Genomic DNA, 72,089 nt, shown 5'->3' on the forward strand with positions numbered 1-72,089 from the left:
AGTGCGGCTAGATGGAATCTCCTGTCACGACGTCCTGGAGAGCAGACGGATCGGGCGCGTTGCCTAGCAACGGTAACGGCGCAAGGTTGCCACGGACGCTGGCGGAGACTTCCGGGTTTCCGGTTCACCTCTGCCTCACAGCGATATCGATTGTTGCGCAAACCACGGAGAGACTGGGTTCTTTCTCACTACTGTCTAAGCACTTGGATGTACACTACACACTACTGGATTGTGATGCGTAGCTCCCTATTTCCCAACACTGTTCACGTTCCCTGCTCACTGGGGGTTGCTATGGGACCCTAGCAACGGGTGTTTTGGCGCCATTTTGGGACATTTAAACCCTGTAGTTTGTGTTATGCACTGTTTTTCACCCTGACGAAAATTCCAGTACGGAATTGAAACGTTGGTCTACAATAAACCTTTGAAGTAAGATTTTTGTTCCTGCCTTACTGATTATACACTGGAGTGCCGTCATCTCTCTGGATATATATATATATATATATATATATATATATATATATATATATATATATATAAATAAATAAATAAATAAATTCTGGGTTGGGGCATGGTCTGGCTGTTTGTTTGTAATCTCCTGACGAAGATCCCTGTGTGGGATCGAAACGTTGAGTGGAATAAATACACGAATATTTTGCATCAAAAAAACTTCCTGTGAGTGTCGCTTTCTTCTGCACATATCCATTTACTTTGGCTGGCACCCAGGTTTTGACGCAGTTAACGGAGTGCACCTTTGGATTTCGTGTATATATATATATATATATATATATATATATATATATATATATATATATTGAATAAAGTACCCCCTTTTGTAAAATATAGGGATATTATAAGTTACCGAGGAGTTTCATGACCATATAAAAACACGAGGCCGAAGGCCGAGTGTTTTTATACAGGTCATGGAACTCCGAGGTAACTTCTAATATCCTCATATTTTACAATTGGGGGTACTTTATTTATTATAATACACAAATTTCAATGAGTCATGTGACAGAAATGACATCAGAACTCACCGTTTATAACTGATGACATCAGAACTCACCGTTTATAAGGATATAATTTACAGGATATTCATGGCTTTTGTGTATTATATATATATATATATATATATATATAAACACCTTAGTATCTATAACCCTAATTTGGTTACTGTCTCTTTAAATAGCAATCAACCCATGGCAATCCAGAGGGCCTGAGTCTGTTTTGCATATAAAAAAATACTGGGAACTGGGATTTACAGAGCAGTGCTTCTACCTAGGGATCACTGAGGAGCACACCTGAGGGGAATTCCACTAGGAAAAATAAAACACAGTAAACTGTATTTAGTAACTGTAAATCACACAATATAGCTTTTACTCTGGGGGACCTGTGTGGACTATCAACCCCTGGCACAGTCTCTCAATACCACAGTCCCACACCGGGTGGATAAATGCAGAATCACACCAGTCAGTTCAATATCCCTTCTGCAAAAGTTCTTATGTCCCCAGGTACCTTTCCCTTTGAGTTGTAGCCGTTCCCACTTGGCTGGTACACGAGCAAGACCTGTCCTCACCCTGGGGAAAACACACAGTAGCCAAAGTATCCACAGGTAGGAGATAGAAACAGGCTCTCCCTGATGCTCAAATACTTTCTCCAGCAGAGCAAAATGCAACTTTTCCTTCTCCCTTGAACTCCTTTTTAAAGGAGAAGGAAAGCTACAGAGGCATTTTATTGCCAATAGATTAGCTGCAATAGTGCAAACTAGAATGGTATATTTATTCTGTAGAATTTTTTACCATACCTGAGTAAAAAGCTCTTTGTTTGTTTAGGATAGCAGCTGCTGTATTAGCTTGATGTGACATCACTTCCTGAGTCTCTTCCTGCTCACTTATAGCTCGGGGCTCAGATTACAGCAGAGAAGGGGGGGGGGAAAGAGGAGCAAACTGAGCATGCTCACGCCCCGGGGCAAGGAGGTTTAAGCTGAAGGCAGGAAGTCTGATACAGAAGCCCATTTGTACTCAATAGAAGGAAAGAAATGCTGTTTCTTTTGACAGGGGACTCAGAGCAGCATTACTTTGAGTGTTTACTGGTATATTTATATAGACATTTTTGATAAGGCCTACTTGGTTTTAACCTTTCCTTCTCCTTTAAGCAGCCATGTCACTCTCCACAGATCTGATTCCCTCTAGCTGCTGCAGCAGGGATTCCCCTTCTAAGCTCTGTGGGAAACCCTGTACATTTGGCTCCCCCTCAACCAAGGATGCACTGGGGCGCCCAGCCAATTGGGTGGCTCTCCAGCCTGTAACTGGGCTGGATGATGTCACAGACAGAAAACAGTGGAAGGATTTGTCTGATCCCCTATATATTTTTTTTCACTCTCTCTAAATATTAGAATGATAAATAATACATCAAGGAACCTTCTAGTTTGTTATTAGAATCTTATCTTGTCCTTAAGTGCCTGTACATGGGCCAGGCCCACACAGAATCCAACTGATCAGCTCCTGGTCTGAACTGACGTGCAAAAACCCTTGATTTGTTCAGGCAGAATGTCCACCAACACCGGGAACTCAGCCATGACTGGAGATCCTGGTGGATAGAAGATTATCAGTCTGACCAGCCATAGTCTAGTGATCTATTGATAAATGATAGGAATAAGAGGAAATCCACTTCTGATACAAACACATAAATGAACTATAGTATAAACACTCAGAGGCACATTCATCAAAGGTTGAATTTCGTATTCATGTGAGTTTTTAAAAACTCCCCTAAATTCGACCAATCTAAATCTATTTAAAAAAAATCTAAATTTTCAAACTCTGATAAATTAAATCAACCCGAAAACGCTAATCAAATTCAATTCGAATTTAAAAAATCTCGATTAGGGCTCTTACTGAGGAGCGGTTGAAGTTGCGCTCCATTTTTTCTGCGTTCAGCCGCAGGGGAGCACAGGAATAGACGCATTACATTTTTTCCAATGGGGCTGTACTCACACAGGCGCATGTAGGTGACGAACGCAGGTTGAGACGCAACATGCTGCATTTTTCCTGCGTTTGGCGCCTACACGCGCCTGTGTGAGTACAGACCCATTGAAAAGAACTTAATGCGTCTATTCCTGCGCTCCCCTGCGGCTGAACGCAGAAAAATGGAAAGCAGCTACAACCGCTCGTCAGTAAGAGCACTTAGGGTTTCTTCTCTAAAAAAAAAAAAAAACTTGAATGTCAGGAAGGCAAACAATGTCTCCCATTGACTTAAACAGAAATTCGGCAGGTTTTAGGTGGCAAATAGTTGAAAAGTTCTTACAAGGTCAGAGTATGATGAATCTCGAAAATTTTATTACATTTTTTTTTAAAAAAACTCGAATTTAATTTGAATAACTTCCTAGTCAAATTTGACAGTTTTGACATAAAAAAAAAAAATAATTTGAATTTAGAATTTTCAATTCGACCCTTGATAAATCTGCCCCTAAGAGAGCTTAACGCTTAATCCTGGCTGAAGGTGGAAATACCATTTAGAAACAAGTGACCTCAGACATAAATACAAAAATCATTCTTTATTAAAATACACATAAAAAAAAGCTACAACTCAGACTTGAAAAATAAATATGTACATTTTTAAGTGATGCCCTGGTCCAATTAATGGGGAATTTAATCTACAATCAATAGCAATGCATTCATGAAATAATCAAGTTCTGATTTCTGAATGTGTATTATAAATACTGTACACGCATCACACTGATCAACATGGCTACATATTATGGCACACGAGTATGAGAGGTGCAGTTCCCAGTGCACAAGATTCAGCAGATGAAGCGATTTATTCTTTATGGCGGCCTCACAACTGACTCATATTACGCTCTGTGCTTCTAAGTGAATCAGTCCACGACTTTAATGGAGTGAATTCCAGCGTGAGATTGTGAGACTCTTCCACTCTGCCCTGTGCTCCTCCCGCCAACAGAATTGGCACTTTGCAGAGCTGACCGAGGGTATTTAGCAGCAGTGGCTTGAGAGATCGTTTGCTTAAAGAAATAAAAGCAGAATAAGTGAATTTACATGGAGGTTCAACCACATCCTCCATTGTTGAATTTCAGGGCTGGGATACACCCAGTTGCACAGAATCCAGTCTTATCAAGGAGAATGTTTTATTTAGGGCATTAACTCAAGGGATGAAAACATAATTATGCCTCTTTATAGGTCCTTGGTAAGGCCTCATCTGGAGTATGCAGTGCAGTTTTGGATTCTAGTCCTTAAAGGAATTGTTCAGTATAAAAATAAAAACTGGGTAAATAGATAAGCTGTGCAAGATAAAAAAATGTTTCTAATATAGTTAGTTTGACAAAAATGTAATGTATAAAGGCTGGAGTGACTGGATGTCTAACATAATAGCCAGAACACTACTTCCTTTGCAGCTCTCTTGGTTTCCATTGATTGGCTACCAGGCAGTAACCAATCAGAGACTTGAGGGGGAGGGGTTTTGCACCAAAAGGGTTTCCTTCTGCTTTAAGAGGGATATAAATGAGCTGGAGAGAGTGCAGAGACTAAGTGCAACTAAATTGGTTAGAAGGATGGAAGACTTAAATTATGAGCGTAGACTGTCAAGGTTGGGGTTGTTTTCTCTGGAAAAAAGGCGCTTGCGAGGGGACATGATTACACTTTACAAGTACATTAGAGGACATTATAGACAAATGGCAGGGGACCTTTTTACCCATAAAGTGGATCACCGTACCAGAGGCCACCCCTTTAGACTAGAAGAAAAGAACTTTCATTTGAAGCAACGTAGAGGGTTCTTCACAGTCAGGACAGTGAGGTTGTGGAATGCACTGCCGGGTGATGTTGTGATGCTGATTCAGTTAATGCCTTTAAGAATGGCTTGGATGATTTCTTGGACAGACATAATATTAAAGGCTATTGTGATACTAAACTCTATAGTTAGTATAGGTATGGTTATATAGAATTTAATTAAAAGTAGGGAGGGGTGTGTGTATGGATGCTGGGTTTTCATTTGGAGGGGTTGAACTTGATGGACTTTGTCTTTTTTCAACCCAACTTAACTATGTAACTATGTAACTATGTGTAACAAGAGAAGAGTGGGCAGCATTGTGCACTGCTGGGGTCCTGGGTGAGATTTTAGTCAGGGCAAGGGGTTTGTATGTTCTCCCCGTGTCTGTGTGGGTTTCCTCCCCTACTCCAATAACATAACAGATAATTGGACACATTTGATAAATCTGATGATAGACTGTAATTAAAGAATTAGACTGTAAACACTACAGGGGCTGATGTGTATGATGTATAAAAGTGCAGCAGAATAAGTCGTCTCTCTAGAAAGAATAATACATTTTACATGAATGGAGACAATGGGAATGAGCCAACCTGTGTTACTGGGTGATGCTTTTCAACCACAATAGAGCTGATAGGTGGAGAAACAGCCATAGAGGTGATGTTGCTGCCAATCTTACTGCTCCTCTGCGACACATCAGGCCGAGCTGAAATACGTGCAGTGATGATCTTTCCAGCCTTCTGCTGACACGATGTGACTACTCTGGGCATGGGCTGAGAGATAAAGAGCAGGGGCAACCACTCATTCAGTTATAGGCTAAACAACATTCTATTTTCACAACACAGACTTTGCAGTATTCGAAAAAAAAAAAAAGAAAAAAAAATCTTCAGCACAGAAAGATGGCTGTACATTTGAAACCACTTACCATGTGGCCACGTTACATTTATATTATTTTAAAGGGATTCGGTCATGATTTTTATGATGTTGTTTTTATTTCTAAATTACCGTATATACTCGAGTATAAGCCGCCCGAGTATAAGCCGAGGTACCTAATTTTACCTACATAAACTGGGAAAGCTTATTGACTCGAGTATAAGTTTAGGGTGAGAAATGCAGCAGCTTCTGGTAAGTTTCAATCTATTCTTGGACACCGGCGACTATTCTTAGATGCCGGCGACCGTTTTTGCGCTTAACCAGAGTATAAGCCGAGGTAGAGTTTTTCAGCATATTTTGGGGGCTGAAAAACTCGGCTTATACTCGAGTATATACGGTACACTGTTTACACTGCAAATAATTCACTTTACAATATAACATTTCATTCCTGAACCAGCAGGTTTTTTTTTTTAGTTGTAATATTGGTTTGTAGGCGCCATCTCAGGTCATTTTGCCTGGTCATGTGCTTTCAGAAAGAGCCAGCACTTTAGGATGGAACTGCTTTCTGGCAGGCTGTTGTTTCTCCTACTCAATGTAACTGCATGTGTCGCAGTGGGACCTGGATTTTACTATTGAGTGCTGTTCTTAGATCTACCAGGGAGCTGTAATTTTGTGTTAGGGAGCTGGTTATCTTGTTAGGCTGCTGGGGAGAAAGGGAGAGGGGATGATATCACTCAAATTTACAGTGACTGGAGCTTATCAGAGCACAAGTCACATGACTGGGGGAAGCTGAGAAACTGATAATACGTCTAGCCCATGTCACATTTCAAAATTAAACAGTAACACAGTAAACAAGGACACCAGGGAAGAAGCAGTTCAGTCACGTGACAGAGAGCTTTTCAGTGCAGCCACTGGGGGAGCTTTTTGGCATTGACAATGTGACCGTGGTTAAAAAACGATAATGTTGCACATGGCAGCCTCAATGAATCCACCGATCTACTTCTGTCACCACAAGACCAGTGATTTATCGCTTCTGTTCCATCGGGCAATTATGTTCTGACTATACGTAACCTAATGATACGACATGAATGTGTCTGCTTATTGGGACCAACGTTGAAACCTACACAGTGAATAAGAAGACGTACCAGCTTTTGTGTTGATAAAACACTTGAGGTTGAAGTTGCAGCAGAGATTACAGCTGAGGCTCCTGCTTCTTCCTTAGACTGGGAGACAGTTGATGGGCCAAAGGCATGAATATACTACAGAAGTAAGATAACAACAATGAGAATCAGAGCAATTTCCCTGGCAGCATATTTTAGCAGGTGGAGAAGAACACATCTTGCCCCAGATTACTCCCTGTGGCTTTAAATGGGATGTAAAAAGAAATCAATCACCAATATACTTTAATTAAAAAATGTCTTACGTTTTTATAAGAAACCTGGTTGTATGCAGTGAAATCCCCCCTTCATTTACTTGCTCCGACAGCTGCGGATAGGAAACTTCAGACAGTCCCTAACTGCTCTGCAGGGAAATTATAATACTTTCAAACGGCAGGGGTGAGGGACTTCCCAGAACTCAAGCAGCTTTGTTTGTTTTCCTGTAGAGCAGTGGTCCCCAACCAGTAGCTCGCGAGCAACATGTTGCTCTCCAACCCCTTGGATGTTGCTCTCAGGGTCCTTAAAGCAGGTGCTTATTTTTGAATTCCAAGCTTGAAAGCAAGTTTTGGTTGCATAAAAACTGAGTATAGTGCCAAGTAGAGACTCCTGTAGGCTACCAGTCCACATAGGGGCTACCAAATAGCCAATCACAGCCCTTATTTTGCACCCCAAGGGACTTTTTTATGCTTGTGTTGCTCCCCAACTCTTTTTACATTTGAATGTGGCTCACAGGTAAAAAAGGTTGGGGACCCCTGGTGTAGAGATTTGTATCCGCAGACCCAGTGCAATCTGCATATTCTGATTATTAATCAGTCTCGTTGTATCGGCTTCTATGGCAGAAATGTTTTGACTTGTGCTGTGCATGGTCTTGGTCTTGCAAAGATGTTTAACAAAGTTGCAAGATGGTGACCTCCTGTGGCCAACTTTGAAAAGGCTTTTGGGGCAGTAATTTCATGTTTATGTTTAGTACAGGTATGGGACCTTTTATCCAGTATGCTCGGGACCTGGAGTTTTCGAGATAACAGATCTTTCTGTAATTTGGATCTTCATACCTTCATAATTCTGCTAGAAAATCATGTAAACATTAAATAAACCCAATAAACTGGTTTTGCTTCCTATGAGGATTAATTGTATCTTAGTTTGGATCATGTACAAGGTTATGTTTTATTATTAGGAAATCATTTTTTAAATATTTGGATTATTTGATTATAAGGGAGTCTATGGGAGACAGCCTTTCAGTAATTCTGAGCTTTCTGGATAATGGGTTTCCGGATAATGGATCCTATACAAAATACAGCATTTCTAGCATTATTCTATTATAGACTTTAGTTTCCCTTTAAAGGGAACCACCAGTAGCACTTAGTAGAGGTGCATATCAACATGTCTCCTTCCAAGTGCAAGATGTTGGGATAGGTGCTGTGGATATGTAGAATATAAAGTTCACACACTTACATTTGGCTCACAGGTAACAGGCGAGTGCAGGGCAGACTGAAGCTCATGCTGGGTTGAACTGGTGTGAGTGCTGGTAACAGGTGGATTCTGGAAGGTAACTGAAGGGCTGGGATCCCGTTCTTCTCTCCTGGGAGGTGGATCTGATGTGCAGAATAAAAGAGATTAAACACGCAGATATTTATTATGGAAAAGGTCGGACACTTGAACTTAATGCATTAATAATGGCAGGGAGTTGGTAATGTTTGGCAGTTACACCCCATAAATCATCTAGCCTTGTGCTGTCTGCAACTCAAGTTCAGTTTGTCCCTGAATCTTTTTCTCTGTATATTTAGCTGTAGCTCTGAGCTTCTCATAAATAGTCATTTAGTCAGTAAGGGCACTCAGCAACCCAGGCCACAGAACAAAGGGATATTGATTTGTTTCAGGATAGAAAGTATGTTTTCATCTCAGATCATCCCCGAAATGAACAGCCCTATGGTCAGAAGAGATAAGCTCTTGGGCTCAACATGTGAGTGATTGGTTATGTGAATATGGGGTGATACAGACGTTGAAATGTATATACAGGTAGAGGACCCATTATCCAGAAACAAATTATTCAGAAATATCTGAATTACAGGAAGGCAATCTCCCATAGACTCCATTTAATCCAAATAATCCAAATTTTTAAACACAATTTCCCTTTTCTCTCTAATAATAAAACAGTACCTTGTACTTGATCCCAACTAAGACATAATATCGGAGGCAAAACCAGCCTATTGGGTTTAATGTTTACATGATTTTCTAGTAGACTTAAGGTATGAAGCTCCAAATCATGGAAATATCGGTTATCTGGAAAACACCAAGTCCCAAGCATTCTAGATAGCAGGTTCCATAATTGTATTTAATAAACAATTGCATGCAGCAATGATTTCTGGGAAGTTAAAGTAATACAGACTGGTCCCATTTATTTACACATAACCCAATCTGCACGACTGAAACCCAAAACTTTCACTGGTAACACTCAGATGCACATGGTTATACTGCCTGATCATACAGGAATGAGACTTGCAGCACAATTTGGCTGCTAAGTAAGTGAATTGCTGCATGGCTTGAGGATAGAGAATAGGTTTTGTTATTTAGTTATACAGGTATTGAACCCGTTATCCAGAATGTGGCTTTCTGGAGAACCGATCTTTCTATAATTTGGATCTTCATATCTTAAGTCTACTAGAAAATCATGTAAATAAACCCAATAGGCTGGTTTTGCTTCCAATAAGGATTAATTATATCTTAGTTGGGATCAAGTACAAGCTACTGTTTTATTATTACAGAGAAAAAAATGGATTATTTGGATAAAATTAAATTTAAGGAAGACCGCCATCCTGTAATTTGGAGCTTTCTTAATAATGGGTTTCCAGATTTCCATATATCAGAAAGCGATTTGATTTCCAGCCTAGAGACATATGCTTTGGTATATGGTCAGGTAATAATGGAAATTTATAATGAAGCAATAGAATTCTTAATGAATCAGATGCAATTTGAGTGTAGAACTGGCCACACCGGGGATGACTTTGATGCAGTCGGCCATCTTAAATATATTGCAATATATGGACAAACAATCCCTGTTTTGTTTAAAGGGTAAGGCATTTTTAGTAGCTGTATGCGCAAAATGTCTCAATGCCCTTAATATATTGATAATGGGTTGAGTGATTTTGTTGTCACAGTCTCATTGCCTAATGGTTTTAAAAATGAGTGGTGAGCACAACTTTCCCTTGTTTCTTATAGGTAATAAGGGAAAGCAGTCTGCCTAAAAGTGAGAATATACTATAAGAACTGCTCATTTGCCTGATGTCTATCAGATTTGGCCACCAATATTGGGCCAAATCAGGATGACTATAATGGAGTCAGGGAAGATCTGACAGGAGAGGATCATGTCAACATGTCAGGCTTCACCTGATAAGATTTTCTAAGTTGCCCAATAGAAACCTGGCTGATTTTGGTCAGATATTGGTCAGTCAGGCCATCAGGAGGGCCCCATAAATGAGCCGGGAGCTGCTGATTGGATACAGATGATACAGGGAGGATTCTAAATCCAAATCGCTCTTCTCAATCATCTAGTCTGTGTTACAGTGGCACCTGGTGGCCACAGTTTCAGTTAAATGAATAAAAAACAAGATGTATGAATACATACTCTCTCTTGTCACTAATCTATTGTCACTTATTAATGGTTTTATATGGGAACATGGAAGATGAAATAGGGGAAATATAGTGGAATGAATTATGAGACACAGGGAAGCTCTAAAAGGTTGTTGGAATAATATGGATTCCGGACAGACAAAGCAGCTGAAGGGCAAATGGACATTCCAAATATTTGTGGAACACTGCACCCAGTTCTAGTTCCTCTGGTTCCATTCAGTTCTCTATAAGACTGCACCCTACAAGATGATAAGGAGTACAGGAGATTTTACCTGTATTCTGTATTACTCACCATACTCCATTCGACTCTCCCTTCCTTGAAACATAGACATGGCTTCCATGTTTAAAGCACAGACTCCGCGCATGAAGGCTTTTTTCATGGAGCCCTCAAACTGCCCCCTTTCTGCCAGGAGTCTCTGCACTTCGGCTCTTGCTTCGCCCAGGGCACTATTCAGCTAAAAAGAAAGAAGACAAGAAACATGAATGTTTTATTTCTGAGAAGTATAAATGTGCCACAGTGCATTAACCCATAGGAGGCTCCATACATCGGCCAGTAAGCTGACAGTTTTGGAGTCCGAGTCAGCAGTTTACCTTTAGAAAACGAGCCCCAGAATCTTATTTTATCAGCTCCAGACAAAGAAACCGCATTGTTGCACTTTCCTACACCTGATATATGTTCATTATAAATATTCCATGGTTTTGAGGTTATTTGTAAATGTAATTGCTACTGAAATAAGTCTGTCTGTCCCGCTCTGTACTGCTGGTTTTATCTCAATGTAGCAGAGGCCAGCTTTGCATGTTTCTAATCAGCTGGTCTTTTGCTACATTTATTCAATAGTCAGACCCACCATAGAGAGAGAACACAAATATCATTTACATATACAAATAATGCTACAACCACTGAAATGAATGGATATTTCAAAGCTCATTTGAATTATATTTTTATGTTGGGGTTTACATCCATATAAGACACTGCAGAAGAAAGTCAAATCAAAAACAGCATTTCTATTGGTCTGGTTTTCTTCTGTAGTGGCTTGTTAGTTATTTTCTTTGGAACTTACACCATACCTGTATCAAACAACGTGATAAATATCTATAGAAATATAAATAAACAGAAAGGGAAAATCATTATAAAATCACCTGAGTCAGCTTGGATTCATAATCATTGGACAGTTCAATACAAACTTCTTCAGCTCGTGCCCGACAGGCTTGTTCTATTTTATCCTTCCAGTTTGATTGAATGACAGAGTGCCAAGCCTTCCATGCGTTCTTCATCAGCGTGTTCCTGTAATGTCTATCAGCCAGGCTGCGTGCATAATCCTAATATGAACATGTCAGTGTCAGTTTCTCATACACACTACTATACACATTATTACTTCTTCTGTACAACAGTCACACACATGCACATTACAATAGTATACATACAAATAGTTTAAAGGCAAACTAACCTATTATGGCATACACAAACCGACACAATTTTATTTCCTCTGTGCCTAGAACAGCAGATTTTTTTTGTCGAGTACTTAGGTGCACTTGTGTGCTTTGCTATATGTGTTATCTATTAAGCAGGGCCTCCTACACTGGTCAATATTTAAGTATGATGTATACACCCTTCTGTTGTACAGTACAGAGGGATATTTTACAACTATAAATATGTGTTACTACTACTACTAATAGCAATTCTTATCAAGTTACCCAAGAATATACGAAACTAATTTTGCCATCCTTTCAATCCATTCTGTAATCCAACAAAAAATGCTCTATCTCAAAATACATATTTATTTAGATAAGAGCAATGAACCTTAAAGCCCCCATACACGGGCCAATAAAAGCTGCCGATTTACTGAATCAGCAGATTATTGGCCCGTGTGTGGGGCCACTCATCGGATCACGGCCGCATCTGTGCGTGTATGCGGTCCCGCAATCTGACCACCCGTATTGGATGCATTATGATCCAATTGTTGGGCTCTAGGGCACACGGTTGGATCACCACGATATCGCTCACTTCAATGTGGGCATATAGGGAGAGATCTGATCGCGAAGTTAGGCAGCCATGATGGACATGGGCTACAACAGTGCGCTGTGCCCTGCACCTCTTGCCAAATATTTAAAGGAAAACTAAACCCTACCAATCCTCCGACCCTTCTTCTCCCCCTCCAAGCAAGAACTATTCTGTTCAGAAGTCTCCCCGTCTGCTGACCTGCCATAAATCATAAGAGCTGCGCAGTGGAGCTCAAAGGAGCCATCTTCTGTTGGTCTTGTGACCTCTTCTTTCAGTTGCCAATATGGATCTGATGGGAGCATGTGCAGTAGAAGCTGATTCAGGACATAGATTGAACTGCGCATGCTCCGCCAATATCTGTGTAAGCTCTCTAACAGAAGAGGATCAGAAAATGGAGAAGATGCCTTCTTTGAACTGCGCTGAGCAACTCTGCAAATGGCCTTTATAGACATGGGGGCAGCCATTAAAGCTGAAAAAAGGAGAAAAGGCACAGGATACACAGCAGATAAGCTCTGTAATAGAATACAATGGGATTCTACAGAGTGCATCTGTTATATGCTATGTAAGCCGAGCCTTGAATTGCTACCCCCATGGCTACACAGCAGCTTGTTTGTATAAATTATAGTAGTGTTTCTGACGCAAACACACCAGTTGTACCGGTGCAGGGAAACAGTCCATTATATTTTCTTTTTTTTTTTTTTGAGTGTTGCTGTTCGTTTAAGAGAATGAACTAGTAATCACCCCAATCACAACAAAGTCATTGGCCAAGGAGTGGGTAAAAAGGGATCATGCCTTAAAGGAGAAGGAAAGGTTAAAACTAAGTAAGCCTTATCAGAAAGGTCCATCTAAATATACCAGTAAACCCCCAAAGTAATGTTGCTCTGAGTCCCCTGTCAAAAGAAACACTGCATTTGTTTCCTTCTATTGTGTACACATGGGCTTCTGTATCAGACTTCCTGCCTTCAGCTTAAACCTCATTGCCCTGGGCAAGAGCATGCTCAGTTTGTTCCTCTCCCCCTCCCTTCTCTACTGTAATCTGAGCTCAGAGCAGGGAGAGACTCAGGCATGAAGTGATGTCACACCACATTAATACTGCAGCTCCTATTCTAAACAAACAGAGAGTTTCTAGAGCTTTTTACTCAGGTATGGTAAAACATTCTACAGAATAATTATAGCATTCTAGCTTGCACAATTGCAGCTAATCTATTGGCAATAAAATGCCTCCGTAGCTTTCCTTCTCCTTTAACCTTTTTCTTACAACGAATGCTGTGTAAGAAGTACCAGACCATTGTTGAAATGGGACATATCTAACACTTTTTGATACAGATAATAAGTCTCAAATCAAGTCCAATAATGAAAGCAACTATAATATGCAAGTTTATTTATTAATACCTCTTCTCTTGCTTCCGTCAACTGAAGTCGCCAGTGTGTAAATGTCCTCATGAGCTCCATTTTCTCCTTGTGCTTCTCTAAAGCGTGGGTTAAGTTAGAAATGACCTGCAAAGAACATCAGCAGTGCAATGTACATGGGATTGTAGCTGTAACACAAAATGCAAATGTCTCTGTGTTTGCTGATTACATGGGACTGAGCAGACCAATAACATCAATGAAGTGTGCATCGTAACTGCAAGGGGGTCGGGACAAAAAAAATCTGAGCATTTAAACTGGTAGAGGAGATTCAGGTAAATAAACTGTTTGCACTTTTTAAAAAATATGCTTTCTACTTATAAACCTATGAGCAAATAGCAATATCTTTGAAGGTGAAGAGTCCCCTTTGCGTGTGGCAAACTCAGATATAGCATGGAATGGCAGTCTGTAGCATCAAGTGCCATCAACATACTCATAGGAACAAAGCATAACCTTTATAAATCACTGTTAAGGGCCCATTGGACTATGCTGTACAGTTCTGGCCTCCATAAGGGCAACTAACCCAAAAGGTATGGAAGTTCTCAGTTATTAAGAAGAGCTGACCAAGGTGGGATGGTTTCCACTGGAGAAGAAGCACAGTGCTGCTCAGAGTTGCTGAAAAAATACAAAAATGATAGAGCGGAGAATGCCTATAAAAAGGCATTGGATATCTCTGCTGACCAGATTTGGCCAAAGTGCTAACCTATATAACATCATATTGATGCAGTCAAATACAACCCAACTCAATAGTGGTGTGACGATTTCCCAGATCTGGAGGAAGAAATGTGCAAAGATGCCCTAGCTTTAGTGTCCCAGCTTACTATCTCTAGTAGGGACAGATACATTAGATCAAATTGCTCAATAGAGTATACCTTACCCCACTAAGATTAGCTAGGATCTATCCAGGGGTCTCGGAGCAGTGTCCCAAATGCTGCAGAGCAGTGGGTTACGCGATGTGGTATGAAAGCTAATGAAAAAGTTGTTTAGAATTAAAGATTCTTTAACATATTAAGAGTGAACTTCAAGTTTAAAATTCTCTGTTAGCAGAGTGACATAATAACGACATAACATGGGTATTGCCAGTCTGTAGTTCTTCAATGAAAGTTACATGCCTAAACAGAATAGTTTTATGTAATGCAACTTTTGAAAAAATAAATAAAAAAAGGGATCACTATTGAAAACCCGGACTAGAATAAAAATCCCCAAGAAGTACAGAACATTTAAATAAGATAACATTTCAAAAGATAATTGCAGACTGTATGTAAATTGCTCAGAAGGACTTTAGGTCATTAGGCTTAATCACTGCCAGTGGTAGTTGTCTCAGGGAAATGATTACTACACCCACACACAGAGTAGGAACAGTATGCAAAATCTACAATGATTTAAATATCTCTAAATATCCATGCACATAGCAATATGTACAGAAATAAGACTCAAATACAGCCAACAAGCCTGCTGCTCCAGGCAAAATGTTATAGGATATTCAATTCTTTCAAAAGCAGTGCAACACTATTATTGATTGGGAGATTAGTAGGCCTATTTATCATGCTGTGTAAAACATTGCAGACAAACATCACCGTTGATGTTGCCCATAGCAACAAATCAGATCTTTGCTTTTGTTTTCTAACTTATAGGTGACTGTTGAAATCGAATTGCCGATTGGTCACTGTTGATGTTTGTGTTCAGTGTTCATAGATACGTCCCTAAGTGTATATCCAGCAGCTAAGCCAGGGATGTCCGAAGTACTTCCCGCAGGCCAAATGAGGCCCGTTTTAAAATTTTTACTGGCCCGCAGCCTCCATGAAGAAAGTATTAATAATGCGGGCCCGCCACCCCATTTAAAGGAGAATTCAACCCTCCTCAAAGTTTTCTTTCAGTCACCATATGTGCATGTGTTTTGAGGGCCTCAGCTGAAACGCTAACTTTGTGTTGTATATACCTCAACCAGTGCTCGGAAATACTGCTGTTCAGTAAGCATCGCATCCACGTAGCCGCCATATTGCCTTCTATGCTTCCGCATTCCAATACTTCCCTCTTTCCCCAGCACTTCAGTAGAGACTCTGCGCACGTGAGATTTCACAGCATTTAAATGCGCAAACATGGTGAAAGGCTCTACTGCGCATTTCTGTATCGACAGAGGGGGGAGGGGGAGAACGGCTCTGCAGCAGCGCAGGTCTTTGTAATGCAGCTTGTACAGGAGTGTACTCACGACTATTGGTAATGTATTTGGGGGTCAGACAGGGTTACATACAATAGTCTGTAGCTGGCTTTACTAGTGAAAGAAAATACAAGAGGGCTATCAAGAGGGGTTGAATTCTCCTTTAAACAAGGAATCTTTCTTTATCCAGTTACGTTTGCATTCATGGGTGGAGCTTCCTGTCAGACAGCTCAGAGCCCCGCCTCTAACCACAGAGCTGTCAGGTGACTGTGATGCCAGCTAGTTAATGGTCCAGAGCTGTGCCCCGGGGTAGGAATTGGTGGGTACAGGTGTCAGGCTGAATGGTCGGCCCTCACCCATTTTCACCTCACAAATCTGGCCCTTGTTGCAAAAAGTTTGGACACCCCTGCTCTATAGCTAACAAGAAACCCCGCCCGTTACCTGTGGTAGGGAAGGGGGGCACCAGGCTGAACCAAATTTGCATATTCAAATTAGGGATGAGGAGGGAAATTGATCGACTTTTTGTCACAAAACAAGTAAAAATGTTTTCCCCTTCCCACCCCTACTCTGATTCAGTTCAGTATTCAACCAAATCTGTCGTGAAGGATTTGGGGGTTTGCCCGAATACAAAATAGTGGATTCGGTGCATCCTATGACTTATACACATCTTAATAAATGTGACCCGACTTTCAACCTCTAAATGTAAGTCTGGATTTTAATTCTTCTTAGATTTCTACACATATGTTTGTTATATGTATTGAAGGATGATTTGTAGGCTTATTTAACATGAGCAGAACAACCAGACAATTTGGTCTTTACACTACATAAGCTGGTAGTTAAGGATCTGGAAGATACTTCGCACCTGCTTTTTTTTTTTTTATAAATCATTATGTATTTGTTTAAATGTATGTACTCTATTGGAGGATCACACCTAAGAGCAACGCATGTCAGTGAGAGATCTACCACCTTCTGACAGATTTACATTCTAGTACAACGTATTATCATCTCCATTAATGGGTTACCTCATCTTTTCTCTGTATAGATGTTTCATAGGTCTGAAGATGATCCTGTAGTTTGTCTATTTGTCTGCTCAGCTGTGAAATTTGTTCAGCGTGCTTTTCGTTCTGGTTTTTGATTTCAAGTTTATGCTGCTCAATGACGGTAAGTCTCCATTTGCTTAACTCTGCCATAACATTGGTCTGGGGGAAAAAATGAAACCCTGATTTAATAGTTTAATGTTCAATGGTTTAAGGTAAAACTGAATTCATTTGCTGCATTTTTTGTATTACTCAATGGCTGTGTACAAGTTACCCTTTTAATGTGCAAAATATTCACATTCTATATGGATTTGGAGTGCCACCGGACCAATTATGTACCAGAAATAATGAATTATGGGGACTTAATAATAAATATAAAACTCTGAACTCTGGGTATAATGCTGGGTAGAATGCAGGGTGATCCACAGTATGATTGCCTGGGCAAAGCAATTATAGGAGTGCACAGGCCATAGAAATACACAGTTCTATGTATATATGTATATATTAAACAGAATGTGAGACCAATTCAGTTAAACCTAGGAAGTATGTAAATAGCAATAAGTAAAAACAGCAAAATAGGGTAATTTTCCCCAAAACCCTACAGCTCCTACTCACATGCTTTTGCCACATGCAGTAATGTGTAAACCTGCTTTCTGCACATTCAAACTCCTTACCTTACTGCAGTAGACAGATTACATTTTTATGAAAAGGTGTTTTACATTCAAACACTATTTGAAATCATTTATCATAACATAGTTAAAACAATTCTGCAGATACAGCGGAGAATAGAAAGAACCTAAAGGGAATATATATATAGTTATTGCTCAAACACAGCTGTTACGTAATAAGAAATGAATAACCGGTTTCCATACACAATGGCAGAAACCATTGAATGCATTTAATCATCAATTTTGAACTAATGGCTCTCCAGCTGCTACTCTACAACTCTCAGCAAAATAAAGTCACTGAGCTGACTGAAGGTATAATTCAGCAACAGCTGGAGATCCACTCCCTGAATACCACTGCTTTAGAAGAACCATTAAAGAATTACAATATAAATAATTTACAATATAAGGACGATATGGAAAAGCACGTTGGTTTTACAATATCGTCTATATTACAATAAAAAGTTTTAGTACAAAGCACCAATGTAGGAATTATACCTTTAGAGTCCCACTCCATAGATCTAGTACATCTTCCACTTTGTCCATATTTTCAGCAGGAACTGGAAGCTCCTTTACCCTCACTTGCTGCACCTGGGAGCCTGAAGATGTGGAGCCCCCTAGGGAAAGGTCTTCAGAATGAAGGGGCGAGAACGCTTCCAAACCTGACAGAAAGCTCTTCTTTTCCGACATGGCTCTTTCTGCAATCAATATGCAATTTCAAGAAATAATCAGCAAATACTCCCAACATTTATTGCACGGAGTTCAGGCAACCTGGTGATGAATATTTGCTATTATATGTTTTGTGAAAGCTCAGTAGAAGACCCAATAGTAGTATTTCAGTACTTGTAGTATCTCTTTGATGCTTAAAATCATTATTTTTTTCTCCTCCGGTGATAGAAAAAACAATAGTGCAGCTTTTAATAAATTGTGCATAATGTTGTGTGCAGCACAGCAGTAGTGCCTGAAGCAACACACACACACACACACACAGGGTCAGAGCTGATCCGTACTTTGCTTCTTCACAGATGACTTAGAGGCACATTTATCAATGGTCAAATTTCGAATTCATGTGAGTTTTTTTAAAACTCCAATAAATTCGACCACTTGAAATGTATTATCAACATCAAATTTTCTAAACTCGGACGAATTTAATCAACCCGAATTTAATTCAATTAGAATTATATAAACTTAAATCAAATTAAAAAAAAAAATACTTGAATGTCAGGAAGGCTGCAAACATCACCAAATTGATCCCTGGACCTCTTCCATTAACTTATACAGTCATTTAGCAGGTTCAAGGTGGTGAATAGTCAAATTCAAGTTTTTAAAGGGCCAGAGTATGATAAATCTCGAAATTCTAATTGAAACTCAAATTTAGTTTGGATAATTCACAATTCATTTGACAGTTTTAATAAAAAAAAATTAGAATTTTCACTTTCGACCCTTAATAAATCTGCCCCCTAGTGTCCACAAAAGAAAAAAAAAGTGACTTCCAATACGATTGAGAGCAGAACTCATAGCATTCATGGCTTTGAATCTGCAGATAAATCTTACACTATGATTTCTGCCATGCTGGCGGCATTCAGCATTATTATAGTTTCAGCCAGGCAAAGCAACCTCTATAACTGCATTAGATATAGCATATTCCCCTTAAATGGTCACTGCATAATAAACATCAAAAACAAGCGGATTGTATAAATTACAAAGAGTTAAAGAGAAAAATGTAAACATACGCATGTTAGTTGAAGACAAGGAGTGGAAATTACACTAGAACTCTATATAAAACAAACTATAATACCTCTGCAGTGAGAAAGGGTGTTTGGGAGGGTAGGAAGTAAGAAATTCAGTGAATGTAGTGGTAATAAAATGAAAGCAGTGAGTGTAAGAGACAGAGGAGTAGTACAAAATAACTGGTTGATCAAATTAAGGCAGCATTCAGATTTGTTCAGTGAGGAAATCATTTGCTTTGACAGTGGATAGCATTTTATTTCAGCTCTGCAAATGGAGTTGCACATGTTTTCTGGACAATTACAGGGGAATAAGCCATATGGTTATTGTCCGCCACAAGTTACAATCTCTGGGAAGACACAAAAGATGGTGGAACATAAAAACATTAGCCCCATATGTAATAAATGGCAGTAACGCATAGTAATTCTGTTTGCTATCAGCCAACTGGTTGCTATAGGTAGAGACATGTGGCAAAATATGCTCTTTTTACTACATTATCCCTTATGTGTTCCTCTCACCTTCCTCGTTTGCTGTTGGGGGAGACCTGCGTTGAGAAGTACTCGTTGCTGAACACTCTGGAATATTTTCCTCCGAATAATTTCTTGCTACAAAACAGCAATACATAGTAATGGTGACAGGTCTAGACATATTATTCTAAAATAACTGATAAATGCAAAGAATGTCACCAACAGGAATCCACAAAGTCACTTCACAAAAAAAAAATTTTTTTAAATTATATATATATATATATATATATATATATATATATATATATATATATATATATATATATATATATATATATATATATATATATATATATATATATATATATATATATATATATATATATATATATATATATTCCCACAGTATCAGCACTCAAAATGAGGTTATTCCAGTGGTGCAAGATCAAACAGTGTATAAATGGTATAAGGAGGATCAGCACACACTGTCTTGTTGGTGAAGAAAGTTTTCTTTTATTGTGAACAAAATTGCATCTCAATCCGACGTTTCGGTCCCATCTGGGGACCTTTCTCAAGACCTCCTTGATAAAGGTCTTAGGAGGAGACTGAAACGTTGAGGCCTGTTTTTAAATGGATCAATAAAAGTAATATGTTTTAACTTTGTTCATAATACCGGTGTGCTCCAACTCTTTTTTCTCCTTGAGAAAGGTCCCTGAGTGGACCGATATACCGATATATATATATAATACACAAAAGCCATGAATATCTTGTAAATTATATCCTTATAAACGGTGAGTTCTGATGTCATCAGTTATAAACGGTGAGTTCTGATGTCATTTCTGTCACATGACTCACTGAAACTTGTGTATTATAATAAATAAAGTACCCCCAGTTGTAAAATATGAGGATATTAGAAGTTACCTCGGAGTTTCATGACCTGTATAAAAACACTCGGCCTTGTGTTTTTATATGGTCATGAAACTCCTCGGTAACTTATAATATTGTCATATTTTACAAGAGGTGGTACTTTATTCACTATATATATATATATATATATATATATATATATATATATATATATATATATATATATATATATATATATATATATATATATATATATATATATATATATAAACCATATTCTGTAGTAATCATGTATTTTCTTTTTGAGCAATTTTACATTGATTTGTTTTGAAGGCTCAGATCATCTTTAAATGACCATTTTGAATCACAGTCCAGTGAATTTACATTTCTTGCTGAGGATTACAACACTCCATTTCAAGCAATGCAGGTATATCCATGAGTGAAAGCCTGGGAGAATATTACCTAGAGATTGCTCTTGCACAGGGTCCTTTGGAGTTGAAAACCTGTCACTTTTAATTTGTTCAGTGAAAAGCTGATTTTGCTCAGGGAAATGAGGCCCAAACCTTGGAGTTACAACTGCATAGCGAAGAAGCTCATCATATTCATCCTGTAACAAAACAAAAAGATAGCAAGGTTGCTTTAGTGTCTAAGGAATCAGTACATGAGTGTCTTTTGTAAAGGACTAGGTAGCAACACAAGTGGCAGTTCATGATACATTATTACCCATGTGTTACATTGAAAATGACAGTTTTGCTGGAAAAGAAACAGCTGACTTTAAAATAGAAAGGTACCAAAAGAAAATATTATATAATAATAATTGATCCACCCACTCAACAAAATATAATTTCTCTGCAGAACAAAAAATAAAGATAATAAAGGCAAACTGAACAACTCTTCTATAGTACTACAGTACACAATCATCTACTTGCGTACATCCCAAGCAGAACTGACAGAAAGTCTGTGTAACGAGTTTAAAAAGAGAGCTTCTAGTTCAGAGCCCTAGTCATTGAGTCAGGAGGCAGCCAAGAGGTTCCTGATCAATAAAGACTTATCATTGGCTTTCCTCCATGTATGTATTCAATTGGCTAGTGGTGTATTTATCCTTCCCCATTGTGTTTTCTGAGCATTGTAGCCTGAGCCTGTCTCTAGTTCTTGTCTTCTTACCTTGTCTTGCTCTTCCCCCAATAATCCCTTAGCCCCAACGATCTGGGTCAGTTAAATATACACAGTGGTTACTAGACAATAAGGGGCATATTTATCAAGGGTCGAATTTCAAATTGAAAACAAAAGTTGTTTTTTTTGGTCAAATAGGTCCGTATTCAGATCGTTCGAATCGAAGTAATATCGCATTCGATTCAACGTTTTTTTCCAAAAACAATTTTCAGAGTCCACCAATTGACTCCAAATTGGTTCTAGGAGGTCCCCCATAGGCTAAAACAGCAATTTGGCAGGTTTTAGATGCCGAATGGTCAAATTCGAGAAAGTACATAATAAATTTCGATGTTCGATTTTTTTTCAAATTCGAATCGAATTTGGACTATACCCTTGTTGAAGTACACAAAAAATAGTTCAAAGTTTGAATTTTTTTCATTCGAAAATTCACCTTGATCGTTGTTAAATCTGCCCCCAAATGACGAAGGCGCTCAGAAATTAAACATTTTGTTTAGCGAGACTACACACAATAATTGGGATCTGAGCATGGAACTGGATACAAAGCTCCCCGCAATTATCTTGTGGCCTGGGTGCGCTTAGCCCCGTACCCCGCCCTTCCTTTAGACTGCCCTTCCCAGGACTGACTGCCATGAGTCTGTAGCTAAGGAAGGGACACAGTCCAAAATCATCCAATTTCAACACCACACACAAGCGCATATGTGTCTGACCCAAGAGGCTTTTTATGAATACGTGAATAAAGTTTTGAAACTATTTTAATCCTGGCTGAAGTCTCTTGACTACTAGTGTGCACTGCTGAAATTGGAGTATTGCTTAGACCCCTAGTAGGGCCTGCTACATCTTGTTCTTCACTTGTTGTACAACCTGCAACATTCTTGCCTTGTCTATTGTTACCAATACCCCTTCTGGGTCCTGTTTTTATTTTTTTTGATTGCAGGGCTCGCTGCCTACCTTGATTCCAATTTTAGGGAATTCTCCAATAGTTTGATGGGATCTGACCTGACTGTGCACCTGCTCAGAATCCACAATGTGGTGATGTACTACATCTAATAGCTTTTAAAGGAGAACTAAACCCTAAAAATGAATATGGCTAAAACTGCTGTGTTTTATATACTGAACTTATTGCACCAGCCTAAAGTTTCAGCTTGTCAATAGCAGCAATGATCCAGGACTTCAAACTTGTCACAGGGGGTCACCATCTTGGAAAGTGTCTGCGACACTCACATGCTCAGTGGGCTCTGAGCAGCTGTTGAGAAGCTAAGCTTAGGGGTCGTCACTAATTATCAAGCAGAAAATAGGTTTGCCTGTAATATAAGATGATGCTACAGGGCTGATTATTAAATTCTGATGCTAATTGCACTGGTTTCTGTGGTGCCATGTAGTAATTATCTGTATTAATTACTAATCAGCCTTATATTGTGACATTTCTATTCTATGTGTACTGTATATTGTGAGTGGGTCCCTAAGCTCAGTAAGTGTCAGCAGCACAGAGCATGTACAGTGAATCAGCAGAAAAGAAGATGGGGAGCTACTGGGGCATCTTTGGGGGCACAGATCTTTACTGCTAATGGGCTATGGTTGCCTTGGGCTGGTACAGGAGTCCAAAACATAATGTACAACATTTCTAGCTACTTCTTTAGTTTAACTTTCCTTGTCCTTTAATCACTACTGCATTTGATGTGACTACACCATTATTGTCGCACTTTGAACCATGTAACACAAAAAGGCGTGAATCTGAGTTAGCTAGGTATGATGAAAAATGGAGATTAACAGTTGTACCCCTCTTTGCTTTATTTTCCCAAGGTTTTTTAGTTTTGCCTAAACTGCAGCTTCTCTCCCTTAATACCCCCCCCCATGGGAATCTACTGAGTTACAATTCCATTACAAACAGGGGAGGAGGGTGAAATGGGTTATTGGGGAGAATATTACTGTATGCTTATAAATTACAGTAAGGGGCAAATTCATCAAGGGTCGAATATCAAGGGTTAATTAATCCTCGATATTCGACTGGGGAATGGAAATCCTTCGACTTCGAATATCGAAGTCGAAGGATTTTGCGCAAATACTTCTATCGAACGATCGAAGGAATAATCATTCGATCGAAGGATTAAATCCTTCGAATCGAACGATTTTAATCCAACGATCGAAGGATTATCCTTCGACCAAAAAAAGTTAGCCAAGCCTATGGGGACCTTCCCCATACGCTAAAATTGAGTTCGGTAGCTTTTAGGTGGTGAACTAGGGGGTCGAAGTTTTTTCTTAAAGAGACAGTACTTCGACTATCGAATGGTCAATTGTCGAACGATTTTTAGTTCGAATCCTTCGATTCGAAGGTCGAAGTAGCCCATTTCGATGGTCGAAGTAGCCAAAAAAACACTTCGAAATTCGAAGCATTTTTTCTTCTATTCCTTCACTCGAACTTAATGAATAGGCCCCTAAGTCTTGTTTAGAGGAGGTAAAACCTTCCTGAAACATTATTATTCTCTGCCTATGGCCCAAAGGAAGGGGGGGGGTGGCTTAGCAGTTGAGGCAAGTTGCACGAGGTCTTGGGAAAACACTGAGCGTAGGCAGTAAATTAGACTCTTCTCACAGCAGGGAACACTAACTTCCTCTAAGCTAATATGGAGTAAAAGGGCACCTATCATTGAAAGCGTGTTTCCTCTAGAGGAGGTGTGGGCTAATAGAGCTAGCACTCCAATAGGGGAAATGAATATTCTTTTTTCCACAAAAATGCCCCTTAAAAGCGCCCGCACCAGAAAGGAGCTCCCATGGATGGCCATGTTTGATGACACACATGAACATATGGAGTGAGCCTCCCACTTCATAGGAGCGGGGGATGCACCACACCAATCTTATGTCACACACATGTGCCTAAACATGTCCACCCACACCGGGCGCTCCCTGCCAGGGCAGGCATCATAGTACTCACAAGGGGCAATATTTTAGGGAAAAAAAACTTTTAGTTCCACCTACCGGAGAGCAGGCTCTACTAACCCATACCTTCGGTGGGGGAACCAGTTTTCCAGTGATAGTAGGGATATACAGGGCACATAGACACAAACTGCAAATGGAATTTTGTCATGAGTTGCAAGACTTCTGGTAGATCATAGAACCAAACCTGAGTACTCGGGTTAAGCTCCATCTTGAGGCTTAAAATGTTAACTAAGCTTTATTCCTGTAAAACTATTTTTTCTCATTTATTTAACGTCTGCTCTGATTTGTGTTGTTTTGCCACACAGGTGATGTTAGCATTACTTAGGGGCAGATTTATCAAAATGTGAGTTTAGAGCTTAATAAATAAAAACTCACCCATGTTCTATTCATTCCCATGGGATTTTTAGAACCTTGTTTAGCAAATGGTGAATTCTAACTTTTGCCCATTGATAAATACAATTCTAAAAATTCCATAGGAACGAATAGAACATGGGTGAGTTTTTATTTATTAAGCTCTAAACTCACATTTTGATAAATCTGCCCCAAATGTTAATCTATACCAAGAAATCTTTTTTTAGGTTTAATGACTCTGTAAGAAAGGAATGAATCATTTCATTTGCCCATTAGTTAGAAATACCCTTACAATGTAGTGTTGAAGAATAAGATAAAAGAATAACCAACACTTGTGGTTACAGTGAATGGAATTCCAGAAAATTAGAATATGTGATATACTATATGTGTTTAAATTAATTTGGGTTATAAACATTCCTTTGTCCTACCTGAAGATCTGAGGACACTGAACTGCCATGGTCTGAATCTTTTGGCAAAATAGGACTTTCCCGATACTCCTCGTCAGAAGACATCTGCATGGAAACATCACACTTCATAACTTTCATTTTACTGATGTAAATAAATGTACGGTGGCCCATGTGTTAACTAGAAGTAGATAGTGGACTGAGTGGAGGGGGACAAGGACCTTCCCACTCACCCAATATAAAATGTTTATGCTCCACTGCTGTCTTCCTTCCTTATATGGGGCCCAGGCCCCCAGAGTCATTATTCCAGCACACCTGTACATATGTAATGCATATATGCTCTGGAGATCTAACTCCCAATTCACTAGTCTTTAAGCATGGAATTTCTGAGCTCATAAGAAAATAGCAAAATGTTGGATGATTGAGGTGGCCAGGGGTTAGAAGCATGTCATAATTTTACTATGATCTAACACCCCCCCCCCCACACACACACACACACAACTCACTGACTTGGCTAGCCTAGTCTGGAAATTCATACACAGGTTACTGCTGCCATTCTGAGTAAAACCAACTACCCAGCCGTTCTATAAACACAAGGGTGGTTCAGCAATGAGGCAAGATGAGATTACTTTAAAGGAGACATATAGAATACATTTAAAAAAAAAAACCCTAATTTTGTAGGCAATTTTGAGTAATATATGGTGTTGTTTTTAGATGGTGCTAAAAATTTATATTATCTTTAATATTATCTTTAAAAATATCCCCTTTATTGGAGCTCCCTATAGATGCTCTTTGGTCCCTGTTTCAAATGAGGGGTGGGCGTGTCCTAACAGTCCCTGCCAGAAGCACAGTAGGAGGGAGACAGCCAATCACAGCACTGCAGTCACACGAGCAAAGACAGGCTTTGGTTCCCTATCAGGTCCTGCTAGCTGCTGATTGGCTCCCATGCACAGCCTGGGAATTTAGGGAGCAGGAAGTCGAAGAGAATTGAGGGATTATTATGGTTTTTCCAGAAATATTCAATAAATCAACCTGAAACAATACTTTTTTAAGCACAATTCTATATCTAAATGAGTATAAGGCACTGGTACTTTTTACAAAATGTCTCATTTAACAGGGGTGGCAAAAAGTCACAACTTGTAATTTTAAAGGGGTTGTTGACCTTCCAGACACCTTTTTCATTTAGTTGCTTTCAGGTAGTTAACCATAAAGTAATGTTTTTGGTTACTTTACTGATAATTTCAGCAAAAAATCTACTAGTCCCACCCATCTGTTTCATTTCCTGCTGCCTCCTTTCCCAGGCTGTGCAGGGGAGCTGGCGGCACTCAGCACACTGTAGGATAAGAACCAATCAGCAGCTAGGCTGACCTGATAGGAAACTGAAGTGTGTCTTTGTTTCAGTGAATACAGGGCTATGATTAGCTGTCCCCCTCCTACTGTGCTTCTGGCAGAGATCTTTAGGATAGGCCCACCTTTCATTTTAAACAGGGACCAGAGAACATCTATGGAGATCTCAAATTAGGGTAAGGCCACACTAAGCGATAGCGCGGCGATTTGACTCGCGGCGACTTTTCGCGGCGACTTTTAATCCGCAATCGCTGGCGAAACTTTGGCGCTGGCGTCTATGGGGAATCGCGCAAAATCGCCAGCGTAGAAACACACGCGGCGATCTTTTTTCTATTGTCGCTTGAAATCGCCTAGCGAGGCGATTTCGAGCGACAATAGAAAAAAGATCGCCGCGTGTGTTTTTACGCAGCGATTCCCCATAGACGCCAGCGCCAAAGTTTTGCCAGCGATTGCCGTTTAAAAGTCGCGGCGAAAAGTCGCCGCGAGTCAAATCGCCGCGCTATCGCTTAGTGTGGCCTTACCCTAAAGGGGCTACTTTTGAAGACAATATACATTTTTGGCCAAAAGTAAAACCAGCAACATATAGTATACATTATTGCCTACAAAATGATGGGGGTTCATTTATCATTTATTATATTTATTCATTTATGTCTGCTTTAATGAAACTAAAGTATTCTGATCAGCAGAGCCAAAGATAAAAAATGTATCAACTAAATGTATCAATTTAGAACGTCCCTCCTCCCAGAGCTTCTATAGAAAGACATAAGGTGAAAAATTAATCTTTTAATATTCAGAAAAATGGTCAAATATAGAAAACAGATAGTAATTGAAAAAAATCTTTATTTTCAAATGAATTATCTGAAAACAACTGCATTGAAGAAGTGTTGGAAGGTGAATAACCCCTTTAAGAGACTAAAACCAGTCTCTTCTAGCGCAAAAAGTGAAACTGCAATAACAATGTGACCTAACACAACATAGGTTTATACAAAGAATGTATATCCCTCCTGCTTAAAAATAGGGAACACACCATATTTAGATGTAGCATAGTAACATAGTAAGTTAGGTTGAAAAAAAGACACATGTCCATCAAGTTCAACCTTTTAAAGGAAAACTATACCCCCAAAATGAATATTTAAGCAACAGATAGTTTATATCAAATAAAGTGGCATATTAAAGAATCTTATCAAACTGTAATGTATAGTTAAGTAAATATTGTCCTTTACTTTTACTCTTGCCTTGAACAACCATTTCATGATGGTCTGTGTGCTGCCTCAGAGATCACCTGACCAGAAATACTACAACTCTAACTGTAACAGGAAGAAGTGTGGAAGCAAAAGACACAACTCTGTCTGTTAATTGGCTCATGTGACCTAACATGTATGGTTTATTTGTGTGCACCGTGAATCCTAAGATCCCAGGGGGTGGCCCTTATTTTTTAATTTTCTAGTTATGATTACCCAATGGCACATACTACTAGCAAAGTATATTATTATGAAAATGGTTTATTTACATGAAGCAGGATTTTACATATGAGCTGTTTTATGCAATATCTTTTTATAGAGACCTACATTGTTTGGGGGGTATAGTTTTCCTTTAAGGCTAGTTGATCCAGACGATCCAGCAGAATACCAAATTCTGTACAAAAGAGTCAACCAAAGACTGAATCAAATCGGAACTTTCATTTGCCAATTCAAATTGGAAAAAAAAATGGAAAAGTTGCATTAGAAAAATGAAAGTTCAGTGGTTTAGAGCTTAACAGTCACATGAGGGTTTGGACTGAGGGTGTATTTATTAACATTGGAGACAAAACATCACCGGCGATGGGGCCTATGGCAACCAAACAGTCACCTACAAGCTAGGAAACAAAAGCAAAGATCTGATTGGTTGCCATGGGCGACATCACCGGCGATTCATAAATGTTAATAAATCCCCCACTTAGGATATGTCCCAGTCCAGCAATAAGTGCCAGCATTCATCTTAATGTCAAAATAGACCAGGACAGGTGCAAATCTCAGGTTAAAGCTGCTGCTGGAGGTTTTCATACAGGGAAACAACATGCCCATTCCAAAAGCAGATTTGTAAGGTAGAGAAGGAGCCTTCCTTCATCATAAGCAGCAACAATTCTGCAGCCAATTATAACTGCAAAGTACAGAGTCGCCATCAAGGGGGGGACGGGGGACGGGTCACGGGGGTAGTTGGGTTTTCAGACATGTGGGGGGTCGCTGGGCTGCACTTACTTGAAAAACCGGGCCCCTTGCTCTGAGCGAGCCGCAGACTTGAGAAGGGAGGGCAGTTACTATGGTAACAGCGTCTTCTTTCTTCTACACGTCTTCTACACGGCTTCTGCACAGCTACTTTTGTCACGTTCCGGTAGAACCGTATAGGTCTGGAGAGCAGTTTAAAATTCACCCTCTTATTCACTAAAATGCACAACAGTCGCGCTTTTTCCCCTGACAGTCCCGGGTCGCTGCTTCCACCTTCCACAAAGCTGTCAACTGTCTGCAAGCTTCCTCCGCCTGGCTTTCAAAAGAAATCCCGAGGCTTCAAGTCTCATCGCGCGAGACTAGCGTCACGACTACACGTATGCGCCGTGACGTATCCCTTTTAGAAGGTTTGTAAGAGCGTCTAAGCGCAGAGTAGGGCGTAAAGTGGCTGATAGCTGATGGTCCACTCGTAATCTGTTTTGTTTTTTTTTGCTCTACTCACACCTTCTACTTTTGGTAGAGAAGAAAAAAAAATACTTTTCTTTAGTGTTAGTTCCAGGGTTGGCGGTTTTCCAGCCAAATTGGGCGACTAGTTTAAAGGATAAGTAAACCTTTAAAATAAGTGAATGTAAAATTGACGAGGGGCTTATTCTAAGCACTGTTGTAATGTACATTCATTATTTATTTTGGTTTTATTCCAAGATATTAAGGGAAATATGTAATGTTAATATAAGTGAATTTAGTGACAACAACACCACCTGCTGGCCAGTTTCTGACCACCAAGTAGTCAAGGTAGTTGTCAAGAGAAAGGGCTCCTCTGATGTGAGAAACCTTCTCACATCTTTCCTAAGCAGAAGGACACCAGAGCAGCCTCTTTCTTTCTCCTGACAACTTCCTTGACTACTTGGTTGTCAGACTGGTCAGAAAATTGCCAGCAGGTGGCGCTGCTGTCACTTAATTCATTTAACAGTATATGTATCCCTTAATATCCTGGAATAAAGACAAAATAATTAATAAATGTACATTGCAAAATTTCTTAGAATACCACCCTGATCAATTTTACATACACTTAAGGTGGCCATAGATGCAAAGATCCGCTTGTTGCCACACGAGCGGATCTTTCCCCGATATGCCATTAACAGGCATGGCTATATCGGGGGTAATCTGATTGTTCGGCCGCATGGCCGAACGATCAGATTACGATGTGTCATGAGCTCCGGCGGGATCGGTCGGGTCAAAATAAAACTTGACCAATCCTCGATTCATACGATCGGATCTGTGTGTCTAAGGTTTACTTATTCTTCAAAGCCCTGGTCTGTTTTGAAAGTGCAAACTAGCCAAGGTACGGATTTGGGCTACTTTTTGGGGATTTAGCAGGTTTCTACCAGCCAAAGTTGTTTTTTATGTTGCTGGACTACCATTAACAAGCTCCCAATATGCCTGAACCTTGATAATATGTTAAAGTAGATTTGTAGTCCAGCAACAACTGAGTAAAGTATGGTTGAGCAGGGAAGCAGGGTCTAGTGTCCCTTTTATTGGCCTCCAGGTTGGGTTTTAAAGGGCACTGTGACCTTAAAGTGGACCTGTCACCTACACATAACACGCTGTGTGACAAAAGTCGTTTGCAAATTAAACATGGAGCCAATATTGTTTTTTTCATGAAAGCATCTATACCTGTTATAAAGGTGTTTAAATATCTGTGCAGTCAATCAAATATTACCTTCTTCGCCTCTATGCCTGAGACATAGAGGTGGGGCAGTCAATCACTTTCCATTCAGCACTTCCTAGATGTCACTGCTCTCCCCACATTCCCCCTCCCTCACACTCTATAATTGTGTAAGGCAATGTGTACGGGCATTAGGTCCCCCATTCGGCACATACACAAGATTTTGGGATGATACACAACTTGTCTTCATAACAGTGTCCACAAAATGGCTGCTGCCTGCGTGCTGTGATTGTGTAATTCCAAGACTAAGGGAAACAAAATGTAAATAATAAATGTAGCGTAGGTAAATTTTATTTTGCTCAACTAACATGATAAAAAATAATTTGCAATTATTTCTTAGGGTGATAGGTCTCCTTTAAACAGTTTCCCTCACCAGAGGTCCGGCTAATAGAGCCTGCACTTCAGTTGGTGAAAACAACAGTTTTTTTTAATTGACTTGTCGGCTCTATGAAGGGAGCTCCTGGTGCAGGTGGCCATGTTGGGGGCACACACATGAACACAATGAGAGTGCTGCAACTCACTCATTATATGCACGTGACGTCTGACTGTGAGGCACCTATATCAGAAGCACATTACATGCATGAGCTCTACACAACATGGTCACTTGCAGTGGGAGATCCCTCCCGGTGCGGGCAACCTAGCGCTGACGGGGGCATTTTTTTTTAGAAAGAAAATTATTATTTTCTCCAACCTGCAGGCTTTATTAGCCCACACCTCTGGTGGGGGAAACTATTTTAGGGTGAGAAGTGCTCGTTAATGTGTATCTGGACATTCATCCAAGGTCCACAGTCTTATCTTTCTTATTACCATAATTTCACACTCATAAAGAGAGAATAGCACAAGGATACCTTTATTATGAGAAAGAAATGATGTGAAGAAGTGATTTCTGTCCACTGACAAACTGAAGCTAGTGGTCTTTACAGTGTGTGCATTCTGAATTTCTGATTTCTTAATATATCTGCTGAAAAGCAGCCAGCAATTGTCAGTTTACCCTGCTGGGATCTTTTAACAAGAGCCCTCAAATTGACGACTAATGATCCAACTGATTGTCTATTTGTATTGCAATAAACAAAAATATCTTATAAGCTCAGCTAGTATAGAAAACCTAAAAAGGTGTAAAACACCTAACCATCTCAGATGGTACTGCCATTCATTCTTAGGTTTACTCCCGTTTAATTTAAGTTGATGTTGTATATTCTAGACTTGTATGTAAAAAAATGTTTACAAGTATGGTTACATTTGTCTTCTAAAATGACAGTAGTTACGGTTGACGGTAGAACTGATTGTACATAGGGCAGTGGCACATACATTATGGGGCACATTTACAAAGCTCGAGTGAAGGATTCGAATTAAAAAAACTTCGAATTTCGAAGTGTTTTTTGGGCTACTTCGACCATCGAATGGGCTACTTCGACCTTCGACTACGACTTAGAATCGAAGGATTCGAACTAAAAATCGTTCGACTATTCGACCATTCGATAGTCTAAGTACTGTCTCTTTAAGAAAAACTTCGACCCCCTACTTCAGCAGCTAAAAGCTACCGAAGTCAATGTTAGCCTATGGGGAAGGTCCCCATAGGCTTGCCTGTGATTTTTTGATCGAAGGATATTCCTTCGATCGTTGGATTAAAATCCTTCGAATCGTTCGATTCGAAGGATTTAATCGTTCGATCGAACGAATAATCCTTCGATCGTTCGATCGTAGGATTAGCGCTAAATCGTTCGACTTCGATATTCGAAGTGGAACGATTTTAGTTCCTAGTCAATATCGAGGGTTAATTAACCCTCGATATTTTATATGTGTATATTACATTTTCATGTACAATAAGGCACCCATAATGACAACGTATTTTGCATTGCCTAAGTGTTCTGTCCAGATTAATAATTTTTGACCTCATAATACAGGTATGGAATCAGTTAAGCAGAATGCTTAAAACATAGGTTTTTAACTAATGTAATGCTTTACTGCTACTACTTTTATATTTAAAAGAACATGGATTGTTGTGCCATCAACATGGATTAATGCAGCTTAGTTACCATCAATGCAAGGTACTGGTTTATTATTACAGGTATGGGTCTGGGACCTGTTATCCAGAATGCTTGGGACCTGGGATTTTACGCATAAAAAATCTTTCTGTAATTTGGATCTCCATATCCTATAATAATTTCAGCATTAAATACCTTGAATGAACTTGAATGGTATCTTAGTTAAGTAAAAATTCAAATAGAAAAAACCTGATTCTGCAAGTCGAGTTGCAAAATCCGAAAACTCAAATTAATTGGGTTTACTGCTGAAAAAAAATATGAATCATACAAATTATTTCAGTTATTTGACAAAACTCTCAGAAAAAATTCAAACATTGTGCTATCTTTTAATAGTTTAAGGCTAAGGCCACACTAGGCGATAGCGCCGCGATTTGACTCGCGGCGACTTTTCGCTGCGACTTTTCATCGCGACTTTTAAGCAATCGCTGGGGAAACTTTTGCGCTGGCGTCTATGGGGAATCGCGTAAAATCGCCAGCGTAAAAACACACGCGGCGATCTTTTCTCTACTGTCGCTCGAAATTGCCTCGCTAGGCGATTTCGAGCGACAATAGAAAAAAGATCGCCGTGTGTGTTTTTACGCTGGCGATTTTACGCGATTCCCCATAGACGCCAGCGCAAAAGTTTCCCCAGCGATTGCGGCTTAAAAGTCGCGAGTTTCCCCAGCGATTGCGGCTTAATCGCCGCGAGTCAAATCGCGGCGCTATCGCCTAGTGTGGCCTTAGCCTATGGGACCTCTGCCATTGACTCCTACATGACCTTGACAAGTTTTAGATGGTTTATTTTCAGATTCAAGCTTTTTCCAACTAATTCTTAAAAAATTTGAGTTTTTTTAACCAGAGAATTTTGACTAAAAAATACCCTCAAGAAATCGAATTTTTCAGGGAAAGACAACTCGGGTTATTTGATAAATAACCCCCTAAATGTGTAGACTTACAGAGCAATTGTTTTTTAGATGGGGGCAGTGCCCCCTGTTTGAAAGCTGCAAAGAGGAAAAAGAGCAGGGCAAATAACTCAGAAACTATAAAATTTAAATAATTAAGACCAATTACAAAGTTGCTAGGGGTTGGACATTCTATAACATACAAAAAGTTACCTAAAAGGTGAGCCACCCCTTTAATAACAACATACAATATAACCTATTTAGGAAATGTGAGTCCAAAAAAAATCAACTTGAAAACGTGACTTTTTGTGGAAAACACAACTCGAACCTTAATAAATAACCCCCAAAATAAACCCAATAGGATTGCTTTGTCGCCAATAAGGATTAATTATATCTTAGTTGCGATCAAGTACAAGGAACTGTTTTATTATTACAGAGAAAAAGGAAATTGTTTTTAGAAATCTGACTTATTTGCTTAAAATGGAGTCTGTGGGAGCTGTCCTGTAATTCGGAGCTTTGTTGATAACGGCTTTCCAGATCCTATACCTGTACAGAGAAAAAGCTAATCAGTCACAAAATGAACAATTGCTCCAATAGGATCATGGGTGTTCCTGCCATGAGGCAAAGTGAGAACCTTTCCTGAGGTGGCAGTATTTTAACGGGCAGCAAAAAAACAATCCTGGTACATGTTAAGTGCCGAAATGCTATCAATGGCCCATCTTCACCCCGGTAGGAACACAAAACGGTAAGTGTGGGGGCAGTGTGGGCATCAGAATTGCTTATAAATAGGAGGTTCCTAAAGGTCACTCTAAGAAATGGCATTGCTGTATTTTGGAGTTCTCTGGGTCTCACATTGTATTTTAGTTATTTAGTTTGTTTATCAAGTCTTCGACATTGTGTAGTAATCATAGCCAAAGAATTTTTGTGTTCAGAAAGTTCGTGTCCCAGCATCTACGAGATAATTAAATGGCGGCATTCTCATTATAATTCAGATGTTGTATTGTCTTAATTCTTTGGCTTTAATCATAATGAGTCATGCAGAACTCATCCTGATAGAGAAGGGGATCTCAGCAAGAAGGGCTGTTGTGCTTTGTACGCATCATTAAATAATTAAGCCTCGTTTATTGACATCTTATGCCTGCATGGTACACAAAATCTGAGAGAGAGTGGGTGTATTGTGGGAGTATTGGAGCTTGAGAAGTGAGCCAAATGCATCTAATAAATAACTCTAATGAGGTCATGACCACAGCAAATACCTACATTTTAAAATTCAAACTTGCTGTTTTCTAACCTAAACCTGGCACGAGGGAAAATTCTGTTTACTGCCAAAGCCTCTTAACATCTTTTCTCATTGTCAGCTGCCTGTAACCTGTTCAGCTGCACTCGCCCACTAACACTTGATCAACTTCACAGGATATAAGTCACTTTTTTGTTTCTAATGAATGAGTATTCATTATAGTAGTGACTCAGAAAGTGATTCTGGGTGCTTTGAACTCAGTGTTTTAAAGTAGCCCAAACTATTGGCACTAAAGTGCTAAAACTTTTTCAGTGCAACAATCACCTGACAGGTACTTTTGGGCATCTTACCTAGCAACAGCACTGCATATTTGAACTATATTTAGACACTGCATATATGTAGACACTGCATATAAAAAGTGATGTTTGAGAATACAGATTCCTCGTTATACACATGAAAAAGAGAATCTGCACAGGACTCTTGGGTAACAGAAAATCAATGGATCTGGACAAATCTGTCTTTTTAGAAATAGTGTATTCATTATGTACAGATGAATTCTGGTATTATCCACCAATGAAGGCTGCCATATTGACCAGAACCGACTAGATTAAATGCATCTAAAGCAAAAAATGGTGGCACAATGGTTAGGCTTAGCACTGCTAAATTTGATTCCAGTTGGGGGAACTATCTGCAAGGAGTTTGTATGTTCTCCCTGGGCTTGAGTGGGTTTCTCCAGGTGTTACAGTTTTCTCCCACATTCCAAAAACATATAAGCAGGTGCTTGATGTAAAGCTCTATATCAATTATATGGCACTATTTGAAGAAGGAATATTAATGACTGAGTTGTTTACTAACTACATCTATTACATGCTGACATATACATGCAGGGGTTCCAGTTTAACTTATCCTGGGATCTCTTGCTAGTCTTTACTGGATGTAGCAGATCCCAGAATATTTTTAGCATTGTAGAAGTTAATTAGAAAGCAGGATTGAGCGAAGCATTGGGCTGGGTGTCCAGAGCCTGCAACCACAAGATCCCCTTTGTGACATCAAAGGCCCCCCTCTCTCATCATCCGCCCAGCCTCTCCCCCCGCCGTACTGCTGCGCCACATTGCATACGTTTTACCTCAACTCATAGTGAGAAAGAAGTGGTGGGGGAGCATCCGATGTGCCAAGGGAAGTAGGGCTTTTTCCCAGTGTCCTGCTGGTCCAGTCCAACCCTGGTTGAGTGGTTCAGGCACCACAGATGGAAAAGAAGTTGCCTGAAATGGTCATCATATTATAAGGTGACTTAAATTAGTCCTATCAATGCCTCCTTGAGAACTGATCTGGGTTCAAAGTACTAATTAGGTTAGATTAGGTGCCCAGCTAGGCACAGAAACAGCCTCAGTGGATTTCGGCAAGGAAACGCAGGACTTTACATTTTGTGCCGAAATCCACCAAGTCCGTTCACGCTGGAACTGACACAAGGCTTCTGGATGCGAGTAGACAAGAAGATCCAGCTAGTGGACGGGGGCTAAAATCAGCCTGTGGATTTCTGTAGGCTGATTTCTGACCCTAGGCTGTTGAACAGGACCTAGACTGATTAAAGGATAACTATACCCCCAAACAATGTAGGTCTCTATAAAAAGATACTGCATAAAACAGCTCTTATGTAAAACCCTGCTTCATGTAAATAAACCATTTTCATAATAATATACTTTTCTAGTAGTATGTGCCATTTGGTAATCATAAACAGAAAATTGCCATTTTAAAAAATAAGGGCCGCCCCCTGGGATCATACAATTCACTGTGCACACAAACATACCAAACAAAATATACTTGTTAGATCACATGAGCCAATTAACAGACAGAGTTCTGTCTTTTGCTTCCACACTTCTTCCTGTTACAGTTAGAGTTGTAGTATTTCTGGTCAAGTGATCTCTGAGGCAACACACAGACCATCACAAAATGGTGGTTCAAGACAAGAGATGTAAAAGGGCAGTTTTTACTTAAATATATATTCCAGTTTGGTAAGATTCTTTTATATGCCACTTAATTTCATATCAACTATCTGTTGCTTAAGTATTCATTTTGGGCATAGTTTTCCTTTAAGTAAATTTAAAAAAAAAGTATTGTATATCATTACTTTACATCAGGGATCTGTTTAAAATAAAAATTCTGTAAACTGGATCATTGAACATGTAAAGAATAGAGAAAATGAGTGTTCAAATGTGTAAATCCAGTGCAATTCTATGGCACCAAATATGACTGTTTTCAAGATTATGTTACGAATATTTTAGACTTACAAGTTCTTTCATATTACAGAAACATTTATTTCTTCTCAGCAAAAATCCACGCTTCATATAAATGGTAAACAAGCTAACAAGGATCCTTTTGACAAGAATTCACTCATCATTTGAACGACTTCTTTATCTGCATGACACAGTGAATTCATTTATTTTCCTCTCCTTTGTACACGGCGGAGAAGTACATCATTACATTACAGGCAGATCGCACTCATAAATAATAACTAGTGGTGCCACAAATGCACTCAATGAGAACACGGGTCTTTGTTACAGAGGCAAACCTGTGCAGTACTGTACAAATGACAGAAAAAAGGAGTTTTAAGAGCCACAAAATAACGGGCTTCATATGTTTTTATATTGGATGTCCTATTATCACCTGCTCTTGTTAAAATTGTATCCGTGTTCCAGTTCTAAGGGTAAAGGCACATGGGACATTTTAACCTCTATTGCCTTCTGTCCCTGCTCCTAAAACTGTTGAATGTAAAGCGTTACCACTGCCATGAATATAAACTGCATGTCATCATTGAATTGAATAGCATGCCAGCAAAAGAAAGACATGTCTGATGTATCATAAATATCAGGGTAACATAAGTCCCAACTGTCCCGTTTTCAGAGGGACAGTCCCTCTTTTGACAGCTCAACCCGCAGTCCCTCGTTTGTACTGAAAAGTCCAGATTTTCTCTGCACTGAACAGGCAGAAAAAGAAACAATGTTTCTAACTTAATTGGCTTCGGCAGAGAGCCCAGAACAGCCACAGCTGCAGATAAGATACTTTTGTAACAATTTTGAGATAAGCAAATAAGTAATTGTAACAATATAAGATAACAGGTCTCTTGGGAGAAGTTAGGCTCACAGATTAAAGGGCAATTCACCTTCATTAGCAAAACTGTAATAACTAAAAAAAACACAGAAATATGTTCAAACTTTCATAACCTGCCAAATTTTGTAAAAGGAACATGGTAATGAGGGGGTGTGGCCACAAAAATGGGCATGGTCAAAACATGTGCCGTACTGCGCATGGCAACTTTTTTGCCCCTCTGTTTATTTCTAAAATGCTTGGAGGTATGGAATGGTACAAGGGCATTACCACTCAATATCTAAATGTAAAGCGCCATGGAGTGCACACAGAGTGGTACCACATGGACCTTGGGGCCAAAATGTTAAGGTTCCACACGATAATGAAGTGCTCAACCACTGTGCATTTTCCACTAGGATCAGGTGCTGAGCAGTATATTAACCAAAAAATGTTTAAGGTTGGCCTGCTACTGCTCGATCAGCTGCCGAAAAATCATTCACTAGAAATCATTTATATAGAGCAGATTAGAATCATTTGTAACAGCAGGACAATCATGCTGCTATACAGCCCATTCTGCATTGCAGATAACAGTTCTATGTTTAGAGTGCAATTTAAATAGTTCATAAAGAAGAGCATCGGCTCAGTGGGGAGCACTTCTGCCTAGCACCACTGGGGTCAGGGCCAGATTTGAGGAATCAACGTCCCAAGGCTTAATGGTCCGCTGGACGCTTCACGGGCGCGCACCCCCACAGTGGCCGCAAGGTCCTAGAGCCGGCCCTTTAGGATGTGAAACCTACCCCCCGTGCGTGCGCGAGAGCACTCTCAAGCACTGGAGCACTGGGGAGTTTTAAGTCCCCAGTGCTCCTTAGGGATGCGGTTGGGAAGCATGCCGCCCCTAAAATTTTCCCGCCTAAGGACTGGGTCTTTTTAGCCCTGCCACAAATCCGGGCCTGGCTGGGGTACTGAGTTAGATGCTAACTTGGCACGATATGCATGGAGCTTGTAGACTCTCCCCATGTCTGCATGGGAATTCCTCTGGGTGATCCTGTTTCCTCATACACCCCACAGACATACAAGTAGGTTAAAGGAACAGTAACACCAAAAAATGAAAGCGTTTAAAAGAAATGACAATATAATGTATTGTTGCCCTGCACTGGTAAAACGGGTGTGTTTTCTGCAGAAACACAAATATAGTTTATATAAACAAGCTGCTGCGTAGCCATGGGGGCAACCATTCAAGCACAGGATACACAGTAGATAATAGAAACATTCTAAAGGATCCCATTGTATACTACAGAACTTATCTGTTATTTTCTGTGTATCGTATACCTTTTCTCCTTTTTCAGCTTTGATTGACTGCATTTCTCTGCTGATGGAGAATCCACTGCCCTCTGCTCTTCCTGCACATGGAAGCATTGTCTCTGCTGGGGTGCAGGCAGATGAGGTATGGGATCCATTATCCAGAAACCCGTTATCCCAAAAGCTCTGAATTACAGGAAGGCCATGTCCCATAGATTCCATTTTAATCAAATAAATCACATTTTAAAAGTGTATTTTCTTTTTTCCCTCTAATTATTAAACAGTACCTTGTACTTGATCCCATCTTTATTGAAGGCAAAGCAATTCTATTGGGTTTAATGTATGTTTAAATTATATTTTAGTACAGATCCAAATTATGGAAAGATCCCCTTATTTGGATAATCCCGGGCCTCAAGCATTCTGTATAACTTTTTTGTTACTAGCCTTTCAAGAATATAGTATACTAGATGGATGTCTCCAGGAAGGGCAGTAATCCTATTATACAGTGCTGCAGAATATACCGGCTCTTTACTAATTCTTCTTAATAAAAATGATGGTTATAGAGTCATTAGGCTAGAGCATGTCTGTGTTCAATTCCCATGTGAACTTAACCCAGTCACTTTATCTTCCTGTATCTCAACCACCAAAATTAAAGCAGGCAAAGTATTATTCTAATTGATAAGGCTCCTATGAATAAAGACATAACTACATGTTTTGGAGTACGGCTTTCAAATTCATACAGGCTTGTCTTAGAGAAAAAGGTAGTGTAGATATTGGCCAAATAATTTTCCGGCAACTCATTTGTTACTAATGGCTTGCACATTTAAATGGAAACTGTCATGCAAGAGCAGATGGGTTTTTTATTTTCTATGTGGATTTGATAGTGATAAACAAGTTCTTACAGATCCGCATGATGTGCCCAGTAAATTGTGATTTTAGAAAGCAACTGTTATTTAAGCGTAACAAATGTGCTGTATGGACAATGCAATGGCAAAGTTCTGGTAGGCGCTCTGCTTCTCTCCTCAGCTGTTCCGCTAGCATAACTCAAGTAGCCCAGGGTACATATATAATACAAATTTAGATTATACTCTGTTTATTGCTACTTACTTATTGGTTGCCCTGCATTACTACTTTGGAGTAGGGTTACATCATTTTTGACATTTTGTGTATTCTGAGAGTAGGGGGGAAATTCACAAAAGGGTGAAGTGACTAACGTTCGCGAAAATTCGCCAGCGTAACGTCATTTCTAGTCTTCCACGATTTACTAACGGGCGCAGGTGTAAATTTGCATGTGTAGGGCAATATAACAACTCTATTTTCTTTTATTAAGGTTCCCTGGGCTTGTGTAGTGTAATGTATTTGCTGCAACATATGCGTCCATTGAAATTAAACTTCCTGCCATATGCAAATTATCCAAACTTCGTTTGCTTGCCGAATTAAAGCTAGCAAAACTTCGCCATCGTTCGGAACCCTGGACGCAACTTTGCATTTTAGTGAATTAGCAATGTTCTGGTGAATTTTCGTCTGGCAAAGTGTGGCGATGTGAGCGAAGCCGTCGCTGGTGAATTTCCACAGGTTAGTTAATTTGCCCCTAGGTCGGATATCATGTACAGTAGACAAAAGCCAGAAATATAGAGCAGGTTAGATAGGTTCCAGAATTATCTTGTCACGTAACTAACAGCCCCTCTAAGGGAGACCAAAAATATCTTCATGGACTGGGATATTCTCTACATGCGCATGAACAAGAACATTTTATAGAATCACATAGCACAATGCACTTAGAGAGTTATATAAAAAAAATCACTAAGTTTGCAAATGAGCAGTAACCCAAAGCAAGGTGGCATTCACCTGTTTAAAAGCAAACATCCTATTGGTTGTTATGGGTTACTGCTCCTGGGCAAACTTAGTGCCTTTTTTTACATAGCCCGCTATTGGGGGAATGTAATAAAAGTAGGGATGCGCCGAATGCAGGATTCGGTTCGGGATTCGTCCAGGATTTGGCCTTTTTCAGCAGGATTCAGATTCGGCCAAATCCGTCTGCCCGGCTGAACCAAATCCTAATTTGCATATGCAAATTAGGGGCGTCGGAAGAAAACTGAGTGACTTTTTGTCAGAAAACAAGGAAGTAGAAAATGTTTTTCCCTTCCCACCCCTAAAAATTCACATTTCACAATGTAATATTCTTCCTCAAATTATTATTGCATTCCGAATTTTCATTGCTTTAAGGTGTCGTTATCTTTTTCAGCAAACATAACAACTTTTTCAGTAAGAAGTTTTATTAGATTCACTGCACACTGGCGCAAACCATAAAATTCGCAAACCTTCTTCCACTGTCCGAAGTGGCCGTTAAACCATTTCTGGGTTCAAAAAAATCGATATCAAATTCACGCAAAGGAAAATTTGTTCCCACAGAGGCATAACTTTTCACATTGCGATTATGTTTTCGTTACCGACTTTTATTACATTCCCCCTTATATGTTTCATTTCTCCTTAATGTGAGGGTTCAAGTCAGCGTGAGATTAAAACTGAAACTGTATTTTTGTTCCAAAGCGTATAAGTTACAGAACATTCTCTCTAAACCAGTAACTGTAACTTCCCAAACTTTACATTTGGCTTCTATTTGGTTTATTCAGCGAGAGCCCAATGCTGCCTTATTTTATTTTCTGCACGAGCCCCTTGTTTGCTATAGTTCTCAAATCACTGGTACCTTTGGGTGCTATATCTTTTACAAGGTAGAACTACCTCTGTCATTTTCTCTGTGCATGTTTATGTGTCAGCAACTTCCTACCAAGAATCTAGCCCACGGGATGTTTACTCCATGCTAAAACTCTTTATTTTCTTATCTATATATTTATCTCAACTGTATAACGTGATACAATATGTAAAGTACCTTAGGAATATAAAATGGTATAGCAGCTGGTAGCTAGCTCAGCAAATATAACGTAATGGAAATTTATTTTGTCGCTTAATAGAGAATAATATAAGTAGGTGATTATGTCTAGCAAAATATTCATCCTCTGTTTACTTTATAGAATTACTAGTTGCAAACTGGAGAGCTGCTGAATAAAAAGCTAAATAAAGCTAAAAATAACACAAATAATGAAAAATGAAAACCAATTGCAAATTATCTCAGAATATCAATCTCTACATCATACTAGTTAATATAAAGTTGAACAACCCCTTTAAGGGTAAGGCCACACGAGGAGATTCGGGGAGATTAGTCGCCTTGCGACTAATCGGCTCGTCTTTTGCGCGACTATCTCCCCGAACTGCCTCGGCGTTTTTCCCCATAGGCTGCAACGCAATGTCGCCTGCGCTAATGAACACGCGGCGATGCGTTTTCTATAATCGCCCGAAGTTGCCTCACTGAGGCAACTTTGGGCGACTATTGAAAACGCATCGCCGCATGTGCATTAGCGCAGGCGACTTTGCATTGCAGCCTATGGGGAAAAATGCTGAGGCAGTTCGGGGAGATAGTCGCGCAAAAGACAAGGCGATTAGTCGCCAGGCGACAAAATCTCCCCGAATCTCCTCGTGTGGACTAGCCCTAATGGGTGCTGCCATTTTGCTGGCTTTAGTTAAAGCATAACCCACAAAATTCTGCAGAGCTGCAAGCTTATGCACATAAATAGTTTGCTTTTTGTTGAATGCCTCTAAAGCAGAGTTTCTTGTACATTTTTAATTTAAAGGGATACTGTCATGGGAAAACATGTTTTTTTCAAAATGCATCAGTTAATAGTGCTGCTCCAGCAGAATTTTGCACTGTAATTAATTTTTCAAAAGAGCAAACAGATTTTGTTATATTTAATTTTGAAACTGATATGGGGCTAGACCCAGGGGCTGATTCATTAAGGGTCGAATATCGAGGGTTAATTAATCCTAGATATTCGACTAGGAGTTGAAATCCTTCGACTTCGAATATCGAAGTCGAAGGATTTAGCGCAAATTCTGCGATATAGCCTGCCAGAAAGTAGTTCCATCCTCAAGTGCAGGCACAGGTCACATGACTGGGGCAGCTGGGAAACTGACAATATGTCTAGCCCCATGTCAGAAAGTAGTTCCATCCTCAAGTGTATTTTTTTTCTTAGTAAGAGCTAATACACAACCTTTTGAATTTTAACTGGAAACAAAACATGACTGGGGCAGCTGGGAAACTGACAATATGTCTAGCCCCATGTCAGATTTCAAAATTGAATATAAAAAAATCTGTTTGCTCTTTTGAGAAATGGATTTCAGTGCAGAATTCTGCTGGAGCAGCTCTATTAACTGATGCGTTTGGAAAAAAACATGTTTTCCCATGACAGTATCCCTTTAAGCCTTCCTGTATGATTATAAATAGTTTATAAATGTATCAGCCAGTATCATTGGCCAGTAGCTTAATAAATATAGGGCAACAAATAACTCCTTCCACTAAACCCTGCTCTGACTGACCGTCAAATTGGGCATATGTGACAGCAAATGGGTATTCTACTCAAATCTTTAACAATTTCCTCTCGTATGGTCAACAATTCCAATTTTTTTTATATAAACGGAAGGTCATTTTGGCATTCCTGCAGTATGAAAACATATAAGAATAAAAAAAGTCAATACGCATCTTGTACAAACAAATTCTGTAATACCGGGGGTCTGCCTTATCTGGTAGAGACTTTATTCAAATCATCTTAAAATTCGACATATTATTAGTTGCAGTACCTCTTCTTACCAGTGTTAGCCAACAGCAACGAGACATGATACTTGAAATGAAATCTTTTGAATGAAACCACTCACACAAATAGCCAACCTTTTTTTTATTTGAATCAGCTGGAAGACCTCTCCATCCAGCTTCCCCTTAACCCTTGCAGCTGTGTGCCCATGCACATAACTTTATATACATGCACATAACATCAAATAACACACAACACAACAATGACATAAAAATACATAGTTTCACAATATCCAAAGAATAGAAAAAACTAATGGGTGCTGCCATTTTGCTGGCTTTAGTTAAAGCATAACCCACAAAATTCTGCAGAGCTGCAAGCTTATGCACATAAATAGTTTGCTTTTTGTTGAATGCCTCTAAAGCAGAGTTTCTTGTACATTTTTAATTTAAAGGGATACTGTCATGGGAAAACATGTTTTTTTCAAAATGCATCAGTTAATAGTGCTGCTCCAGCAGAATTTTGCACTGTAATTAATTTTTCAAAAGAGCAAACAGATTTTGTTATATTTAATTTTGAAACTGATATGGGGCTAGACCCAGGGGCTGATTCATTAAGGGTCGAATATCGAGGGTTAATTAATCCTAGATATTCGACTAGGAGTTGAAATCCTTCGACTTCGAATATCGAAGTCGAAGGATTTAGCGCAAATTCTGCGATATAGCCTGCCAGAAAGTAGTTCCATCCTCAAGTGCAGGCACAGGTCACATGACTGGGGCAGCTGGGAAACTGACAATATGTCTAGCCCCATGTCAGAAAGTAGTTCCATCCTCAAGTGTATTTTTTTTCTTAGTAAGAGCTAATACACAACCTTTTGAATTTTAACTGGAAACAAAACATGACTGGGGCAGCTGGGAAACTGACAATATGTCTAGCCCCATGTCAGATTTCAAAATTGAATATAAAAAAATCTGTTTGCTCTTTTGAGAAATGGATTTCAGTGCAGAATTCTGCTGGAGCAGCTCTATTAACTGATGCGTTTGGAAAAAAACATGTTTTCCCATGACAGTATCCCTTTAAGCCTTCCTGTATGATTATAAATAGTTTATAAATGTATCAGCCAGTATCATTGGCCAGTAGCTTAATAAATATAGGGCAACAAATAACTCCTTCCACTAAACCCTGCTCTGACTGACCGTCAAATTGGGCATATGTGACAGCAAATGGGTATTCTACTCAAATCTTTAACAATTTCCTCTCGTATGGTCAACAATTCCAATTTTTTTTATATAAACGGAAGGTCATTTTGGCATTCCTGCAGTATGAAAACATATAAGAATAAAAAAAGTCAATACGCATCTTGTACAAACAAATTCTGTAATACCGGGGGTCTGCCTTATCTGGTAGAGACTTTATTCAAATCATCTTAAAATTCGACATATTATTAGTTGCAGTACCTCTTCTTACCAGTGTTAGCCAACAGCAACGAGACATGATACTTGAAATGAAATCTTTTGAATGAAACCACTCACACAAATAGCCAACCTTTTTTTTATTTGAATCAGCTGGAAGACCTCTCCATCCAGCTTCCCCTTAACCCTTGCAGCTGTGTGCCCATGCACATAACTTTATATACATGCACATAACATCAAATAACACACAACACAACAATGACATAAAAATACATAGTTTCACAATATCCAAAGAATAGAAAAGAACCCCCACTAGAACAGACTAAACTCAGGCAGTCACAAAGTATTATTGACACACTTATTTATAGTTAGTTAAATAGTAAACACTTGAATAAACACCACTAATCAGTGCATGAGGCTGAATATGCCACTTATTAAATTGTTATAAAGTGCTGTGCAATAAGTTATAAAGTGCAGTGCAAAGGATTATTAGTGAGGAGCTTGAAAGGCCAAGTTTCTTCTTTCCCACATTAATATTCGGCAAAAGTGATACCAAAATTGATCACCAATTTCTAAATTACTAGTAATGCTAAAAGAAAATAAGTTGATAGTTATAAATTGACTAAAATGAAATTATTGAATACATTGGATTATAAAGTGCTACAGTGCTGAATGAATTTAGTAATCCTTCCTAATTAATAAGGTTCAATTCGTTAATTAACTAGGCTGCCATTAGATAGGATAAAAACTAAAAATCAATGCTCAAATTCGTGAGGAAAGGAGGAAATTGAAAAAAGAGAAGGTGGAGTTGTCCCAAAACTACTACCTAATTTGTTCTATCCCTGGGACACCACAAAGGTGGAGAAGGCAGAGTAACCGGGACTGTGGTCTTGTGGTCTTTCCAGATCTGGTTATCTTTTAAAACCATATACTTAACTTGGGGTCAAACAATTTTCGGAGGGTGGTGGAAAGAATCTTTGCTCGGTTCAACTCCTTCTCTTTCTCTGCAATACTAAACTCCCAGGAGACCGTGGAATTGTGGTTTTATAGGATATCGTAGTCTCTTAAATCAGCTTAGGGCTTAGTTAATCACAAGACCACAGTCCCGATTACTCTGCCTTCTCCACCTTTGTGGTGTCCCAGGGATAGAACAAATTAGGTAGTAGTTTTGGGACAACTCCACCTTCTCTTTTTTCAATTTCCTCCTTTCCTCACGAATTTGAGCATTGATTTTTAGTTTTTATCCTATCTAATGGCAGCCTAGTTAATTAACGAATTGAACCTTATTAATTAGGAAGGATTACTAAATTCATTCAGCACTGTAGCACTTTATAATCCAATGTATTCAATAATTTCATTTTAGTCAATTTATAACTATCAACTTATTTTCTTTTAGCATTACTAGTAATTTAGAAATTGGTGATCAATTTTGGTATCACTTTTGCCGAATATTAATGTGGGAAAGAAGAAACTTGGCCTTTCAAGCTCCTCACTAATAATCCTTTGCACTGCACTTTATAACTTATTGCACAGCACTTTATAACAATTTAATAAGTGGCATATTCAGCCTCATGCACTGATTAGTGGTGTTTATTCAAGTGTTTACTATTTAACTAACTATAAATAAGTGTGTCAATAATACTTTGTGACTGCCTGAGTTTAGTCTGTTCTAGTGGGGGTTCTTTTCTATTCTTTGGATATTGTGAAATTTTTGAATACTGACTGCAGTCAGACCTCCACCGGAATTAGAAGGATAAAAACCAAGGGGTGATTCGTGTTTGTATAAAAATACATAGTCTACAGCAAGTATTTTTTTTCTTAGTAAGAGCTAATACACAACCTTTTGAATTTTAACTGGAAACAAAACAATCACAGATACACAACCTCCAATCACATACTGATGCCCGTCCTTTCCACTGGGCAAGAGTTAATGTTATTCTTAGCAGTGATTCTGTAGCGGATGTTTTTTCCTCTTTTTGCCCAGAATTACAGTATTGCATGTAACTGGGAACAAAGGCTACAGGGAACAGCGTTTAATGGATTGTGATTACTGTTCTGGAACAGATTGAACCTCTATGAGAAGTTGATGTGAACTGAATTCAAACAAAAGAAACATAATGGATTTTTACAGCAACTACTCCACTGAAAAGGATAATTTTACTACTACGGTGGATAGCAAAAGTAGGGTTACAGTGTAAAGAAATAATACAGGTTTTGGAATTTCAATTCATCCCAAATCTTTGCCTTTTTTATACAAAATATGTTGCTTCGTTTTGTAATTAATCTTTACATGGAGCTAGCAGTGTGGCAATCTCATCATCAGTATTATTCACTATTATTATTACAGTTATTACTGTCTTGGTGACTTTCCAGAGTGGATTACAGCTTTAGTAAAACTAGTGCGTCTTCTTAATGTCTTCTTTGAATCCCAGCCAAATCCTTTATAGCATATTACACAGATTGCTTCAGTAATATATTTCTTACTCTGCCATCCTGCATCCCTGGCTCTAAAACCAGAATTTGCAGCTACTGGTCTTCAGAAGCTGAGCTGCTATATAAAGGCTTTGGAGAGGGCACGTGGAATCCTAATGTAAGGCATAAATAATCTAAGGATCTTTGTTTTTATGGCGGATTATTTACAGTCTTCCAATAAAGAAAAAGATCAAAGATTAAGGTATGTTGTAAAATAAGTTCCATGTAGAACAGTGATCCCCAACCAGTAGCTCGTGAGCAACATGTTGCTCTCCAACCCCATTGTAAGGAAGACTTACCTGGCGTCTCCCAAGATGGCGGCGTCTCCCATGTGGTTCCTACTGGTCGCAGTTCTGTGACATCACGCCAGTGTAAGAAGACTCGCCGGCGTCGGATTGGTCACCGACGCCGAAGCATCAGCGTCAGAATGGACGCCAGCGTCAAAACTCCTGCGTGAGGACACCAGCATCATGACATCACTGCATCCGTTTTTGGCGCCAAAGGAGGCCTATAAAAGACGCTGAAGCACTGCAGACTTAGCCCTACAATAGGTTCTTCCTTGTGAGTTCCTGGGTGCGCTTCTTGTGATTATTAATCTTGATTCTGTGTATTGACCCTTGCCTGTTTCCGTGTACTGAACTTTTGCTGCCTGAACCGACCTTATTGCCTGAACTTGACTACTCTTCTTCTAAACCCTTGCCTGTACTTCGAACTATCGAACTGGTGCTTCCTCCTTGGTCCGCTACTCTTGGCTGAGCCTTCGGGCCCCTTACACCCATGGATGTTGCTCCCAGTGGCCTCGAAGCAGGGGCTTATTTTTGAATTCCAGGCTTGGAGGCAAGATTTAGTTGCATAAAAACCAGGTGCACTGAAAAACAGAATCTCAATGTAGGTTGACAGTCCACATAGGGGCTACTAAATGACCAATCACAGCCCTTATTTGGCACCCCAGGAACATTTTTCATGCTTGTGTTGCTCCCCAACTCCTTTTACTTCTGAATGTTACTCACGGGTCCCTGATGTAGAATAAGGCAGAGTCTCAACCGAGAGGTTATTTGGCTTGGGAGGACGTCCACAGGGGAATGAGACTTTGATGAAGTATTTGTCCCCTTGACCTCTAAGGTAAGATTTATTTAGACCAGTGATCCCCAACCAGTAGCTCGTGAGCAACATGTTTCTCTCCAACCCCTTGGATGTTGCTCTCGGTGTCCTCAAAGCAGGTGATTATTTTTGAATTCCTGGTTTGGAGGCAAGTTTTAATTGTATAAAAACTAAGTATTGTGCCAAGCAGAGCCTCCTGAAGGCTGCCAGTCCACATAGGGGCTACCAAATGGCCAATCACAGCCTTTATTTGGCACCCCAAGGGACTCTACATGCTTGTGTTGCTCCCCAACTCTTTTTACATTTGCATGTGGCTCACGGGTAAAAAAGGTTGGGGACCCCTGATTTAGACCATAGCTTTTCTGAATAATTTTCTCCAGGAAGAGACAGTGGGAAGAGGAAGCCCCATTCAATGCATTTTCCTGGCATAGAATAACAAGAAGCTAAATGTATTTCTAGCAATGTAATGTAATTTGTTTTTCAAAAGAGCAAACAGATTTTATTTAATTTTGAAATTGGACATGGGGCTAGACGTGTTGTTAGTTTCCCAGATGTCCTGGTCATGTGCTCTGATAAACTTCAGTCACTCTTTACTGCTGCACTGCACGTTTGAGTGAAATCACTCCCCCCCTTTCCCTCCCAGCAGCCCATTAGCAGAACAATAGTAAGGTAACCAGATAACTGCTCCCTGACACCTGCATTGCTAAAATGCTCCCTAGTGGTAGATATAAGAATAGCACTCAATAGTAAAATTCAAGTCCAGCTAACCCAAGTGACAAAAATGCAAGAAATGTAAAGTTTGGTGATACCTTTTATTTGCTAACTGAAGAGGTAACGATTGCTAGCTTTCAGAGCACACAGGCCCCTTCTTCAGGCAAAATACAAATGAAAGGCTGGAAAGGCAAATCATATATACTGTTAGATCATTGAAAAAGGGTTTATGGGCAATAAATTAGAAAGTTACAGATAGACAGAGATAATTTGTAGAGGTAATAAAAGTAATTTGGGTGGGTTGTAAATAGTCCAGGGGTCTGGATTCAGACAGAATAGGGTAACAAGAATAACATTGTAAATAGTAGAATTTATTACTTGCAATGTACACAGTGCCATTTAGTAAAAAAACGATATCATAAAAATCACGATAGAATTCCTTTAAGTAAATTGGAGGCTTTTTGGCCTTTCCCTTGTGAATAACTGTGATGGGCATTTCTGGTTTGACTTTTTCTTCACCACCGTGTCTTTTAGATCAGCTGCTGATAATTTTGTAATTTAGGCCCTTTATAAGTCTGCGGAAACCTACTATTAATAGGTTGGTAATTAGCTGTGATTTAGCCTGCTAGTATTTACAGAGTCAATCTTGCCCTGTTACAGCTTGTTCCTGAGTCCATTTAAAAAGTCTAGGCTCTGGGGGCACCAAAAAGTGAGCAAACTAGATTAAATAAGGAATATCCAACCTGATACCTTTCAGCAGTGGTTGGATTACAACCATGACAACCAAAGGGATCACTATGGGTTTGACATTCCTGAAACAAATTGTAGGGAAAAATCTTAACATTATTGAACAGGTTAAATGATGTTTAACTATTACTAATAACTTTTCTTGATGAGCAGACTCATTGTTTGGGTGGACGTTGCTTGCAATGGTTACGCTTCTTGATTTTAGGGATAACTCCATGTGGCTTAACTCAGAATTTAATAAGAATGAAGAAAACTACAAATTAATGTGAACAAGGCCCCAGTGCCTGATGGATAACATAATCAAGTGAATTCAGGCCAAGCCATTTTTTCAGACTCAGTTTCATATTAAAAGGGGATGATTATCTCAACCTGGTAATTATATGCCTGTTAGTTTGAGATGGGTAAGTTAGTTTTAATATTTAATTTTGAACTCTGACATGAGGCTAAACATATTCTCAACTTCCCAGTTGCCCCCAGTGATGTGACTTCTGCTCTGAGAAACCTTTATAACTCTTTACTACTGCACTGCAAGTTGGAGTGACTATTCCTCCTCCCCCAGCAACCTTTCAACAGAACAATGGGAAGTTACCCCACCTAGTGGTAGCTATGAGAGTAGAACTCAGTAACAAAACACCCAAGTGCAAACTGTAACTACATCAGTTACATTGAGTAGGAGAAACAATAGCTTATCTGAAAGACATATTGTCAGTTTCCCAGCTGCCCCCAGTTATGTGACTTGTGCTCTGATAAACTTCAGTCACTCTGGGGGGCGTGACCGGATGTCGAAGTAGGAGGACGTGTGTGGGAGAGCTCCCTTCCCTGAGCTAGCTCGCTAGACCTAAATGCGCTAAAATTAACCGTAGATACCCTCGAGCCTCCCTGTGTTACTACGTGAGCGAAAACCTGACATTTTTGATATGGGGAAAACGGAGAAAAAAAAGCCCCAGCAGATTACAGCAACTCCACCGCAAACTACTAAGGCCTTACCAGTCTCCAAATATTTTGATAGAATGGAGCGCCCGAGAGCCTCGTGTGGAGGCAAGATGGCGGAGGCAAGGGAATGCAACGCTAGCCCAAGCCGCACAGAAGATAAGGAAGACGGAACTTACCGCTCGCTACAGGAAGCGCTCGACGGGCTGCCCACCAAGAGCGATATCCGAGAGATGGTGGATGAAATGCGGAGAGCCCAGAAGGAAGATATGGAGGAGATAAAAGAAGCGTTGCGAGGTTTGGGCGCCCAATTAGAGGAGCTGGAGGCCCAGGTAACGGAAAACCGCCAGGCGGTCAATAGAAACGTATCCCGTACCAATGAGCATCATAAAGAGATATATCTGCTAAAGCGTAAACTGGAAGACCTAGAGAACCGCGGAAGGCGGCACAATGTGAGGATAAGAGGCCTCAGTGAGGCGATCCCTAAGGAAGACCTTGAAAGTGTAATAATGGAGATCTTTAACGCTTTGCTGCAGCAACCGACAGAAGAGAAGATAGAGCTTGAGAGGGCCCACAGAACAGCAGGCAAGAATCCAAGAGCAGACGGGCCTAGGGATGTTGTATGCTGTATCTGCAATTTTAAAGTGAAGGAGGCTATAATGAATAAATCTCGGAGTACCAACAACTGCACATATCAAGGCAAAAAGATAGAGATCTTTCAAGACCTGGCGTGGACAACTCTGCAACAACGCAGATTACTCAGACCACTGACAGCAACTCTGGCAGAACGCAGCATCAGGTATAGATGGAATTTTCCATTTTCTCTTTCAGCCTACCACAATGGGCAACTTTACACACTGGCAGACCCTGATGGGGTAGACTCTTTTTGCCATGGACTGGGCATACCGGTGGCTGATTTAAAAGATTGGAGGCAGATGGTTTATGGAGGAGTAGACCTGATAGACTTGAGCACTGGCAATTGGGTGAAGACACAGAGAAAAAATAATTTAATACTTGTAGAGAAATGAGAAGATACTAATAATATGTAGGCCTCTACTACTGTGATATATTGCATAAAACAAAGGAAAGTAATGGGTTAAAACTTAAGTAATATATTGTGATAGAGAGCTAATATTATACGATCATTTTGTAAATATATGCTTGGTCTATAAAGAGATCAAAACATAAAGTTACTTATAAAGCAATGCAGGTTGATTAAACACATGTTTAGGTAATAAGGGAACATTTTTATATATCTATCTACCTAGCTGGTTAGTTAGGCTGAGGGAGGGGTTGTTTTTTTTTTTTTTTTTTCTTTCCCTGCTATGAGCTAATCAAAGTAAATTTGAAATAAAACGGGACCATTCAACATACTTAAATGTACAAGTGAAATGGGACATCAATAGATACTTAATGATACTTAGTGAATGATACTCGGGCTACACTATGGCCCCCTCTAGATACATCTGGAGACCACTTTGCCTTGGCAGGATATTTGGAATAGCTGTAAGCATTTTTCCCCCCCCCCCTTTTTTTTTTTTTTTTTTCGTGTGTTATAAGTTAATTAAAGTAAACCTATAACAAAACGCAAAACGGGGTCATTGAACGCTAAAATTGTAAACGGATTGAGATACCAAATGATATTGAATGAATGCGATAATGGTAATAATATGACCCCTACTACTACCAGATACACCTTGTTTTTTTTTTTTTTTTTTTTTTTTTTTTTTTTTTGTTTTGTTTTGTTTGTCCCTTTGAAGGGTATAAACTAAACAAAGCAAACTTGATATAAAGGGAGGGTGCGGGAAGTATTCAAATGCACAAATGAATTGGAACATCAATGGATATTTAATGATATAGGAAATAGGTGCAAGCACCCCCCCTCTAACTAAAACAAATTTGAAATAAAATGGGGTCATTGGATGCATTTATAAGCATAAATGAAATGGAATTCCAACAGTTATCTGCTAGATATTTAAGGATTCTCAATGTATGTGATACTGAATATACTAGGGTTCTCCCCCAGACATACATGGAAATTACTTTGTTTTAATAGCACAATGGAAAAGGTTGTAAGCCTTCCCCCCCTTTTTTTTTTTTTTTTTTTTTTTTTTTTCCCTTTTCCTCCTTTTCTATCCTTCTTTTCCTTCTTCCCTTAAATCACATTATATTAATGGGCACTACGATATAATTCACACACTGAACTTCATAGGAAAACAGGCTATATAAAAAAACCTGTGAGAATTCACATTATTAATTAATCACTCTTCCCTTTTTTCTTTTTACAAGGTTATTCCTTTATTGAATGTTAGTTTAAACACATTTTTTCTCCCTTCCTTCTTTATAAGATCAATCTTTTATTGAATGTTAGCTTATCACAACGTTCACCATATAACATTTAGAACCACAATTTATCACCTGATAATCCCTTATCCTTCATGGTTTGGGAGAACAGAAAGAAGACTCTCATTTGTAAAATCTCACTAAGATAATCTTAATACACTTTTACACAAAACCTTATTTATTTTCCCCCTCCCCCTTTTTTTTTTTTTTTTTTTTTTTTTTTTTTTCTTTCTCTCCTTTCCTAATATAAAGGATATATACTCAAGCAGGATATAAGGGGTGGGTAAGCATTTATCTGGATAGAAACAATAGAATAGGTCATGCCAGAGATTTTCCCCTTTGTTGTTTTCCTTCCCCCCCTGTTCTGGGGTTTTTTTTTTTTTTTTTTTTTTTCTCTCTCCCCTCTCCCTCCCCTTCTATGTTCCCTATCATAGGCATACATAAGTACTTAGTTTTTCTTTACCCCCTTTTGGAAAGAATAAGCCTTTTTATGCGTAATAAAGAAAATAAAAATTTCTCGTATATATTGGGAAGGGAGACATGTTTCTCCCTCAGATAGTTCAAAGGAAGTAGTAGTCAGAGAGGCCCCAGAGTAGGGAGCAGCAAAAAGAAGTGCTGCAAAGGAAACAGAAAATGGAATTTGTTGAAGGAAACCCTGGATTAGCCAGGGTCTCATGTATATGTATAAATGTCAATGTCTTTTGTATGTTCTTTTTTTCCATGTTATTGTTTTTTTCTCCTTTTCTATTTTTTTTCTTTTCTTTTTTTTTCTTTTTTGGTTTTTTTTTATGATCTGATGCACTTTATATCAAACCTACAAGGTTTTTTCTCGACACGTAGCCACGCCCCAATTCAGAAGAAGGACAGAAGTATCATAATGAAAAGAAGTTCTGGGAAAGAAAAAAAAAAAAAAAAAATGACAATAAAAATATGTTCGTATAACGTCAAAGGCCTAAACAATCCACAAAAGCGGTCCCAAATTTTACAGGAGATGCAAGCAAAACATATAGATATTGCTCTGATTCAAGAAACTCATTTTAAAACTTCGCATAGACCAATAATAAAAAGTAAATATTATACGACATGGGTATTAAGCGACAACCCATTAGGGAAATCGAAAGGAGTAGCGATAACTATACACAGGAAACTTGTACATAAAATTATAGACAAAAGGATTGACCCCAAGGCAGATATATAATAATAAAGTTAAACATTCAAGGTAAACAATATACAGTGGTAAATCTCTATAGCCCGAATATAAAACAGATTCCATTCATAACAGCTGTTCTGAACAAGTTAACAGGATGGGCAGAAGGCCCAGTCATTGTAGGAGGAGACCTGAATATAACACTGGACCCCAAAATAGATACAACAACAGGCAAAACTTCAATATCTCTACAAGCACACAAGACATTAAAAAAGAAACTACACTTGGAAAAATTAGTGGATGTATGGAGGATACAACATCCTAGAGATAAAGATTTCACGTTTTTCTCACACATCCACAATACATATAGTAGAATTGATTATTTACTGATATCACATCACATGCTAGAACAAACAACAAGATCAGAGATCGGGAATATAACTATATCAGATCATGCTCCAATTTATATAACTCTGGAAGAAGATAAGATAAAGAAACAACAGGGTTCATGGAGATTAAATGAATCACTACTTAGGGACCCACTTTGCCTAGAAGACTTAGAAAAGACGATTCAAGACTTTCAATGTACTCACGAAAATGATCCGACATCAGAATTAACTAAATGGGAAACATTAAAGTGCGTACTCCGAGGGACTCTGATCAAACATGGGGCAAGAATTAAAAAGGAAAAAACTAACAAAATAGAGAAGATATTAAATGACATAAATGATGCGGAGCAACAACATAAAATTTCAAGAGATAAAGAAGAATATGGAAGATTAACAAGACTGAGACAACAACTAAAAGATGAACTGGAAAAAAAATATCAATATCAAATATTAATATGTAAGAAACAATTCTATGAACACGGCAACAAAAGTGGGAAACTATTAGCCAGAGCATTAAAGGGTAAACAAGCATTAGCATATATTCCCATGATAAAAAATAGGACAGGGGAATTAAGCCACACCACAACAGAAATAGGAAAGACGTTCCACAATTACTACACCTCGCTATATAATCTGGAAGTGAAAGAAGGGGAACACGAGACAGCAAAACTGAATGAATACGTGAAGGAGACGGGTCTACCACAACTGATGAGAGAAGAGATAACAAAATTAGAACAACCATTTACAAAAGAAGAATTAGATCAGACAATTAAACAATCACAGGTGGGTAAAAGTCCAGGCCCAGACGGCTTCACAATGGCGTTCTATAAGAGCCTATTAAATCTAAGATCAAACATGCTTCAAGCTTTCAACGAAATTGAGAAGAGATCCAGACCTTCAAAAGCACTACTTGAAGCGCATATAGCAGTTATCCCTAAACCTGGCAAAGATCCGACACAATGCGCAAGTTATAGACCCATATCGCTACTCAACGAAGATATAAAAATATACGCTAAAATGCTAGCCCAGAGACTCCAAGTTATACTTCCGAGGTTAATACACAAGGACCAAGTGGGGTTTATACATGGAAGAGAGGGGAGAGACAATGTATTAAAGACGTTTACATTAATAGAACAAATGCTATCTAGAAAAGAAGAGGCTTTGATAATATCTACAGACGCTGAAAAGGCCTTCGATAGAGTCTCATGGGCCTTCCTAGAATCTACCTTGAGGCAAATAGGCCTAGGAGAGACGGCCTTAGCAAGGATAATGTTTTTGTATACAAACCCAACAGCCAGAATAAAGATAAATGGAACACTAACTGACCCATTCCAAATAAGCAACGGGACTAGACAAGGATGTCCCCTCTCACCATTACTATACGTATTAACAATGGAACATCTTTCTAGAGCAATAAGGGAAAACCCCAATATAAAAGGATTTTCTCTGGCCAAAAGGCAATTCAAGACGGCATGTTATGCAGATGATCTATTACTGTATATAACCCAACCAAAATCCTCATTACCAGTAGTAATGGGAGAAATACAGCGATTCGGAGAACACAGTAATTTCAAAATAAATACGTCTAAATCAGAAGCAATGCCGTTAATAGTACAAGCATCCACTCTAAGAGAATTAAAAACCAATTTCACATTTAAGTGGGTACAATCATATATCAAATATTTGGGAGTCAAAGTTCCAAAAGAGCTGGAAGAGGCGTATATCTTGAACTACAATACCCTTTTACATCAGATAAAAAAAGATCTAGAAGACTGGAGTAAAATTAAGTTCTCTTGGTTTGGAAAGATAGGAATAGTTAAGATGAACGTTCTCCCTAGATTTCTGTACTTGATGCAAACTCTACCATGTAGGATCCCGGGCTCATTTTTCAAGGAAACTCAGAGAATGTTCGCTAAATTTCTGGGAGGGACTAAGACAAATAGGCTCTCAGCGAAAATATTAAATAGGCCTAAAGAAAAAGGAGGGCTAGGACTGCCAGACTTAAGAATTTACTCACAAGCAATAACAATGTCTAGGATTCTAGACTGGCAGCACCAAAAAGACACCAAGGATTGGGTTGAAATTGAACAATTAATTACTAAGACGACTATGGCAGGCCTCCCATGGATACCAAAAGCAAGTCGACAAAATATAGATAAACATCCAATAATAGCCCGAAATCTTCTAAAACAATGGGACCAAATGACAAGACAGTACAAGGACTTAATATATTACGACGGCTTATCGATACCAATCACTGGGAACCCCAGATTTCCACCAGGCAATGTTATAGGAGGATTCCTCATACAAACAGAAGGGAGATGTACAAGAGCAGTAGAAATAATAGATGATAGAGGATTAAAACCCCTCAATGAACTTATAGCCCTGGAAGAACAAAAACCACAACACAGATACCAATATAGGCAACTGACACACTGGTATGAAAAAGAGTTGAAGAACAAGATCAATCTGCATAATACCACATCCTTTGAAAACTTGATACATAAGAAGATACCACCAGAACATAATATATCAAAAGGAGTTAAGATACTAAATGAGCTGAAATATAAAGACAGCCCTGGATTTACTATACAATGGGAGAAAGAACTAGGAAGAACTCTCACAGACAGTGAATGGCAGAAAACATTTGCCCTAGCTCATAAAATGAGCATAGCATCTAAGCTCCAGGAAACAAATTATAAAATTCTTTCAAGATGGTACATGTACCCAACAAAACTGAAAAAAATGTTTCCAACTACCTCAGACCTATGTTGGAGATGTAAAAAAGATAAAGGAACTATGTTACATATATGGTGGACATGCCCTAACATCAGAAACTACTGGGAACAAATTAAGACATATATATCACAAGTAATTAAGATAGACTTACCAGATACACCTGAGGTGTGGCTTTTGTCGATTCTACCAGGATCTATAAGAAAAATAAAGAAAAGCTTCATGAGACATGCAATACAAGCGGCCCGAGCAGTGATCCCCAGGAGATGGAAATCTGAACATCCCCCTCTGGTGAGGGAATGGGTATTGGAAGTGGAGGCTATGAGGAAAATTGAAGAAATAATTGCACATGCCAATAGGAGTCAAGAGAAATATATGGAAACATGGGCGCTATGGATGATAAATAAGGAGTCAAAAGAATATGAGAAAATACTATCGGGATACAACGGATAAAATGTAGTGGCTACGTGTCATAACATCACTTTTTTTTTTTTTTTTTTTTTTTTTTTTTTTTCTTCCCTTTCCTTCTTCTCTTCTCTCTTTGTCTACGGGTTTCTGTTGACAAATCTTATGTATGTAATGCATATAAAAATACAGTAAAAGCCAAGACGAAAGATGGTTTATATATGTATGATTTGAACTAAAATGTAAAGACAATGATGAAAATCTGTGATATGGACAAATCTTTTACTTTATAAAAATAAAATAAAAAAAAAAAAAAAAGGTAAAAAAAAACTTCAGTCACTCTTTACTGCTGTACTGCAAGTTGGAGAGATATCACCCCCCCCCAGCAGCCTAACAAAAGAACAATGCTAAGGTAACCAGATAGCAGCTCCCCAACACAAGATAACAGCTCCCTGGTAGGTCAGCACTCAATAGTAAAAGCCAAGTCCCACTGAGACTGATTCAGTTACATTAAGTAGGAGAAATAACAGCCTGCCAGAAAGTAGTTCCATCCTAAAGTGCAGGCACAAGTCACATGACTGGGGACAGCTGGGAAACTGACTAGCAGCTATTCTTGGTAGAGTTAAGTGCTGATCATTCTATCTGGCTTGCAATCAGTCTACATAATTGTTTTACTTTTTTCAAATCAAGCCCTATTTGGCACATATTGACCATAGGTTTATTGTTAGATAGGTGGATATTAGGAAATGTTTGATAAGACCATGGGGCTTATTTAGTAAAGGGCGAAAAGGGGAAAATCTCAGGTCCCTAGCATTCTGGTTAACAGGTCCCACAGCTGTATTAAATATGAAAAAAAGAAGTATCAGCGCTTTTTAGATGAAAACAGCCATATTAGAAAGGTCATGCTGAACCAACCATGTAAGTGACATTTCACATACAGTTTCTCTACAAAACTCTAAAAAAAAAAAAAAGAGACAACCATAGGTTTATGTTCAGTAATTGAAGTTTATGTTAACTGTAAATTATACTGTAAAAAAACAACATTGCTTTTTAATTGTTACAAGGCAACAGACCTATAATGAATTATTGATATACTTGTGTCTCCAGGCATCAAAACAGTTTTAGGGCAAAAGCTAGATCAGTGTATTGCTGAGGCTCTATTAAAAGCAACAAGTGTAGTGAGCCCAGTGTATAGAAACTAGTCCAAAATAGATACTAGTTCCGTAAGAGCATTTATTGTTTATATGTTTTGCCCATTCTTAAACAATATATTTAAGACATTTTGTGCATACTGCTACTAAAAAATGCCTTACCCTTTAAACAAAACAGGGATTGTTTGTCCATATATTGCAATATATTTAAGCTGGCCAACTACGTCAAAGTCATCCCATATCTCCCTATATCAACTTACTTAGTGCTTTAAAGGTTAAAATTCCCAAAAATGGTTGCCCTTTTATTGGCCTTATAAATGTTGAGGTCACACCCTCATTGCACCCCCGCTTAATGGTTTTAAAAATTAGTGGTGAGCACAACTTTCCCTTGTTTGTTATAGTTATACAGGAGCAGTGACCAGCTCCATGTTGTAGCTCCCACCCTTCCCAGCTATAGTCAGGTGATCCCACTGGTGTCTAATAAAAGGGCAGCCAAGTATGGAGGTTTACTTTGAAAGCAGCTAGTAAGTTGCAGGTAAAACCTAGTCCCTTTGTAAAATGTATAATGAAGCAATAGAATTCTTAATGAATCAGATGAAAATTGAGTGTAGGACTGGCCATTTTCATTTAAGGGTTCCCCTTTTGGAGACATGCAGTCCATATATATACAGTATATACAATATTATTAATCTATACTAAGGGGCACATTTTTTAAGAGTTGAATTGAAAATTCGAAATTCAATGGGAGAACTCCAGGGATCAATTTTGAGTTGTTTTGCAGCCTTCCTGACATTCGAGTTTTTTTCGGAGAACCGAGTTTTTAAATTCGATTTGAATCCAATTAAAGACTTAACCGAATTCTAATTCAGTGATTTAACCAAGTGGTGGATCACTAGTTAATCTGCACTCAATCTATAACATATAGACAACTTTAATGCTGGAAACCTGATTTGTATGACTTTTCAAATTTTCTTTCAGCTCATTAAGTAAAATGCAAAAAAATTATATATTTTCATTCAGGCTATATACAGTATTTCATTTAGTCTAATGTCTGCAGAGTAAACGCAAAGTTTAACACTGCCATTTTGAATAAACCACTTCATAAGCCTGTTGTGTCTAGCAAGCTAGTTTTGTTTATATTGCTACTGATACAGCACAACTGCAGAGCTATTCTCTAAATGATGGGCTATGTAACATCACAATGCAATAGCTGTAATAGCACAAGCTGCCAAGGAGAAACAAATGTTAATGTCTTTTTACGATTGCCTTAAATTGTCTTTCCTTTGTGAGCAAACAGAAGAGCACTAATGAATTCTTTGTTTTGCATTGTGGCAACAGTCTCTAACCCCAGATTGATATATAGATAGATAGAGAATAGATAGATAGATAATAGATAGATAGATAGATAGATAATAGATAGTTAGATAATAGATAGATAGATAGATAGATAGATAGATAGATAGATAGATAGATAGATAGATAGATAGATAGATAGATAGATAGATAGATAGAGAGATAGATAGATAGATAGATAGATAGATAGATAGATAGTTAGATAATAGATAGATAGATAGATAGAGAGATAGATAGAGAGATAGATAGATAGATGATAGATAAATAGATAGGGGATAGATGATAGATAGACAGATAGATAGTGGTTGCATAATTATTATATATCTGTGCATTATGATGGCAGATGAGTACCTAGGGCTTACTGGGAATCAAGACGTGGGAAGAACATACAAACTACTTCTAGATAGTGGTTGGCTGGAATCAAACCCAGGACCCCATTTTTGTAAGGCATTGATGCTAACTGCTGCATCATCTTGCTTCCCATATCATATAACTCCCTGCAATCGATGTACCTACTAAGGTGTGCGCTTGTGTGCTATTTATTGACATGTTTAGGGCTGTGTCCCAAATAGGCATTTTCATTACTGCTGCTCAATAAAAAATTGCTGCAGGTTGTTTTATGTTGCCTTTAGAAACAATGAGCCCTCCTCAACCACTGCCCATACACACTGCATTTTTAGGCATTTTTCCTGCTGAGGAAAACTGTATCAGTGATTGTTTTGTTTCCAGTGAAAATCCAAAAGGTTGTGTATTAGCTCTTACTAAGAAAAATAAAATACTTGCTGTAGACTATGTATCTTTATTTCATTGTTGTGTTGTGTATTATTTGGAACTTCCATTTGCCATTAATTAGACACAATCCCACTGTTTTTATCAATGATAATCAAAATGCCTAATGTGCCATAGCCTTAGAAACATATGTTTAAATGTCAGTAAAATCTCTAGTCATGAACAATAGTCACTAAAAGTTAGCATGATAAATATGTGTGTAGTGCTGTCCAGATTTCTGTTACTGCCACGTGTATAGGATCCGTCATCCGGAAACCTGTCATCCAGAAAGCTCTGAATTACAGGAAACCCAACCTAATATTGAGTATGGAGATACAAATTAGGGAAATACACGTTATGTGGAAAAGCCCAGGTCCCAAGCATTCTGGATAACAGGTCCTATACCTGTATTCAATGTTTGCTTTGCTTTACTAATTTACTAATTACTAAAACCTGGCAATCTTGGTCAAAATTGTGCATTGCACATTGCACTTGGGGTTGTAAATTACCTTTTTTTGGCTTTTTGTAACTGAACATCTTTGCTCTAAGTATGGCCAGTGGCACATGGGACATTTGTCTGCCACCACCGTCTGGCAGTGCCTTAGTACAAAAACACCATGTTCTGTCTGCCACAAGGCAGTGGCGGTCAAATCACCATTAGCCAAAATGCACTTGGGTGCACAGTATATTGTGTACAATACAGCCTGCAGTACATCCAGTGTATGGCCGACATTAGCCCTGGTACAAATCAGTGCACCTACTGCCAAACAACTCTCTCCAAATGTGTGTGTATATATATATATATATATATATATATATATATATATATATATATATATATTTTTTTTTTTCCCCCTAAGATAAGTGCTGGGCAGATATGGTGTATATTTCACCCTGTGCGTGACGCGCAGCCGGGCCCCACCCCCCTCTGTACCGCCCGCATTTTCAGTGGGGCGCGGGCTGCCCCATCAACTATACGCCCAGCACTTCTCTTCCAATATATATATGTAATTGTTTTTAAAAACTGAAAAGTCAAAAAGGCACATTCACTTACCTTGTGTGCAAAGTGCAATCATGTTTTCTTCCCCACAATGCAGTGTATTTGTTCCCCAGAATTCTAACAACAATGGGGTGATTCTCTTGGCACAGCTGCATTGTGTCTACTGCAACTGCATCCGATTCACCAAAATAGACTCCTCTGTGTCATGGGCTTCTTCGCAAATTGCAAAAAAGGTGCTGTTGTGCCGAATATTTCCCAAGTCTGCCTGGTATAATTTCTAGTGTTTTCCATGCAAGTGACATCTGCAAATGATTCTTTAGGCACAAGTGCACCGTGCACTGCACTGAGTTATCCTGCGTCAATAGGTGCAACAGTGCCTGAATCTAAACGAGAGTCAGGGATAACTGAACAGCCCAGAGCACAAATATATGGAAGTGCCAAGGCTGCATTATGGCGCAAGTACAGGTATGGAACCTGTTATTGAGAATCCTTGGCACCTGAGGTTTCCAGATAAGGGATCTTTCCATCCATAATTTGGATCTCCATACCTTAAGTCTACTAGAAAATCATGTAAAGATTTATTAAGGTTCAAGTTGTGTTTTCCACGAAAATTTGAGTTTTCAAAGTAAAATGTTTTGGTCAAAACTCAAATTTTTGGGTTAAAAAAAACTATTTTTTTTTTTTAAAACTCAAACTTTTGGGATTTATTATACCCCGACCCTGGAAATAGCTAGAATATGAAAATACACCATCTAAAACCTGTCAAGGTCATGTAGGGGTGGCAGAGGTCCCTTGGACCATTTGAAGATGTTAACAGCCTGTTTGATGTTCGAGTTTTATTCGGAGGGTTTTGCCCGAAAATTCAGATGATTTGCCGAAAAATCGATCAATTCGAGTTATCGGGTTTCAGGACTCGAACTCACAGAAACTGTTTTTTTTCTTAAATAAGATACCATTTAAATTCTGAATTCATTCAAGGTATAATAAAACTCTAACACTCGACCTTTTGTAAATAACCCTCTAAATAAACCCAAAAGGATTGTTTTGCCTCCAATAAGGATTAATTATATCTCAGTCGGGAACAAGTAAAAGGTACTGTTTTATTATTACAGTGAAAATTTTCATTATTTAATTAAAATGGAGTCTACGGGAAATGGTCTTCCCATAAGTCGAAACTTTGTCTGCATAATGGATCCTATACCTGTACCTTTAATGTAAGTGGTTTTAAACACAACTCACTGCGGGTTGCAAATTTAATGGAATGGTATGGAAAATGTATATACTGATATATATTTCTGTGGGTCCTGTAAGATTGATTCCCACCGTGGAATCGTGTAGTCTATTTAAGTAGTAAATGAAACCATCAGGCAGTCAGCCCAGTAATGAGGGCTCAGGATGAATCCAGGGTTGGAGAATGAGGTTCACAGACATCAAGTAAAGACATTCTGGCTTTGGAAACAGATTAGACAGGGATGTGTCAGCCTAATGCTGATTTGGTCTTATCTACAGCTCAACAGAATCAGACATATTTCCTGCCTGCGATATACTTTTATGTGAGAAGCAATGCTGTGACTTTGGGATACAGTCTATCACATAGATGTATTATATTAACTAGCATCAATGGCAGATATAGTATGAATATATTATTTTTGGAGTTTCACTTTTATCTTCCATGCGTGAACGGGGGTCTACCAGAAAACGAGAGGCAAACGAGGATTACATATTCTTTGATGTTCTTCAGAAGGTCAGGCTAAATATGTCACAACTGTGATCTCATGAAATATATTCTATTAAATACATCAAGATGTTTAGGCATTAGAATAGTCACATCACGCAGCTTTCAGTGTTTCCTTTCACAGTGAGATGCTGAGCTTCTCGACTGGGGGATGCCGATAACCTTGAAATCTAGGCTTTCCCTGATCTGCCTCCTAGTCTTAGTTATGCTCCTTTCACTATAAATACATTCAAATATAAAGTCTGCTTGTACAGAAGTAAATGTTGTGGGCTGGTTATTTCCATGCTTTATGGACTTGGCTTTGAGGTTTATAAATTGTTCTGTGTTGGAAGAAAAGAATGAAATGTCCCGGTGCTTATAAAGCCCGTGAAAAACCTGAAAATGAGCTGGGAATACATTAAAATTAGTATTAATATAACTGAGGGCTCTTTTTCTCCCCAATTTGTTGTCATTCAGTATTTAGTAAAGGCTCCTTCACTCAAAAACTCTAAGGGGTGAATTTACTAAGCAGCGAAAGTTTGTCAGCGACGGCTTCGCCAACACTTCGCCAGGCGAAAATTCACTCAGACCACGCTAATTTACTAAGATACGAAGTTGTGTCCGAACGCTGGCAAATTTTCAATCCTGCCTATCTTCGCTCAGGCTAATTTGCATAAGGCGGGAAATTTAAAGTTGAATGGATGTATATATTGCAGCACATACATTACATTACACAAGTCCAGGGAACTTTAATAAAGAAAATAGAGTTGTTATATTGCCCTACACATGAGCCCACTGTATAGTTTATGTTCCATATGTTAGAAAATGTATGGGGGAACCCGGTTACCCAAAAAAATGGGTAAAAAAAGGAAAAGACGCCAGCGTTTTTTTGGACTTAAAAACTTTCTTCACTAAAAAATATGATGTAAGTAACAGAAGATTGAGAAAGATCTATGCACTCCAATGCACTTCACCTGGTCTGAGCTGGAAAGTCTGGTGAAAGAGGTAACGTTCAGTAAAATCCGCATCTTAGTGAATTTGTGGAGTAATGTCCATTCGCCAGAGTGAAAATTCGCCTGGTGATAGAGGGCTTATCACTCCATTTACAAATAACTTTAAAACCATTGAAAATGTGTAATTAGTATGTATAAGAAGGCTGATTAGAATTATATTTATTTCACTGTATGATATATTAGTGGTCATTTCCTGTTCAAGTTCAAGAGTGCTCAATTACCAAGAACTTGAGGATCAAAAATCTGGTGCTCTGTGCAGAAATCAGCATCCTAAATAATGTCTTTCTTCAAATTATAACTATTTTCTGTTTTTTACTGGTCTTCTTTTAAGTTTCCTTGTAGCAGCTTGAAAAGGGGGGAAAAATAAAGAAATTATTTTTATATGTAAATAGTTTGCAGGATGCAGGTTTAGCCAGCAGGTGGCGCTAAGCCCACCCCATAGCCTATATAAGATAGTGCCTTGCTGCGACACTTCCTCTTTTGGCAGGGTTGCGAAGTTGGTGGCTTTTCAGCCAAATTGGGCTACTAATTTAAAGCTAAGGCGGGTTTTGAAATTATAAACTAGCCAAGGTACAGATTTGGACTAGTTTTTGGGCCTTTGGCTGGTTTGCACTTTGGAAACCAGCCAAAGTTTTTTCTTGTCCTAATGTGGCAATCCTGTATCTCCCAATGCATGTAGATTTTATTTAACAATTTGCTGACTACAAAGTTCAATGTAAGACTACAATACCCAGCATGCAATGGGACTGACTTGTGTATAAGTTGGGAGTTGCCAGATTTTGGGCTCTGTACCCCAGTCTCACGTTACTCTTAAGCATTCTCGCATTTTCCTGTGACTTTCCTCAATTTCAGGCAATTTTGGGGCAAAAATCTGCTGGCCACCAAAATGTCTAGAGGTTGACCTGTTTTCCCAATTTTTATTGAAATTGTATATGAATTAGGGCCTTAAGGGACCACGATACCTCTTGCGCCCCTCTGTAGTTATATCCCTGGTGATGAGCGAATCTGTCCCATTCTGCTTCATGGAAAAAATTGAAAAAGGCATAATTTCACATACTGTATATTCTTTTATTTTTTTTTTACTTTTTTTTCACTGCACATATTGTGCTTTTTTCGGGCTGCTTTTGAAGTGCCTCTTGGCTAGTTTTGTGCTGGTTTTGTAGCTGACTTTGGCTGGTTTTGAAAATTAGACCTGGCCTGTAACATCTAAGAAGCAGCATCAGACTGAAGTGGCCAGACCCTTGGGGGAGGGTTAGTTCCGTTAGGGCTATCGAGTGTATAGTAGTGGCAAGTGAGTTTACTTTAGGAGTGAAGTTAGAGAGGGCTTTCGAGCACTGACAGCCTATTGTCCCAACAAGGACTAATAGTTTGGGTTCGAGCCCTGAGGTGACCTGAACTGCATGCTGTGCCCTGCAAGAGGCTGTACAACAATAACGTTTTTGAGCTCATTGCATTTATTGTGGCCATGAATTCTTTGGGCAATAAAAAAGGACCATCTAGTGACAGGTGTACACTAGCCACGAGTGGCCCTGTTACACGCTTAATAGGCCAGGTCACTGACTAGATCTCTGAACTTCATTCCGAGCTTTTAGGTCTGTAAGAGCAACTGGTATGCAACACAATTTTAAGGCTTTTTTTTTATAAAAGGTCGATGTTAGGGTTTTTTTATACCTCGAATGAACTCACAATTCGTATGCTATCTTATTTATAAGAAAAAAAATTTGAATGGAAAAAAAAAGATTATGCGAGTTCGAGTTGAAAAGCCGAAAAATCTAACGAATTGAGTTTTCCATGGGAAAAACTTGAATCACTCGAATTTGGGCAAAACCCTCAGAAAAAAACTCAAACATCATGCAGGCTATTAACATCTTCAAATGGTTTAAGGGACCTCTGCCATTGACTCCTACATGACCTCCACAGGTTTTAGATGGTGTATTTTTGGATTCAAGCTATTTCCAGGGTTGGAGTACAATACATTTCAAAAAATGTTGAGTTTTTAAAAAACTCGGAAAGCCCCCGAAATCTCGAATTTTCATGGAACACACAACTCGACCCTTAATAAATAACCCCCTTAGTGTAGTAAGTAAGTTGCATTGCTAACAAAGCTTGTATAAAAGTGAGAAAAATGAAAATAAAAAAAAAATGTGATTGGATATATACAGTATGGCTTTTATATGAATTAAAAAAACAGGAAACCAGTTTTAAATGGTGTTTGGTTCCCTGTGCCAATAAATAGATCATTAAATTTAGTACTATATAATGTACTATAATAATGTTTCTCTACACAGAAATGTATTTGCTCGGGGAAGTGCCGTGCTGGATTTGCTTATTGATACTGGTAAAATGTACATTTCATGGTTAGTCTAAAGACGGTGCTACGGTGAAATTACTATTGATCTCCAACGGTCCAGGATCAATTACTGGGACAAGATTTCTCTGGTAAAGCCTTTTATATACAATACAACTTTAGCTTGCTGACAAAGGTCAGGGGAATCCACTGTGTATTTAAAAAGCAACTAAAGCCTTCAGAAACCATTATATGTAATCAGTTTAGTGAGGCCATAGGGCTGATATAGGTTTTTTTATTTTAAGTTGTACTGCAAAATGCACTTCTAATTAACAGTTAGCCCCAGGTAGAATATGTAACCCTAATGTTTGCTTCTGCATTCCTTCTGATGATCCTGTTTGTGTGGGGTTATCTGAATTCCTGCAGTCAAAGAGGGGCACAGCCCTACTGCAAGAATCAAAGCTGAGACCCAGGAAACACAGGAGAACAGGCACGTGACTGCTGGGGTGGACCAAGAGTGTAGGATTTTGATTGGAGCCATAAAATATGTACATTTTCAAAACATGTCTGCAACAAAGGGTGCACTAAAGATATTTTTTTTCATGAGGCCCTGTAGATTCTCATTACCATTACCTCCTTAAAGATATGGATGCAGTAGGCCTCTGGCCCTCCAACACTGCTAATTCTTGGCTGTTAGGTAACTATCAGAAGGCTATAGGGGAATATAGAAAGGCTATAATGCTTCATATCCAGTGGTGCATCTGGTTTTGCTTTTACAAGAGGCAGCAAACCCAATGCTGCCCAACCTACACCCCAGCCTTCTGTCTAGCACATTTAACAGAACCAAATTTACTAGAATAGAGACCACAAATGTGATCTTTACATTTAAAAGAGATGCATTTCTCTTTGGAAACGTAGCTTTTAAAGTTATCAGTTGCACCTTTTTAGTGAACCTTAGGCCTTAGGCAAAGTCTCTCAACTTTCCTCGTGGCAGAAAAAGCCCGGTTTGTACCTGCAGGCTTATTAGAATACATGCACAGTAACAATTGTTCATTTTGAATAGGGTAAGGGCCCTGCTTTTAAGAACTTACAATTTATGAAGGAGAGCAAGTGAGACATACAGTGACGGTCATCAAAGTAGTTGTAGAGTTCCTGTTGGTTAGGATAGTATTGGTAAGTGCATAGTAAAAGATGGAAACCAATAGTGAGTGTGTCAGTAATGAGTAAGGAGGTTAAGAAGGTCATGAAGTTGCTAAGGGCTTAGGTTATAGGCTTGAATGAAAAGGTGGGGTTTAAGTGATCATTTAAAAGCCTGGAGGCTCTGAGATTTTCTAATAGGACAGGGGAGGAAGTTCCAGAGGATGGGGCAGCATATGAACCTGAATGTCTGGCAATAGTGTCCATAATGGATGGGTCAGTTTAGACAAGTGGAGTCATGGGCATGGATGAGGAATAATGGCATTTTATTATTACTGCACTCTCTTAGGAACACATTGGTAACAATAATAAAGAAACATTGACAACTGACAACTGACAACTGATGGGAGCCAGACACTGATAAACAAAAGAAACCAACAGCAACTGTCTATGATCGTAATGAAGGAAAGTGACAAATAAATGAACTAATTGTCTAAACAAAGTCTATATATCGATTATTCTGCAAATATCATCATAAAATGAATATCACCGATATGAATGGAGAGCAGTCAAAAGTTAAAACAAAACACGGCAGGGTTACATCCTTGGCTTCAGGCAACAAACTGCAGCAAAAGATTTCATTTCAAGCAGGAGTCCAAAGGTAATGTAAGTTTTCAAGGCTGTCCATTTATCTTCTGTGTTTATTACTGAGAAATTGTTCTACTATCGAATGCACTAGCCCTCTCTGTCAGTGCTACCATATGCTTCCTCTGATAACTGCGGCATTTATCATTCTGTGCAAAATCAAAGAACCCAGCAACAAACTGTACCAAGGTAGTCACTAAGTAATATTAATGATGAACTCCAAACCATAGAAGCTGCATCTTATTTGTATACGTTGCCAGCATACCTAAAAAATAAACGTATTAGCAAAAAAACAACAGTTTTTATCAGCACTTTTATCTTTTTATGAAATATAGTACAGGGATGGAATCTGTTATCCAGACACCTGTTATCCAGGAAGCTCTAAATTACAGGAAGGCCACCTCCCATAGAATCCAAAATGTTAATTTAATAATAAAACAGTACCTTGTACTTGATCCAGTTTAAGATATGATGAATCTTTATTGGAGGCAAAACCAGCCTGTTGGGTTTATTTAATGTTTACATGATTTTTTAGGTATGAAGGTCCAGATTATGGAAAGATCCATAATCCAGAAAATCCAAGCTCCCAAGGATCCTGGATAACAGGTCCCAGATCTGTATAAATCTGAAAGTATCATGTATTATATCTAGAAACCCATGTTTTTTATATTCACTTTTAAATTCAATAAGGTCATTATGGGTCATTTATGAATGCACCCGCAAGTAATCTTAATGTTGCATGAAAGTAAGTCGGTACACAAGTCCTAAAAATGTTGTCACGTACAAAACACCCAAAAATGCTTCCTGCACCATTGCCCCAGATGGAACCTTTGGAACAAGGGTTATAAACAGTATTAATTGCTTTGGCAAAATGCAGCCTAGACAGAGACTTGTTCAGGTGCTTGAGGGAACGTTTATTGTATACGAGTGTGGTATAGTACATGCTCTACAAGTGGTTGCAAAGCAATGACAATCCCTCCAGGAGAATTACTTTTCACAGGGGGTATGAAATTGATCTATTAAATTCCCTTCGCTAGTTCCATCGTCCTGTATAGAAATGGAAAGGCAGATCAATATCCATTGTGCAACATTTAGATGCAATACCTGGGGTACTAACAACTGCAGTATTACACAAAATTGTGCCAATGTTCTCCAGGCAAAGAGAAAAATGTTATTTCTGACAAGGTCAATGTTACTTTAGGCATTATAATTAAAGGGATTCTGTCATGATTTTTATGGTGCAGTTTTTATTTCAAAATAATACTGTTTACACTGCAAATAATTCACTCTACCATATAAAATGTTATTCCTGCACTAACAAGTGTAATTTTTTTAATTGTAATATTGGTGTGTAGACAGCCATCTCAGGTCATTTTGCCTGTTCATGAAAAAGCCAGCCCTTTAGGATGGAACTGCTTTCTGACAGGCTGTTGTTTCTTTTACTCAATGTAACTGAATGTGTTGCAGCGAGAGCTGGATTTTTCTATTGATTGCTGTTTAGATCTACCAGGGAGCTGTTATCTTGTTGCCTTCCTATTGTTCTGCTGATGGACTGGGGGGTGGAGGTTAGGGGGTGATATCACTCCAACTTGCAGTGCAGCAGTAAAGATTGACTGAAGTTTATCAGAGCACAAGTCACATTACTAAGGGCACCAGGGGAACTGACAATATGTCTAGCCCCATGTCAGATTTCAAAACTAAATATATAAAAAAATCAGTTTGCTCTTTTGAAAAACGGATTTCATGTGGAAGTCTGCAGGAACAGAACTATTAATTTGTGCATTTTGAAAAAAACACACTTTCCTGTTACACAATCCCTTTAAAAGGCACCAACTACTTACATACAAATAATAGTTCATTTGCATTTCTCTATCAGAATGTAAATCGTTATATTATAAAGCTGCAGATACTAGCAACAGATATGTGGATACTGTGTGTGTTATCATCTGGTTCCAACTCCCATCTTTTTGGATGGCCCAAGAGGGGCTGGAAAAAATTGTTTATTTAGTTGGAATAGAAAAGATACATGTAGAGAAGAACAATAACATGTCTGAGCTGAAACTGCTGCTGTTGCAGCAGATAGAAGCAGAAGCCAAAACCCTCTCCTGTCAGCAAAGAATGATGGGTAAAAAAAAAAAGTATTATGGGATATTTCCTGCCCCTTGAGAATTTTCTGTCGAAAAAATCTGATTTCTTTCCCGAGCAGAGCAACATAAGAAGACTTCTCTGTTTTGCTACTGAAGGTATATCTCTGTGACTGTACAGTTAGAGATACTGACCAGCAGGTGGCGATGCTGTTACAAAATTCAATATATTGGCTTTTAATATAAACGTAAATGACCCTGAAACCGAAAATTATAAAAAAATTAATGTAAATTGCAAAATTTATTAGAAAAGCACCCCAAGCAATTTTACATTACATTTATTAAAGGGTTACTAGACTCTAGTTGAGATGGACTACCCATAATTTGTAGCTTTCTGCATAAAGGTTTTCCAGATAAGGGATCCTATACTACTGGTTACACAGTTAATTTGGGTTGGCAGA

At 38.8% G+C, this 72,089-nt stretch overlaps 1 protein-coding gene across 2 annotated transcripts; it reads right to left on the reverse strand.

Moving 5' to 3' along the window:
- Positions 1-3,535: 3,535 nt before the first annotated feature.
- On the reverse strand, positions 3,536-29,529 carry poc5.L (POC5 centriolar protein L homeolog). 2 transcript variants are annotated; one of them, NM_001093103.1, is given in 13 exon segments: positions 3,536-4,015; positions 5,367-5,546; positions 6,792-6,905; positions 8,256-8,395; positions 10,723-10,885; positions 11,571-11,750; positions 13,825-13,929; positions 17,020-17,196; positions 18,198-18,397; positions 19,946-20,032; positions 21,224-21,368; positions 25,645-25,728; positions 29,205-29,445. In NM_001093103.1, coding segments are annotated over 12 exon segments (1,719 nt in total). In that variant the 5' UTR covers positions 29,205-29,445; the 3' UTR covers positions 3,536-3,871.
- Positions 29,530-72,089: the final 42,560 nt, after the last annotated feature.

The sequence above is a fragment of the Xenopus laevis genome, chromosome 1L (genome assembly GCF_017654675.1).
Source record: "Xenopus laevis strain J_2021 chromosome 1L, Xenopus_laevis_v10.1, whole genome shotgun sequence".
Taxonomy (NCBI): Eukaryota; Metazoa; Chordata; class Amphibia; order Anura; family Pipidae; genus Xenopus; species Xenopus laevis.

Coding starts and splice junctions, on each gene's coding strand:
- poc5.L (XM_018246233.2), bottom strand. CDS start 18,389: ATGTCGGAAAAGAAGAGCTTTCTGTCAGGTTTGGAAGCGTTCTCGCCC. Junction 8,396..10,722: donor GGAGAGTCGAATGGAGTATG/GTGAGTAATACA, acceptor TCTGCACATCAG/ATCCACCTCCCAGGAGAGAA. Junction 5,547..6,791: donor TTTTATCAACACAAAAGCTG/GTACGTCTTCTT, acceptor TTTATCTCTCAG/CCCATGCCCAGAGTAGTCAC.